This window comes from Rhagoletis pomonella, unplaced genomic scaffold (assembly GCF_013731165.1).
Source record: "Rhagoletis pomonella isolate Grant_MI unplaced genomic scaffold, Rhpom_1.0 Rhpom_scaffold_00005, whole genome shotgun sequence".
Taxonomy (NCBI): domain Eukaryota; kingdom Metazoa; phylum Arthropoda; class Insecta; order Diptera; family Tephritidae; genus Rhagoletis; species Rhagoletis pomonella.
The window spans coordinates 36,351,789-36,408,910 of NW_023458559.1; the positions used below are offsets into that span (position 1 = coordinate 36,351,789).

Here is a 57,122-nt window from a genome sequence, read left to right on the forward strand (position 1 = left end):
TCATTTTCAAACAGGTGGAAATTCTTAAAAAAGTAGCATATTTTCCATTCTAGGTCATAAGCTATCTGTGTGCAAACTTTCATGCAAATCAGTTCAGTCATTTCCACGTATTAATTTAATTAAACTTTCCTAATACGTGATAACTCTTAAAATAGTAGCCTGTTTTCCAACATAGGTCATAAGCTATCTCTGTGCGAAATGTCATGCAAATCTGTTCAGTCGTTTCCGCGTATTAATTTAATTAAAACTTTTTTAACAGGTGGCAACTCTTCCAAAAAATTAGCCTGTTTTCCAACATAGGTCATAAGCTATCTGCTTGCAAAATTTGATGCAAATCCGTTCAGACTTTTCCGCGTATTAATTTAATTATACTTTTTTAGCAGGTGGTAACTCTTAAAAAAGTAGCCCATTTTTCAACCTAGCTCATAAGCTATCTGTGTGAAAACTTCCATGCAAATCAGTTCACTCATTTCCGCGTATTAATTAAATTAAACATTTCTAACAGGTGGCATCTCTTAAAAAAAGTAGCCTACTTTCTAACCTAGGTCATAAGCTATCTGTGTGCAAAATTTCATGCAAATCCGTTAAGTCGTTTCCGCGTATTAATTTAATTAAACTTTTTTAACAGGTGGCAACTCTTCCTAAAAATTAGCATATTTTCCACTGCAGGTCATAAGCTATCTGGTTGCAAAATTTCATGCAAATTCATTCAGTCGTTTCCGCGTATTAATTTAATGAAACTTTTTTAACAGGTGGCAACTCTTAAGAAAAGTAGCCTATTTTCCAATCTAGGTTATAAGCTATCAGCGTACAAAAGTTCATGCAAATCCGATCAGTAGTTTCCGCGTGATGATTTCCCAAACATCCAAACATACAAACTTTCACATTTATAAAATTTATAAGATAAGATATACATATATATTTCATAATCCAGTGATCGGATCTATTATGGAACCACCTATGTGATACTATCTTTCCGATGCAAAAAGAGTTATCTAAATCGGTTGACGTGGTCCAAAGTTATGCGGTAACATACATAAAAAAATATATATATTTCGACGAACTGATAACCTCCTTTTTTTTGAAAGTCAGTTAAAAAGCCGGCGAGCGATTAAGCTGCGTCTGAGTTTGAGAGTGCTAAGCAGTAAAGCCAGCTGTCAAAAGTTAGTTAGCGCTCCATAGAAGTAAATGTCTAACCGGCTTGGCAGCGTCTGTTCATAAGTAGGTGCGGCTGCAAGCGGGTGTGTCTGTCTTGGAGCAAGCGGCTCGGTGTATAAACTTGTATTTGGTGGCGAAACTACCCCCGACCCAGCAATGGGTTGTGCGCTGGGTTTTGGACCCGCCACGTAAAAACCCGTTCCAGTGAAGAAGCGAAACAATGCCTCGGATGAGGCCCCCCTCTACTTATTATGACGACCACAGCAAATATTTAAAGGACTACGATTTGAGTGCATGCACCTGGAATGTCCGGACCCTTAATGGGGAAGGTGCAGAGGCTGTTTGATGTCCTCGTAGGAACAAAAGCTGACATCACCGCCATCCCAGATATGCGTTGGACGGGGCAAGGCAAGCAATACCTGGGGCCTTGCGACGTATACTACAGCCGCCATGCAAAGGAGCGCACATTCGGTGTTGTGCCAGGGTGGGCAAGGAAGGGATCTTTGGAACCACCGTCGGAAAATTCAGCCTCCACGTCGAAACGTCCGACAACGGACTGAGGCTGATTGATTTCACCGAAACACGGTCGTATGCAGTACTAAATAAGTTCAAGCATAAAAAGATTCATCAAACTACGTGGCTGTATCCGGATCGAAAAACGAGAAACCAAATCGACCATGTTGTGATAGATGGAAGGCATGATTCCAGTGTTTTAGACGTACGCACCCTCCGAGGCCCAAACATCGATTCGGACTACTATATTGTCGCAGCCAAGATACGTACTCGCCTCTGTGCAGCAAAAAATATACGCCCAAATATGCAAGGAAAGCTTAACGTCGAAAAGCTGCAATTACGACAGACAGCCAATGCATTCGCTACTCCTTTCTCACACCTGCTCTCAGAGACTTATTTGCCGCAATAAGAAGAGAGAGGCCGAAATAGGTGAGTGCGAAGAGCTTGAAATGCTGGTCCCGAAAATTTTACCAGAGAGCTAGGCGACTTACGGAAGGTTTCAAGACCAGGGCGTACTCCTGTATGAACAACAATGGTGACCTAGTAACTGATGTTCAGAACGTACTTAAATTATGGAGGGAACACTTTTCCAAGCAACTGAGTGGTAGCAGCACGAAAAGTTGTGGAAAAAAAGAACCCGAGCCTCCAGTCGATGATGACGGAGTCGATGTCCCTCCACCTGACTATAACGAGGTGCGAATAGCGATTACGCGGCTGAAAAACAAGAAAGCTGCTGGAGCTGACAGCCTGCCAGCTGAGCTATTCAAGTACGGTGGTGAGTAGTTGATAAAGTGCATGCATCAACTCTTATGCAGAATATGTTCAGATGAACGCATGCCCGACGACTGGAATTAAAGTGTGCTCTGCCCAATCCACAATAAAGGCGACCCCGCCATTCGCGCCAACTACCGCGGGATCAGCCTTCTAAGCATAGGTTACAAGGTCTTATCTAGCGTATTGTGTGAAAGACTGAAGCCTACCGTTAATGAACTGATTGGGCCTTATCAGTGTGGCTTTAGGCCTGGAAAACCCACCATAGATAGGCGCCCACGTCACTGTTGAGATTTATAATTTCGAGAAAGTAGAGAATTTCGTTTACTTGGGAACTAGCATTAACACCGATAATAATGTCAGCATGGAAATCCAACGCAGAGTCAGTCTTGCCAACAAGTGCTACTTTGGACTAAGTAGGCAATTCGGGAGTAGAGTTCGCTCTCGACACACGAAAACCACACTCTATAAGTCACTCGTCATGCCCGTGCTGGTATATGGCGCAGAAGCATGGACAACGACAATATCCGATGAGGCGGCTCTTGGAGTATTCGAGAGGAAGATTTTGCGGAAGATTTACGGGCCTTTACGCATTGGCGACGGTGAGTACAGCAGACGATGAAACGATGAGCTGTATGAGCTTTACTACGACATGGACATAGTGCAGCGAATTAAAACACAGCGACTCCGCTGGCTTGGTCATGTCATTCCAATAGACACCGACGCTCCAGTTCTGAAATTATTCAATTCGGAACCCGCTGGTGGTAGCAGAGGAATAGGAAGGCACCCACTGAGATGGAAAGGCCAGGTGGAGAGAGACTTGGCTTCACTTGGCATTTCCAATTGGGGCCAGTTGGCACAGAAATTAAATGACTGGCGTGCTTTGTTGAACTCGGCCAAAATCGCTTAGGCGGTTACAGCGCCAAATAGAAAGAAGCTTATAGAGAAATCGTTATTATATGAGATATAGAAGACTGCCTTTGTTTTTTTTTCAGATAGAAATAAAATAAAAGTTGGGATATGACACAACCCTGTGGCACCACTGATTTATTCGAATTCGTAATTTAGATATTTGATTTTGAAAAACCAAAAATTATCGGTTTTGTTCCGAAGGGAGAAAAAGTCTGAATATCTTCTAATAGGATGATATAGCTTACCGCATCAAAAGCACTAAGTTATGATAGTATTATGTACATTAAGAACCCATTTTTACGCTTAACCCATCTCAAATGGTACGATAGGTATGGGTGTTTTAAAACCTCAAATGTCTTGAGTACTGGATTAAATGGGAATAATGGGGTAGTAACTTATAGGGTGTTTTCCATGCTTTCAGAAGCGCGACTAAGTTATTAAACTTTCGCTTTTTAGTACGACGAGAGTATTTATACATATCGTCGTTTAAAGTACAAAACCGCGTATCGTCATTCCACAAAACCGCGTAACTGGTATTGACTGCCAAAAATTGGACTTGCTCACACAAGCTCTTGGCTCAATCCATATCCATTCGTCCTGAAATATATCCAGAAATGCGATTGCTTTATAAAAAGACAACCATTTTGAAATATGAGTGTTATTACGCTTTAGAAAATAATTTCTACAGCTTCACATACGCCGTTTTGAATTTTGCTGATACGCGGTTTTGCATCTCAAACGACGATATGTATACTAACAAACTGATGATTTTGGTGAGGTGCCCTGCGACCTTTTTGTCCCAAATCTGTCAGCATCACAAAAGGCTTTGATGCTGATTTGAGGTATATACAATTTTCGGCTACAGTATAGCCTTCGCATTTCTTCGAGTTTGAGAAAATCATGAACTCTTCATTTCGGCATTGTATTTCAAGATTTCGTAGCTAACATTCCCCAGAGATCCAGTAACATAACTTCACATGCTCCTCCCACATAATTTACTTTTGTTGTATTTTTAGGTGGGTCCGTATCAATATATGTGAAAGTCGAGTTTCTCATCTCATCTTTGTTCAATATAGTGCATATTTTTTGTCATATAAAATGATGGCGGCTCCTGTGGCTGAGTGGGTAAAAGTGCGTGCTACCACTCCGTACGACCTGAGTCCAAGTAACATCTTCAATTATAAAACTTTTTTTTTTAGCAGCGGTCGCCCTTCGGCTGATATTGGCCAATATATTCTGCGTTAAAAGAGCGTCTTATAGGACCATTTACCATTCGGAGGTGGCGTAAAATTGTTGGTACCTCGATTTTTGTTATAAAATCAAGACACACACCACAAATTGAAGGATAAGCTCGGCCAAACACTTAAAAAGTATAAGTGGCAAAATATTACTATTTTTATAAAATGAGGGGAGTTATGAGAGTTTTGTAAAATGTTATTTTTGTTTGTTGAGAGAGAAATCTGCCTTTAAATTGTACACACAAACTACAGTAGCACCTGTTGGCAAGAGATATTCTTCGCTTGCTTTCCCGGCTGACAGTATTACAATTGATGCTGGATGCAAAAAATACAAACATGTTAACAACTAAAAGCTAAAACTGCCGATTTTTTTGTCCCAGTATACGAAGACTGGAAGCCCAGCTCCTTCTGTTTAGCTTGCAAAGACTGCGACAGTTTTCACTTCTATATATATACACATATGTACATTCATCGATCGATGCCCTAGGTGGCGCTTAAGACACTTCTTGACATTCCACATATGAAAAAGATATTAGGTACACTCTACAGGAAAGAGCATTAAGACTACGGGCATCTAATGGGCTGCGAATGACTGCTAATGGTCATGCTTTTATTTTGGACAGTGTTTGGGTTAAAAAAGTGGCTTAGGATATCACGTGCATATCGAATTTAGCTACAACTTGAAAATTCACTTCAAAACAAAAAAAATAAATAGTGGGAATAAGGTACCGAAACAACGATAAGATTCCAATGTGATCATCGCTACTGGATCTGTTGTCTGCTCTGACTAACTCTCATTGAGAAAAGCTTACAAATTCCAGCGTAGTGCAGCCTCTTTAAGACTGAGGTCTATGCAATTGAATGGGCATTAAAGTGGTAGGCAAATGAACCTATTTCTCGCCAAACTCGCCCTTGTTGTGCTCAGTCGGGCTGCGTTTTAGATTCTAAGGTTGGCAATTTTAACTTCTTTTTTGGGAAACTACTATAATCAAGCGACTAGTAAATTCATACTACATCTGCGATAAGAAGCGCACAAAAATCTCAGCACTGATATGTGCACTCCTCAATTGTCACAGTGCCTATCTCCCATTTCTTTATTGAATAAATCTTTTCTTGTAAATAAAATCAAACTGGTCCTTTCCTCGCACTGAGTTCTTCTCCTGCACAATAGTAACCGAGTGAACTCTTGACAAGAAAAACTCATGTAACCTAACCAAACCAAATCTTACGCAACTTTTCAGGCAACTTAGATTGACATAAATATTCCCTACACACCAAAGACATTTTTTCACAAAAAATTACTGAAAGGTATTTATCATACCACAAATAATTTTATTAAACTAAAAACTTCTACCAAGGAAAGCGGTTAGAGACAATCAACCAACGAATTACAACCACGACAATGACATTGGAAAAGAGTTCATAAGTCAAAACGGCGACAAAAACAAAGGAATTAAATAGAATAAATGATTGAAGTACAAACCTAAATATGTGCATATGAATATCCACCATTATAAATATACTCAACAAGTCAATAGGTTAACAATGTATGCAGATATGCAGCAATTCAATTGCGATTCATAGCAAAAATTACCATACACAAGTGCATGCGCGAAGACAGTGAAGATGCCAGTGACTACGGAGACACCTTGCTAGCCGTGAAAACGCGTCAGCAAAAAAATTTGAATTCCAAGAAGCAGTAAATAAAAGAAGAAAACGTGAAGAATTCACTATTGAAAAAAGTGAATATCAAATCAGTGGCAACAAACGAATCGAGTGCCACAGAAAAAATTATCATTACATTAGAAATGCAAAAACTTTTCGAAGAGAGAGCAGCAGCAGTGAAAAAAAATTTTAAGAAATTCCTTGCGCTGCAGATTTGGTAGGCGCATGGTTTACGAACAGGCGTGCTACTAACTGCGTTGCAGGCAGTGATGTCGCAGCTTCTTCTTCCCCCCAACACATATTTAACTGCACAAAATTCTCTTTCGATTCTCAAGCATTTCTGCCGCTTACTGACTTATTATTTTGTTGACCTAAACTTTATAAGCAGCAGGCGCTGTTTTTTTCCTCTACTTTCTTTTGCTTTCTGCAGCTTTTTCTCGGCATTTCTTCTGTCCGGCGGCAATATTGGGTGCAGCTTCGGTTATCAAAAAAACTTACCAGAAAAAAACGAAATTTAAAAATAGTTAATATTCAACGCAAAAACTGGATTTTCTCTGCTTTTATTTACCGCAACATCATTTTCGTTGGTCACAGCGGGTTATTACACCAATTGTTGTTGCGCTGCAAGTGTCGTCTGCCGCGGCACTGCGCCGATATTGCTAAAGTGAACTCGCATTTACCTCCCTAAAAGCTTTGCCTTCCTCTTAGTTTCTTCCATTGGTCTTGTGTTTCCTTATTATTTTTTATTAACCGTGAACCGTGAAGTCGCGACCAAAACGACCTGCCTGCCACCTACTCAAAACCCAAGGCAGCGGCGTGATGTTGTTTCCCTACATAGAGACAAAGAAGTGAGAAAGCAGCAGCAATAACAAAAGCAACAACAACTGTTCAATATTGAAGCCAAACAAGTCAGCAGCAGCAGCAGCACCAGCAGGAGCAGGAACATCAGCAGCAGCATAAAAATTTTCACAGGCGTGCTTACAACAACAAAGTAGCGATTACCATGCCAAGAAGTCTGCTGCGCCAAGCAAAAGGAAAACAAAACAAAAAAATAAAAACCCAAAATGCATTGTTAGCCCGGCAAGCCGAAAAGCGAAGAAAAAAACATGTAAACAACGGCAATGAAGAAGCTGTAGTCGGCGCGCCTGTAATATTGGCGCATCCACTATGTGGCAACAACATTTTTCAATGTGAAGTTTAACTTAAACGGTCACACAATATGTAGAGGCGCTTTTGTTGTTTTCATTGGAGTTTTATTTTATTTTTTTTTTTACTTTTGCATTTTTTTACTCAATTCTTATTATTCGATTTCTGCCCAGGCATTTTTTACAACCAGACAGTCGGTTTAGCTAGTATGAAAAGCCTGTGAACATGTTTGACCTACTGAAAGCCGCAGGGAAATTATGCCATTTGCCACATCTACTTAGTAGGCGAACAAGAAAAATTGGCGTGCACAGCAAACAAAAAAAAAATAACACCAAATGCGAAAAACCTTAAACATTCAGGATAGAGAAAGAAAATGTAATTGCAAATAGATTTTTTTAGCAAAAGAAATATTCCCCCATTGAAGGTATGCGACATGCGCATGAACTGGCAAAGAAATTTTTGTACGCAAATGGTTATTAGGGAAGCAGGACATCTGGTTGAGTTTCAATACAAAATGTTTACTTACCATTTCTTCTTAGCCGCTTACCTTCACAAAGAGCTTTGTTGGGAGTGGATGTACTATTAAAAGTTTTTAAAAATTAAATTAGAGCCAAGGTTTGGCTTTTAAATAATGGTGATTCAGATAGCTAAAATTTATAAATATTTTCTTATGTAACACTTGCTTTTGCACGCAGCTTGTGATTTCAAATGCAACAAAAATAAAACTAAATTATATCATCCAAAATAATTTTTGTTTAATTTCTTATTATCTCAGGGTTACAGAACTTGGTCAATGTATTGAATTTCAACTAAATTGGATATTTATTTATTTAAAAAAAAAACACTTAAATTTCGTAGCTAGTCCTTATATATTATATATACTTTTTTAGTTACTTTTATAGGTGACAAATCTTTTAAGAATTGCGCAACACTTTTGGTTTCATATCAATATCTCTCGTTGGCCACCCATTTTGTAACACCTCATTTAACTTTTTAATAAACTTGAATTTAAAGTTTTAAGCAAAGGAAATTCTCTTAAAAGTTTTGGTGTAAAAAAGCTGTTTTAAATCACGTTAGTTTGGCATCTATATTTTGAAATTTTGTCGAAATTATAATCAAAACATTAATTTAGCAATTTAAGCAGGTGGTAACCCTCTTTAAAAATATAATATATATTAATCCAAGTCGTAAGCAATGTCCATGCCAGATTTACTGACAACTGACTCGAAAATATTTCCATTAAATGCCAACTAAATTTATTTTAAACTTCTAAACCGGTGGCAATGCTCGTAAAAAATATTTTCGAAAGAGATACAGCTTTCTTACAACCTTTCTCCTCTAATAACCGTTTTAAAAGATTTTATCTAACTTGTTCTTTAAATTTATTTTAATTATTTAAAGAGATGGCAACCTTCTCCAAAAATATTTTCGCAAAAAAGCATTTTATACAACTCTCTCGTTGGACACTAATATCAAAATATTTCATTTAACAAAATTGATTTTCAATTTCTAAACAGGTGGCAGCCCCCTCTAAAAATATGTTTGCAGTAAAACTTTCTGAAATTTGTCTCGTTGAACTCCACTTCAGTTTTGGATGTATGTTTGCGTGTTAAAATTAATGAGGCACAAATTTGGATTACAAAAAATAAACGTGGCAACCCTCAATGAAAATATTTCTGGGCTAAAGTTCTAAAAAACTTAAAACTTAACATCATTAGAACCGTTTCCGAGAAACCTATATATGCATATAAGGATTAATGGCTTAAAGTAATAGGATACGAAAGAGAGAACAAGAGTTCTACCTTTAGCACACGTCGCCAAATAATTTTTTAAACTATACTGGTTGTCGTTCGTTCACACAATTTGCCGCAGTAATAAAGGTAGCACACATCTGTATAGACCCAAACAAAAGACTTAAGGCACAAACCCAAGGAAAACATTCGCCTGCCGCAGTATATTCTCACATTTTCAACCACAATTAAAAATGTCCAGAAGTAAGAACAGAAGTAACAATAAAATTTATGTCAGTGAAATGACTCCGCCATGGGCACAAACAAAATCTAATCTATTTGGACAAGTTGCGACCATATACTTATATGTGTGATGTTGTGTAGAAGATAGAATTTTTATGAGTTCCAGAAACATTTGCTGTCAGCAAGTGGTTTTACATGGATAGAAAACGTAAAATACAACATAAGCGCCTAACTATTTTTTAACTTTTTCTTTTCTCTTTTGTTCTACCAATGCTACCGCAAATTGCTATTACTTATATGCAAAACATTTAATTTTTATGAGCATTTAAATGGCAATATGTACGTATGCATATTCAACGTAAATAAATAAGCAGCGTAGCGAATATAACCTTCACATGAGATCTCACATAGAGGATTATTTAGTACTCGCATTTAGTGTTAACAAGAAGGTGGAGGAGGCCTAGTCGTAAAACTGATTCGTAATGCACTTTCTAGCCAATTTTAAAAATATCCTGGTACTTTGGTCAAGAATTTCATACAGTGAAGAAATAACAACGAGCCATGGTAGCTGATTTGCCATCTTATAAAGCAGTGACACAGGAGTTATTTTGTTGTATCTTTGGAGTTACTAGTGATGACATGAATGCTGTTAAGTTTTCCCCCTGTGTCCGTCTAAACTTGAGTGCATTAAATGGCGTGAGAGAATGTTCTGTTAGTACCCCAAACAGTAGTATCTTGTAATACACAATTGGAAGCGCTAGAAAATAGTAGGAGACTTTGCACTCTAAGAACGAAGCATTACCTTATTTAAATTTTTTTCGTATCGAAAAATATTGCGTTCTCAATGCTTTTTGTTCGCAAATACTAAGAAAAGGGCAGTGAAAAGGCAACATTAAAAAAATAAAAAAACGACATTAGTTATCCTGTAAGATGCTAACGCTTTCCATTGCTATATCTAATTAAGATAGAGGTAAGTGCCTGCCGTGTATTCAATGGAAAGTATACCACGCTTGTGGCTGGCATACCAGCTCGTGCATTCAGACAAAATCGGTCAATTTTATTCGTGAATTTTCGAACACAAAGCGAGTTTTTCAAGTTTCAAGAGTTTTTAGTGCGTTAATGGCTGCCTGGCTGTCGAAAGTTTGAAACTTTGATTTGCATAGGTTTTGGTTAAAAGTTACCTATATTTTTATAAAACAAATAACTAAAATTAAATTGAAAAAAAAAACAATATATTAAAACTTCTCAAAATGTGGTGCGGCTATAATTTTTTCGATCACTATATGTATTTGGCTCTTTTTAAAAACCTGACCAGATGAACGACATAGTATAATGTGCCGGTCAGTTGACCGCTTGAGCCAAGGTTCCACTCCCTCCTGGAGTTTAAATAATCCAACATATTTTTAAAATTATTTTTAAGTTATAGTTTTATTACCCAGCTGGAGTGGAGAGCGGAATGCAATCATTACTTTCTTGTAAAAAGTGGAATCGTAAGCTTCTGAATTTAGTTATTTTGGGCATTAAAAACCTCATATTTTTGCAAAATCAAAACACATTACTAGCTTTATATGTACTTATTTGCTTTTTTGTGGCATACATAAACATTAATTAAAAATCTAAATATACCTGAATGTTCGGTAAGGTCCCTAAGGAACCACATCGCAGCCTAGGCTAGATGTTGTTGTCTATTTCCATCATAGCTCAAAGCCCAGTGACTTGTAAAAACTGCAGAAAGTCTTATGCTTTTGGTAAGAGGACCCTTTCATCTCTGCTTAGCCATGTTTAGCCAGTGCTGAGGAATCTGCACCTAAAAACCCTCTAGTAGCAATTGTCGCAGAGACAAGAGCCAATAGACTGTCCAAAAAAAAAACGATATTTTTCCTCCATTGATTTGTGCACAAGAATATTCGACTATATTAAAAAAGTGCCACTCCCACATAGCAAGTGATTTATGAGCCACCGGTAAAAATAAAAGTTAATCCTTCCTTAAAGAATACTTGAAGTTGCAATGATGGAAGTTTTTATCAAATATAAAGTCTGATTTGCTAAAAATATTTAACTGGATTGTTGGAAGAGTACAGCGTGCGCCCAAGTTAAATTTAGGTTTATGCAACGCAATCGACCTTTGCATACTGCTTGACTTTGTACAGCAAAAGTGACTTTCCACCAGAGCCAATGAGCCATATGCAATAATCGGGCAGGTCATAAACTCTAATTTAATGTAGTAACCCAATGGGCAGTTAGCACCGTATGCACTTGTAACTCGATGTTCCGTATAAAGTTAATTGTAATAATGTAATTATTTCAAGCGCGGCGTGCTTTATTCAACTCAACTAGGCCGAAATAACCTAAGCGAATTCAGCGCCAATCAAGAAGAAAATGCATGGATTGAGTTTATAAAGTTCGTTTTAGTTACAACTATTTTTGATTGTTATTCTACGCACAGAAAATTGCTTAAATTACTGAAATTTAACATTTAGTTTTTTGCTGTTTTCAGATGAACCAGCTGTGCAAAGTGTGCGGTGAGCCTGCGGCTGGATTTCATTTTGGCGCATTCACATGTGAAGGTTGCAAGGTAAGAATATTCTAATTGAATAACTTGTGTCAATAAAATCTACATTATAAATACATACCACTGACTATGTGTTTAGAGACTAGACACACTAGAACATTCTGATTCCTTTTCAAAAGACACAGTTTACATCAGACATAAGCTAGTGGTCCCCCTAACAATATGTTAAAAGAAGGAACTTGGCTCAATTTTTTCAGCATAAGCATACTAACCTCGTCGAGTACAATGGGTTTGAAAGCTTATACCACTGAAGGGTCCAAAAACTCATGCATTGCTTCAGATCAAGCAAGGCTTAAGCACCGAATTAAATGCACAAAGGTCGTAGAGTTGACGAAAGTTTAATCACACCAGAGGTTAAATTATGGGTTTTTAGAACCTCCAATCCGGGATAAAATGGTCAGCTGGGGGTTGTTGACACTAACACGGGTTACGGTTGCATTTACGGAGCTGTGCTCCAAGTTACGAGGTAGCCACTTCCCCAATCACTAGCGGTGGGCAGCCCAGAGAGTGTGATTTCAGTGTGCCAGTATGCAGCTGTACAGCCCTGGCATATCTCTAAGCTTGAGTATCAGGAACTTTCAAACCGTGTAGTATATTATCTGCGAATCTAAGGTCAGATAAATTCTTAAGGTGGCTCCATAGGTTGTATATCTATTGCACCTAACTGAAGTAAATATTCGCATAGGATTTGACATATAAAGCGAAAGTAGATTTATGGTCCGGAGCCAGTCGAATCAAAAGAGTACAATCGAAACAAGATTAGGTCGCTGAATCAACAGGCCTTGGTCGCGTAAGACTCTAATTATTCCGGTACGTGAAACCGGTTTACTAGGGACGGGAGTGTTTCATGTGAAAAAAATAGTAGCTTGATAAAGGTTATTCTGCATTTTTCAAGAAAAAAATTATCACTTTCACAATAAACGCGCAGAAGCCTCTTTACTTTATTTGCTAATTGTTTTTCGCTAACCTCTAGAATACACACATAAATATGTACATTCATGTGCATACAAATGATATCACCGTTCAACACTGCATTGAAATTAAACTAATAGTTTAAAGCGCTTTACAATGACTGACCGCAACAATTTCTACAAATTCATCTAATAGACGCTTCATATCGATTTGATTGACCACATTTTGCACGCACAAGTGCAATCAAAACAATCAGTTGAAAAAAAGCAAAGAAGCGAAATCTATAATAATCATCAGAGCAAGTCAGCTATAAATAGAGCAAAGCTATTAAGCCGATTCAGTGCAAAATGGCTTAAAAACAGTGATATGTATGTATGAGTAGTTGCACAATTCAATTGCTTTTCATATTCACCTTATTGCCACTCTACATGCAAGCTTGCGTATATGAGCAAATGATTTTATGCGGCGTTTGGAAGCTCCTGCGATGAGTCGAGCAAATAAACTAACAGTTGGTATTGCCCGCTCTGCATTCATTATGATTTTAATATGTATTTAATTTCTTTCAAAGATGGATGGGTTTCTTTTGTAAATAACAAAATTTATTTTTTTTTTAGAAAAACATATTTTTGCCTTTTCTATTCTTGGCAATTTTGTTATTTATTGATCTATCTGAGGTTAACCCTTTCGGAATCATAAACCATAAGAAGGGGGAAACAAAATAAAATTTCAAAAAACATGGCCCAAATAAACAAAAAGTGGAAATAAAAAAAAAGAAAAACCAATTCCAATATATAAAAATAAATTTTCCGGGAACGACTAAGAGTTCCTGAAGATGACCTCAGATTGAGGTCAAAATATCGATATTAAAAATTAAAGAACTAAAACCTGTGTTTTATGTATTATCTGGGCCTCGAGCTTATAAAATAAAAATTACGTCAGTCTAAATATTTAGGCCGATAAACAAAAACAATTAATTTTTCCTACAAAAAAATATATTTCAGTTCTCAAACTACTTTTTCTGAAATTTTATAAAAATAGTTAAACAAAAATTTGGCAATTTTATAATATTTATCTCCAAAAAAACATTGTTTCTTCAAAAAAATATTGTTTGGTAATTTTGGTAACTTTGGTGATTTAATTACCTCTGCTAAAATATTCTTTTTTTTTCCCTACCAAGTACCTAAAAAACTAATTGAAACGAAAAAAAAATCTCCAAGAAGAAAAATTTTCTCAAAAATAGACTTCTTTTTTAAGAATACATTAACATTTTTATTTTACCAAAAAATAGATTATTTTTACCCAACAAATTATTCCCTTCAAATAACTATTATGATACTTTTTTAATCTTTTGTAATGTTTGTCAAGTTATAACTTTTTTCTTTTTCTTAAAATTTTTGTCAATTCTAAATAAATATAAAAATATTATTTTATCTCAAAATTAATTTATCTTTTCCCAAAAAATACTGAAAGAATGTTTTGCAAAAAAATATGTTTTAATCAAATGCACTTTTTTTAATTTTTGTGAGCATCGATTTTCTCCAGAAATCATAGTTTTCGAATGTATGGTAAGTTTTTGTATCCTAAAAATAACTTTTATGCGCTGGGTTTGGGACCCATCACGTAAAAATCCCCTTCCAATGACAAAATTCGATAATCCTTGTATATGACCCTTCTTTTTTGGAAACGATTTCGACAAACATTTAAAGGACTATAATTCGGATGCATACGCCTACCCAGCTGGTAGACTAATGCTGTCCTCGAAAATAGTAAAGCAGGACAAATCAAATCAGACGTATTACCTTTTGATGCCTTCTAGAGCTGCCCAATAAAGGAGCGACAAATTGGTGTCGGATTTGTCGTAAAGCAGAGGCTTCGTTGCTAAGTACCTACTGTCGTTTACCCCCATTAAAGATCGCCGCGACACAATCCGCATCAAAGCGAAATTCAGTGTGGACAAGGAAGGTTTATTTTGTCCCATCCCAAAAAAACATCCGATGACGTACTAAGGCTGATCGACTTTGCCGTCGCCCAATGCATGGTATTGTGTAGCCCAAGGCTCTAGTCTAAGGACACCCATCAAGCTGCATGTATGTCTCCAGGTGAAAGCATGTCAATCACAATACAGAAGGCACATTTCCAGTATTCTCAACTGAGATCACTATTTTTTTTCAGCGAAAATTCGCAGAGGTCTCTGTACAGGAGCAAATGTGCAACATAAGGAAAGTTTCATATGAAAAGCTACAATAACAGCACGAAGAAATCATATTTTCCCTCGTTTTTAATACCAGCTCACTAGGTATTGCCGCCGGAAGGGTCGGATGTAACGCGACTATTTTTCTTAATAAAAAGGGATGGGAACAATCACACCGCCCTAGTAGCTAATGTTCATAATGAAACCAGCGGAGGGGATGACCCCGAACATACAGTCGATGACGACGGAATCGATGCGCCACCGTCCGACCATGCATATATGTATATATTTTTATGCAGCATAGAACTAAAAAAAAATACATAAACGTAATATTCTTATATATTTTCCTTTAGAACAAAATATGCTTCTTACTCAGTACCTTCCGAAGCTGCTAGCTTTGAGTTTGCTGTTTTCAACTAGTATCAGCTGGCGTTAGGAAGGAAATGAAAAAACTCTACTACTGAGTCAAAACCTAACAACAAAAATCGTACTTAAATATCTTAGAATCATTAAATTATAAATAAAGATTTGACTTCATTTGTTACAATTCATGCTTCAATAAAATAAAAATAAAATATGAGCGGGGTGATCATTCATATGGCTTTACGCCACATATTTGGTTCCGCATACATAACTCATAATTGATGCATTGCACCGTACAAAATTAATGATGATACGTGAATAATGCACAGCAGTGAGATTAAATTAATTGGATTAACAATAAACCACTATGAAAACAAAAAAGCAATAACTAATTCTATCATTTAAAAACCAATGGAAATTAGTGTGGCAAAGTTGATTAAGTGTACCAAAAATGATGGTCATTAATGCGCGTAAAAAAATCAAGCGGTAATTTGTAGGCATGAATTTAAGAAAAAAATACCATACATCAAATGTTACACTAAATTAAGCAGGAAATCATATGGAGTAAGTGTAGTTAATGTACATACATTCATAGGTAAGCTAAGCGCCAGCAAGTTTGTGTCTTGAGTCTTTCGTCATGCGGCATATGGGTATGGTATTTGCAGTGAGTCAGTATGTATGTATGTGCATGCTGATAGCATATTAATAACACTTTAATGATACGGATGCATATACGAACAGCATTGAGCTTGATTTGTTTATGCAATTGATAATTATAGTCCACTGTGAAGGAGTTCGTAGTTAAACAAAAGTGTTAGGCTCCAAAATTGCAGGTGATACGGAGATTTATAAATTGGGTGGCGGAATGGAATTTTTGAAAAATTTTGTTATTAGTTGTGGTACGACAACAATAGAGGCGAGGCAGGGAAAATTAAATTGAATGCTAATTCCACAAAACTAAAAAGAAAGTTATAAAAATTTCAATATGCGTTATTTGGCGGCATTTATCTATGTATAGTGCAAATTCAGCTGAATGAAAAGCTCTTCTATGTACTTTTACGTGATCATTTATTGAATGAAGTCGCATTTCTCATTTAAGTATCAAAAAATAAATCAAGTGAATTGTCATCCATATATTTTTTCCTTTCTTTATATGAGAAAGATATCCTTCTGGAGTTATAATAATATTGTAGTCGTGCTACTAAAGACCGGCCAAGTGTATGGCTTTCATACGCAAGTCTTGCTGTTTTCCATGAAATAAGGTAATCGGAAATAAATGGAGAAGCCGCAATATTGCCCTCATCGTCTTCTACCCATTTATACTACCTAAAGGAAGCTGAAAAGCATCGCCTTCCTTATGAAGGAATCCAGTAAGCTTGTCTATGCTGCAAAGCGAAGTTGTTAATGGCCTGCCTACAAGCCTTTACAAAGTTTAAAGGTGCTATTATAAGAGCCCAAATATAACAATTTCTGCATAAAAAGCCAATCAGAGGATAAGTCTAAAAAACGCCGCTTCAAAGATGTTTATCAGAACGCAGATGGCAACTGGACATCATCTCGCAATGAACTGCAAGGGGTAAATCTTAGTGCACACTTTGCGGAGTATAATGAGGTACCTGAAAATAATATTAATCTCTATCTGCCCGAGGCATCTGAAGAAATTTTAGATGACAAAAAGGTAGATTACCTCATAAGGCCTCTCTAACCTTACAAACCCCCAGGAATGAAAGAAATTTTCTCTGCCCTGGTATTTAGCATTCTGTGCCCATTTCTGCTATTCATCTATATAAAGGGCCTTTCTGAGAATAAATTGCATGCCAAAAGGACTGACCATAGCGAAAGTTGTATTAATTCCAAAGAGAAAAAGTACTCTTATGCAAATCGAAATGACTTTCAACCCATTAGCCTTACCCCTTTTCTTTCTCTGATAGAAAAATTACTCGATATACATATCCGGCAAAAAATTTAAAAAATTGTCTAACTGTCAGCTTGTCTGTGAGAAGCCAAGAAAAAACTTTTCATCAGATTGTAGCAACTTTTGAGCAGGCATTAGCCCTTAGAGAGCTCGCACTGGGCGTTTCCTTAGACTTTGAAGGTACCCTAAATAACGTTATATTAGAGGCGGACGTTATTTTTTTAATTTGCGTGGGCTGGAACCCGACCCACCCACGGAATGTTCTTTCACACATCAATCGCCTATGCCACCTAGCACAAACCATCTTGAAATTTCGGTCTAAGATTTATTTCCTCGCAGGGGATCAAGTAGCTTGGCAGTCATTCTGGACAGAAATGTAACCTGCCGACGCAATATTTAGGAGCACTTTGGAAGTCAAAATTTGCCATATAAACCTGCAAATCAACTGTAGGGAAATGAGATGTGGAAGCCTTACATTTTTCACCGAATATACACAGTGGTTAACGTACCAGTTTGTCCTATGGTATTACAACCTGGTGACCGTACCTGGTTAGTTGGCTAGTTGCTAGAAGCAGCGCTTTTCCTTGCAAATACAGTTCCTTTTAGATGAGTATAAGTGGATAGGCGAGGCAAGTGCCGCTTTCTGTATCCTTTCGCTGTTCCTCTCAAATGCTTTGCTAGCCCTCTGGATCTCCAGCAGTTTCGCTTGGAAGATACTAGTAAAATTCGTTACTTGGAACAAAAGAGACATTTAACATCTCCTACGACGCCTCCGCACCGCAGTCCATTTGGAACCTCCGTAAGTCTGCAATAAGGATTCAGCTAACTAAAACTTCAAAGGGTGGCGTGCAGTAAAATTAAACGCATAGAATGATACGAGGTTTGGACGCCCCGGATATTCGAAAGATCTTCCTGCAAAGTTTAGGTGCCCAGACTATTCGGTATCGGTATTTTTTTCTTTTCGAAATAATCAAAACCAATAAATAAAAGAAAGTTTAATAAAATTTTAAAATGAAAATAAAGGAAAATTAGATCAAAATAAAATCAAAAATTTAAGTAGAAATTCAATCAAAAAACAATAAAATGATACTTAAAATTAAAAACAATATATTTTTATTTGTAGAACAAAATCTAAACATTAAAAAAATATTAAACTAATAAGACAAAAACAATACAAAAAATTCTGAAAATTTAATTAAATAAAAACATATATTTTTCCTTAAAAAAAATAAATTCTAAACACTCTTTTTTAAACAATAAAATCCAAAAATTAAAATAAAAACTAAAAAAGAAAAAAATTAGTTCCTTAAAATTAAATAATATTAAAAAATATTGTTCATTTTAAAAGAACAACTACTAAAAATTAAGAGAAAATTTAATTAGTAAAGAAAAAGTAAATTTGAAAGATTAAATACATAGAATATATTTATAAAAATCAAATAGAATTAAAAACTGTATAATTACCTTTTTAAAACAATGAAAGCTATAAATTAAAAAAAAAATAATAATAATTTATTGAAAAAGAAAAAATTTTAATTAAAAAAATTTAAAAAATTCCGCTGGCTGAGACTCGAACTCGGATCTCTCGAATGGCACACGAGTGCCTTGTTCACTTGACCATTGCGACTATTGGAGTATCGCGAACTAAATGATATACAAGCGCTTTCTCCCAAAATGGATTTTCACCACGTGAATGAGAGAGATTGAGATTACGATAAAGATTGAGATTGAGATTAAGATTAAGATTAAGATTAAGAATAATAAGATTAAGACTAAGATTAAGATTACGATAAGACTAAGATTAGGATTAATATTAGGATCAGGATTAAAATTGAGATTAAGGCCCGAACTCACAGTGCGCAGCTATACCATTGTTAACTTAGACATTAACAAGAGTATAACTATGTATATATATTCGCATTCGTAGAGTTAAATATGCAAACTCATATGGCCTCAAACTATGCGAAACCTAGCCACCTAAGTGGATTCGCTTCAAATTGTGATACACAAGTTCATGTTGTCACACAAAATGAAAGGATTTAAAGTTTTGAGCCGATTTCGTGCGTCATATACATATGCTATGCTATGTGCTGCCACATTGAAAAATAAAGGTTTGGTTTTGTCGCTATTATCCGAAACTGTCTTGTCGCTCTCTTTGTCGCGTCACTATGTTCTTTGCCTTACCGAGCACTTTCAGATGAATCTAACTCTAATCCGGCATCTTCTTGTTCTTACCCGATTACAAACAAAAGAGTTTTATGTAAATTAAACCAATAAGCGCCAATCAAAATACGACTCAATTTTAAGCTTTAAATTTTATAATTCCTTTACATGGTTATATAAACTAAATACGAATTTCAGTTTTCATATTTTTTACCAATAACTTTTTTGCTACTCTCTGTCGCCGCATTAAATTTGCCTGCTGTGCAAATGCAGCCAAATGCAATTTAGCTTGTCACCACATGGTTCTGCGTGATCCAACGCCACTTGCACATATAATCCTAAACATAGCAACTCAGCGTTCCACTATTCCTTCCTAGCTTCCTTCGCTTCCCTCGCCTCCCTCGCCACCCTCACCTACACAACCACTATTTTCTCCGATTAAATTTATTTTTCAGTTCAAATATCTCACGCACATAAAACTTATTGCAGTCACAATCAACTTTTATTGTCGCCCATTTCGTTGTCATGTTGCAATTTGTTAAATGTCACCATCACCATGCTTTGTCGGCGCACCTACTATAAAATTTATTTAATTTAATTAGTCACAAGCTGTGCTAAACGTATGCACTTCTTCTCCTATCCGCTCTTTCTCTAAACATTTTCGGTTTGGGCTTTCCTGCTCCAGCCAGCTTCACTTTAGTGCGCTTTTTATAGGGCGCCAATTCATAAAACTGCACTTGAACTCGCACAACAGCTGGACACTTGTTCCATTGGCTGATTGGCTACTTACTGCTGCGGTTTTTATGCTTACTCAATCAAGTGGCTAAACATTGATGGCAGGAAAACAACTGTATAACAATCACAAAAAAAAAACCAAGTGCATAACTATTATATATATACAAGATCGTTGGCAGTGCGTTAACTTGCATGTACCGCTGTAATGCAATACTCAAATTACCATCTGCATGCAAACTTTAGTGCGTCCCACTGCTTTTATGTGCGATTTTTAAACTGTGAAACAAACAACTCTCACTCGGGTGGTACAAGTAAATTGGATGCCTTAATAAGTGCTTAGAAAGGAAAATTGTATTTAAAGTAATAACAATAAAATCTTATATATTTCGGTTTAGTATTTATTGTTAACAATTAAAAACACTGCGTGTTAGAAAATTTTTATTGACACTTTACACATATTTCCTGTTTGGTACTTAAATTATCGTTTTATTGCTGTGCAGATCTTATGCTCAAATTCCCATAAATTACATTCAGTGTCTGATATGCATACAACTTCATTTTTTGATAACAAAAAAAAACATTTATGGGGTTGCAAATTCAGAAATTTAATTCTGGCTCAAAAAAATATATATATATATTTGTTACTAGCAAATTCCCGGCGTGCTTCGTTGCGCCTTTGAAGCCTTTTTGTGTTGTTATTCTTAGCTTATCTTATAAATTAACTTGAATTAAACAGGTGGCAATCCGCTTCAAAAATATTTTTTCAGCAGTAAACTTTCCTAACCCCTCTTTAGTTTGATACCCGTTTTGTACTATTTCATTTCATCAATATCATCTAATAAAATTCTTTAAGCAGGTAGCAAGCCTCCTCATAAATATTTTCGTCAGTGAATTCTCCTTAACCTCTTTAGTTTGATACCCATATTGCCATTTTTGATTTCTCTTCAATTTATTGAGCCAAATAAAAACGCACACCCATATTCATAGTTTAGTGGTTTATTCAAGATCAAGAATTCATAAAGATAAATATGTAAATATGTGTGTATAAGATATACAGTGTTGCTTCTTTTCGGTTTATTCGTGTTGTAAAATCAGGAGCAGGTCGTGTACCAAATACTTTCAACACAATTTAATTAAATAAAAATTTTCAAGCAGGTGACAACCTTCGGCACAAATATTTCGGCAGTCAACTTTTCTTAACCTCTTTAGTTTGCTACCCACATTTCAAGATTTGATATCTCTTATCAATTAAATTAAATACAAGTTTTGAAACAGGTGGCAACCATCCACAAATTTTTTCGGCTGTACACCTTCTTAAACTTTTTTCTTTTGTCAGCCTTATTGCAATATTTACTTTACATTAATTTACTTAAACGGAAATTCTCAAACGTGTGGCATATCGCTAACTTGTTTCTTCTATATTTTAAGTACGACCTCAAGTAATACATCGGTGAAAACTGCATTCAATTCTATGCATTAGTCCTGGAGTGATGCGCAGACAACATACAGGTAGACAGAAAGAAAAAAAAACGAAAAATTTTTGATTTTGGCTAAAGATTCATATTAATATCTCTTTAATAATTAGTTTTATTAAATGTATAGATTGTAAAAAACTGCCTGCCTTTTGTGTAAGTAGTGATAAGTAAGATGCTTTTTTATTTAGTTTTTCTTAACATGGTATTTAAGTTGGAAAGTGTCCTCCAGTTATTTTCAAATGAAAAGTATGATGCGGTCAGTTTAGGTGATTTAGTATACACCCGTAGTCAGATATGCCTCTCGCACGATCTACCGTCGTGAAGGCAGAGCTAAAGTGCGCGCCTACAATTGCGTTAAACTGGCAAATTTCTTATTTGTAACGATGAAGTTATTAATAAACCTTCAGGTGGTACTTACGCGAGTGGTGACCCCTTCCCCCCCCCCCTTACCACCCACACTTGCGTTACAACTATGTCTCAAATCTCCTCCAGAGTGGTTGTGCCACTTCAACCGTCTTTAGTTAAAGTCAAAGTCATAGCTGAACCATCCGCACCACCTAGCCGGTAAGTTTATTGTGGAGTATTTCATTCCAGCCTGTTTTCCTTTGTTATCAGTTGACAGTCGACTACTGTCTAGCAATCAACTTATCTATATGAAGTACAAGTCCACAAAGACCGCGCTGGCCTGCCTGCTAATCTTTACTAAAAGTCCTATAGTTACAAGGACTAATGTCTCGTAGTCTTTGAAGATATTGATGGAGCTTTTAACAACATAAATTCAGAGCTAATATCAAAGGCCTTGAGGCAACTGAAGGATGAATTGATGCAAAGAGCTCTTCACGATGTACCAATATGGTCTATTCGTTGTGGCCTCTTCATCAATTCGGAGAAAACGCAACTTGTTCTCTTACCAGAAGAACTAGACAATGCTCCTGACTCCGTTAGAACTAAACTGGCTACTTCTAAGCTTTTCAAATAAAGCGAAATTCTTAAGCGTCATTCTCGACAGAAACTGAGCTCTATATTCTTGCAAAGTGGCCATCAGTGAAAAACGGGGGTTGAGCCCAAGCATATGCCGCTGGATTTATTTAGCGGTGGTCAGACCGATTCTCTGTAATGAAATCCTAACACGGTGCCCTTAATCTTAATCTACTCAGCATAGTATATAGGATTAGTATGATCTGAACCCAAATTATGCTCCAAATGTCCCTTTAGATCTTTTGTCACTTGATCTATTGGGTCAGCAGACTACATATCTTGCTGCACTTGGGTTAACAGAGACAGGACAATGGAAAGCAGGACTGTAGGGTCACTATTGCATTCTGGAAAGTATATATTTTTTTCTATTGTGTTGAAACTCTTATTCCAGGCAAACACTTCTTCATGAAAATTCCAAGCAGGGTAGAATGGGTAGAAAGCTACTATATTCCACACAGTGGTTCAAGAATGAACGCAGCTTTAACCTGAGCCGCTAATTTCAACTACCGTACTACTGTTGTGTATTCCGGGCTGAGGTCTCAGCTATAATCGAGGCTATAAACGAACTTCGTACTGCTCTAAATTATAAAGAGTTTTCATATTTAGTGATAGCCAGGGAGAAAACAAAGCTGTGAGTTGCACTACAATTAAATCAAAAATTGTGCTAAACTGCCGCCGATCTCTGCAGAAGATGCTTATCCATCTAGAATAGACTAAACCTCATTTGGGTTACCGGTCATAGGAATATAGAGGTTACCTCTGTGGCAGGCGAGCTTGGGAATTTGTAAGCAAAGTTGCCTAGGAGGGATCGACAAAGGTGTCGAAGCTTATATTCTCTGAAGAGGTAAGATATACCTTACACTGCATTATACGTAAGCATCGTTACTGCAGAAGATACAAAAACTATGAGGAGGTTCTCTCTCAAACTGTGCAGCTTTATCAAGAAGTAGATTGTGCTTTCTCGGATCTCCTTTCCTTATTGGCCTTGATAATTAGAGTCTGCATAGTACTTAAATGGCGTACATTATTATAGTTTCGAACGTTTTGATTGCCAAATCATTTTTCGGTTGCATTGTAAGATTTTTTTTTTTGACTTGGTCTAATATACCCATAAGTAGGTATAAGTCTTTGGGTTCAAGTTGAACCAATTTTTTTTTGCCTATTTTCGAAAAATACCAGAAGGCTTTTTTTAGCGAAAAATCAGTGCACGTTGTAATTACAAAAACTTTGAATTAATTGAGTTACTAATATCTTCCCAAGCTGCACACCTGCATTAAACCACCATAAAATTCATTTATTTTCACAAAATATGTTTTCGTATCTAAGCTCCTAATCTTCGAAAATAATTTAGAATGCAAATGTCACTATTATGACATTTTAATAACGTCTTTTGCGGTGCTGGAAAACTAACCAAATTAAGCTACTGTATTGTTGGAAGACAACACAAACAGCCACACATGTATACAAAGTAGCACTCAAAAGCAAAACAAACAATATAAATATCTTACGAGTATAATCATTAAAAAAATGCTAAAGTCAACCAGCAGCTCGGTAGCAAACTGAAATACCCAAGCAAAGTGGTGGGTAGTGCATTAACGCCAATGGCTGTGGCACGACATGCATACCTTCGCTTATACTATGGCAATAAGAAACAATAAGAATACCGCGAAGAAGCCTCGAATAGCGAAGCTTTATACAAATAAAACGAAAAACAAGCTGAGCATCGCTAATCAGTTAAACAAAGGTGTGCTACCAAAGAGTTGCTGCTGATGAGCAATTGAGCAGTTGAACAGTTGAACAGCTGGTGTTTGGTGAAAAAGTCAAGGTCGTCAAAGAAACAAGCAAACAGCCAGCGCGCATTAATGACACAAAGCAGCTGGCTAGCAGCAACAATAATAAAAACAACTACAAGCTACTTCAATGCTCAGCACATTTTTTGTCGCTTCTCTTTCCATTTATTATTATTTTGTTCTTGTGCTAGTACAACTTTGTTATGCAGATGCCAGTATGGCAAACAAAAGCAGCATTAAAAACCTGAGCAATATCATTACCGTGACAAAAGGAAAAAACAAAAGAGTAGAAAAAACATACTTAAATGATATAACAATATGCAGAGGATGCTGTAGCTGTAGCGGTTGCTTGTAGTTGCTGTTGCGCTTCTTATTCGCCATTATTGTTATGGCATTAGAAATCATTAATTTTCATTAAACATGCAAACTTACTGCATATAAGTACAAGTGTGCGCATGGCCATGTATGTACATTAGGGTGGTCGAAAAAAGAAAGAGGAAATTTTAATGCTACTACCCCCTAGGACTGTCCTATACCGAAAAAATATACTCCTTTTTCTTTATTCTGAAAACAAAAAATATTTATTGGGGGGGGAAAACACAATTTTCCTTAGAAATGGTATAGAAATCTTGAAAATCAAAATTTTTTGATCCGAAACATTCATTTCTCTTCAGGAAACTTCTAATGATAATACACGCTTGTTTATTTAAACTTTTGTTTAATAGTAACTATTTTGTATAAATTTAATTTATATTTAATTAATAATTTTTATAATTTTTTTTGTTTAGCATTAAAAATTGTAAAATAAACAATTAGCTTTTGTTATTGGAAGTCTCTTGAGGAGAAACGTGGTTTTCCGATCGCAAAATATTCATTTTTTAGCATTTCTACGAAATTTTTTTCCGTTTAAAATACATGGAAAACTCTGAGCACTTTGAGCGACCTCTAAATTCTTTTTGATAAAAAAAAAACAAAAAACAAGGAGTTAATTTTTTTAAGAGCCAATTTTACGTTTTTTTTACCACCCTTATATACACACATAAATACCTATACTTTATGCATCAAACAATTATTCATGTGGGCGATATAAAAAAAATCATAATCAAAAAATTATGGCGGCATTAAGATGAACAAAGCCGAATTAAAGTCATAGAAGTAATACAAGTGTATATGAATTAAAATTGTTGGATCCCAAAAGCGTTTTTATTATTATTAGTTTTTTGTGATTAAAAGTAATTTTACAACAAAATGTTATTTCTGGCCATTTTTTAGAGATTCAAGCACACCTGCTGCAAGTTCAGCACACATAACTAGCAATCTGTGATTAATTTAGATGCAAAGTCATAGCCAAAGGAAGGAATTCATTGGTTTTGAGGTATTGAAATCTTCATTTAATTTATACTTTTAGATTGAATCGCATCCAATATGAGTAGCCAGGATATTAAGAACCTTGTAACAGGAAGTAGGCTGGAGGTGGGGAGTCGGGGTTCGGAGTTCGGGGAGCAGACCAACTTTTCCATATATCTTTAACAAAAATGCATAAAATTTTTAAACTTTTTAATCGACTTAAAAAAAAATAAAAAATTGGTAGCAGTTTTATAGCCCACTGGTTTTGCCTCACCCGCTTGGCTGAGTGTATGAAACTTCTGTGTGTTAAAAATAATAATCCCAACGGTTTTACGCTGCATTCCAGCCCATCCGCATGAGGGGCGTAGACCGCATGTCACACGAAACCAATTTTTCAAATTAAAAGTAATTTATTTAAATAAATATCGACATTTTTAAACACAGCTAAACACATAGGAGATATTCACATTTTCTCTTCTTAATCCTCTTCAAAATATTTATAAACCGAAACCATCTTAAATCTCTTTCCTCTGTCACCCATATTTCGAAACCTAATTCCCTTATTCCAAGTTGAACCCGCCTACATGTAGTTTAAAAATAAAGAATTTTCAAAAACATCTTGATTGATACCCATATTTATTAAGATATTAAATTATTTGAATTGAATTGAACTTTTAAATAGGTGGCAACGCTTTCACACCTTCAAATATCCTAACGGTAAAAATAAAATATTTCTTATTAATTTCTCGTGTGACACCCATATTTTAATACCTATTTCATTTAACTTGAGTATAATTAAATTAAATCCGCCTTTCAAACAGGTGGTAACCCTGCTCAAAATATCAAACTACAGCAACCTTCTTAAACCTCTTTCGACTGACACGTAAGTTATAATACATATTTCAATTACATAATTCGTTTAGTTAAAGTAGGATTTAGTTTTTTAGACAGGTGGAAACCTTCCTGTATATTGTAGTAATTCATTCAACATTATTTATTTTAATTCTAAACAGCTGACCACTCTTTTCTTGTTCTAACTTAGATTTAAACTTTCTCTTCGCCGAGATGAACACGATCGATGATAAACTTCAAGAAACGTAATTTTATATATGTGTAGGATTTAATCGAATTTAAATTTTCAAGCAGGTGGCAACATTCTTTTAAATATTTTGGAAAGTGCGCTCTCTTAAATCTTTTTCTTCCTTTGACACCCATATTGTAATATTTTTTATTCAATCAAGTTAATATAATTTGCCTTTTCAAACAGGTGGCAACCCTCTTCAAAAATTATTATTTTTTTAATGAACTGCTTTAAATTATTTGGCATTTTACAGCCGTATTGCGATGTTTTGTCAATCCTATTAATTATATTTAATTAAAGTTTTCAAACTTTTAAAATAGACACCTAAATATTTAATTATTGCAAAGAAAGGGGAGGGTACCACACCGCATGCAAGTGCTTCTGCTAAAGGTGCTTTGCTGTGGAGTCCCTTACAGCTAAAAACTCGGCACCGAGATTAGCAAAAATATGAACGATAAAATTAAGTCTGAAAATAACGCATTCAAAAAACCATGATATATTTTTATAAAAAATAAAAAATCATAAATATTAAAAAATTAAAAAATTTCTTTATATTTTCCGTGTATTATCTTATCTTGTAAGCATTGGTTAACGTCTTTAAATGGTTTACGCAACCTAAATTACCGCGTTTTGTAATATGTACAACATTTTCTGTTCCGTAATTACAATTACCATTACTCCATGCATAATTGGCTCAACCAACATTAAACGGGAATTAATTGTGCGCGCATACGTACTTTTGTATTTAAATGCATTCAACGAAACGAAAAATGCGTAAGTGTGTAATTAGTTCAACGCCAAATAAAAGCCACACTTAAAAGATCATCAGCCTTGCTGACCAAATGAACCAGAAAGAGGAATAAATTTCTTGTACTCGCACACTTTACACTAATGTACAGCATTAACTTACAAAAAATTAAGCAAAACAACTAACAACAACAATAGAAAATATCGTATGTGTAAGAGTAATGGTAGCCTATTCGCTATTTGATATTTTTATTTTATACTTTGTAATGGCATTTGTGTGCGGCTGCGTCTATATCTGCGAAAATCAACAATCTGCGTTACACTACTAAATACTACTTGCATACACCTGTGCATATACACACATATGTGTGCGTATCCAAATGTGCCCCATTTTCTTGGTTTTTGCTCACATTAACTCCATTTGAGTGAGAATTAATAGTTGGCTGGAAAGCATAAAGTTAGCTCTTGGTTCATTCATAAGTATGTACATACATGAATATGTAGACATTTATACGAAAGTATATAATTTTCAAGTCAAGCCCGTGTTGAAAGGTGTTAATTAATTCGCTATTAGCGTAAAAGCCAACAATAAAACTATTGTATCGGCTGGTTTATATTCATATACTTATTTGTAGAATAGACAAAGCCAGATTTGAAATGTTTCTGCTGCATGAAAGGCTTTAGTTCTGTTGGTATTCGTGTGAAGTTCGCAGCTTAAATCTTTTGTTAGGCTCAGCTAGCAAGCCGCTATTTTACTCGTCTTTACTTGTTCACGTGTTGAAGCGCCGTAAGTTAGATTAGAATTAGCTGTAGGTTTGTAGAAACTGGAACAAAATTCCAGCAACTGCATGCGGCACAACCTGTGACCACTGGTTCTTGTATACTTTTTCCATACAATCCTATTCTGATCTTCAAATTATTCAATTAGCTCTTTAGTTTTTAAAATATTTGGAGTTTAAAGTGTCTAAAAACGGATTTTTGGTATTTTTTAATAGTATAAAATTAAATCCGAAATATTGGCCTTCAAAGCTGAAGGATTGCTTTCCTTAGGATACGTTCACAAAGAAAGCCGAGCAACGCCAAGCGAAGCTCCAGGTATGTGGGCACATTTAAGGAGGTGGAGCGGAGCTTTCCTGAATTTCTCGGACGCATAGATGCCATATATCTTATCTTTTATAAAAAGGAGCCAAATTATTTACTTAGTATGTTTCAACAAATTTGTTGCGAAATTCGCTTTTATTTAAATATTTTGCTTCTTTATTACAGCAGCATCATAAATAAAACAAAACTTAAATAGCAAATTTAAAATCAAAAACTGCTTAGCTTTTAGCTCCAAAGATCTTCTGAAAAGGCTTTCTGTATGAAAACTTGCATATATCTACAACAATTTGATAGCTTCGGTCCGCTCCGCTCGGAATGACTCCGCTCAGTTCTGCTCAGCTTCCTGTGTGAACGCACGCTTAGATACAAGAATTCAGAGCTTGTGTCCTTTTGAATTTAATTCAATTAAATTTTGTATTCACTCTCTTTTAGGAGATCAACTTAGCTGTCAAATATTTTGAAAATTTATGAGTAAATTAATTGTATTGAAATGTTGCGCTTTTTGGTCGAACACTTCATTATTTTCAGAATACTACTTTCTATGTTAAACAGCAAAATGCAATTCAACGCAATAAAAAACAATTTTTCGTCTACCATTATTTCTCAATATTGCGGTAGATAATGAAATAAATGTTTGGCATTCAGATTTTTTCTAACATTTTGACCGGGCTTCTCCTCCAATATGTGACGTGTTACTTAATTCAATAAAACAAATGGATGGACCTACAATTTAGCGACGCCTCCCAATGATAAATGGTTTTATGACAAGCTTTTGCATGCCAGGAGTACACACGGATGTTTGTCATTGACTGCCGAAAGGAGACTGCTTTTAAAAACAAACTTTTTATATTTTTAGTGGTTTCTCCGACCAAATATCGATCCATGCTCCCGCCGAGTTGTAGTATGCACCTCTTACCTATATCAATCCTTTTTAATTTTTTTAAAACACTCCAACATTGGACAGCCACTTTCGACGAAGTGTGGCTGCATTTGAGAGATCTAATCGCTGCTTTCCCGTCAGAATGAATTATAACGGGCTGCGGAGAAGTTGCGGCGCGATTAATCCATAGGGCGGCCTCCCTTATAGCTGAAAAACTCTACTGTGATCAGGCTGCCACATTCTGAGGTTTAGTGAGATGTCTTCATATTAAATGCCGCTACCAAACTTGTTTTCAAGCTTTGACCGAACCGTAGAAATGGCAGTAGACCCTGAATCTAAAAGCTTAAACAGACGGCAACGTGGATCCGGGCCAACTCGTTAATTCGGAATTATCTCGGGAATTAACTGCAGTTGATCCGGACGAAGTCCTGGAGCTAATTCCCAAACTTAAGTCGGAAAAAGCGAATATTCGATGACAACACTGACGAAAACTTAGAGAGCGTAGAATACAGAGAAAGTACAAAACTAGCATGGTTCATCGGTAATGCAGTCACCATACTAGTTCGTTAAATTACAATTGAATAAGAACTTATTTGAATTAATACGGTGACTGCATTACCGACGACAAGGTGAATTCCCACTAGGGTGGTCCAAAAATGCACGTGAAAAAGTATAGTCGCAATTTTTATGCTCTCACCCCCTACGATTGTTCTATACCGAAAAAAATAGACCCGTATTTTTTTTTTTTTTTTAAATCAAAAAATATTTAGAGGTCGCTCAATGCACCCAAAGTTTTCCGTGTATTTTATATGGGGAAAAACAACTTTTCGTAGAAATGGTATAAAATAGTCAAAAATCAATATTTTTCTACCAGCAAACTCAGTTTATCTGCTGGAGATTCCCAATAATAATACCCAATTGTTTATTTAACCATTTTTTCAACACGTCAATAATTTACAGATCCGCCAAAAACCTACAAAAACCCCAAAAAAATGCAATGAGGCGACCAATAAAAAATCGTTAGTATTAAAAAATGGTTAAATAAATATTTGGGTATTATTACTGAAAGCCTCCTGAAGAGAACCAGGGTTTTCCTATCGAAAAATATTGGTTTTCAAGACCATTTCTACGAAAAATTTAATTTTTCCCATATAAAAATATATGGAAAACTTTTTAGTTTTTGGCGATATAGAACAATCCAAGGGGGTGAGAGCATTACAATTCTGACTTTACTGTTTTTGGACCACTCTAATATCCACGCCAAAAAATTTTGCTTTTTCTTTGTGTTCTACGCTTCCTGAGCAAACAAATACGCAAACAAAGCAGCCAACTACTTCATCCGCGGTAGCCGAGTGGTGAGGGCTGCGTACTACAAGCTTGCACGTCCCAGGTTCCATTCTCGGTTGGAGAGATTGCCAAAAAATTTTGTTTTTATTGTTACTTAATTTTTTTTTTTATATATTAAATTTTTCTTATTTTAGTTTCGTTTGTTTTATTGTATTTAACTTTTTTATTATTAGTTAAACTAAATGAATTTAATTTTACAAAAAAAGTCAAAAACAACTTTGAAATAATATAGTAGTTATAATTGAATGGATAAAAAAAATTAAATGAATATTCTACTGGCCATGGGATTCGAACCTATTACCTCGCGGCTCGTAAATCCGCATTACTGCAGTCTGTCAAGGCACAATTTTGATCAGATCAATTGCGGCGTTAATCCGGATCAAAATATTAGGTAAACCAGCTCATTCAAGATTGCTGAAATGGTGGCCGAACATAAGGTCCCTTCGTGTGTGAGCTGAATTTAATCTGTTTGTGCAGCAGGTGTCTTGATGTCTATCGCAAAGTTCGGTCGCCTATTGGTGAGCATACGCTGCTTTAGTGAGCTCCTAAACCGAGTTAGTTAAGACCATCAAAGCGCAGGAACTTGAGATTAAACTACGATAGCTAATATAAAAAATTGTATTTGACATTTAGGAAAAGCACTTATAAAAAAATTAATATAAATCGCCCTTGAAAACATTAAAAAAATTATGATTTCATATATTTACATATTTCGTACTTCTATAAGCAATAACCCAGTAGAACTTGGGAGCATCGTACGATTGCTCGGTGAGTACTCCCTTGGGAGTATACGAATACTCCCCATTGCTCCCTATGCTTCTGTGTATAAGCATGTAATTTTGTATACTCCCTTTAACATTGGATGTCCTAGGAGGGGGAGTAATCCCTTTTACCTCCTAAACAAGCAATCGGGGAGCACACACAGAATTATCATCCCACAAACCTCCTAATGGAGCAATACGGGAGTACTCCCTTAGTTACCTCCCAGAAACCTCCCAAAAAGACAACAAGGGAGTGCACATAGAAAACATCCCACATTCCTCCCTAACGAGTAGTAAGGGAGTACTCCCATAAGAGTCATCCCGGAAGGCTCCTGTACGAGTAATAAAAGAACGTCTCTATACTCCCGAATTCCTCCTCATGGAGTAATGGAAGACTACTCCCACATTGCTCCATAACGAGCATTTTACATAAGCTAAAAAGATTTTGCTTTTTACGCAATTCATTTATTTAATTTTTTAATCATATACATATATACATACTTATGCACATAAATACAAGATTTAAGCTGATTATTACAAAAACAGAAAGAAACATAAATAATTATTATTACAATATTAACTAAAATTAGAAAACGGATATCGAACAGTAATGACAAACTCAAACATTATACATACATACATATATACTTTTATACAATCCACAAGATAAGTGTGGCGAGGATGATTTCCTGGAAAAGTTATTTAACTTGTATTCACCCGGGAGTGGCCCAAACTATTCACGCCTTGAAAAACTTCCGGCTGTACCCAGTAAGTTTTCTGGGCGGGGCAAGATTGCAACGCTAGAACGTAGACGCCTTAATTGCTGGCCCCGTAATCTGAAATATATTTTGAGTTAAATAATACAATCATTTATAAGTTTAAACAAATGCTATCATACATACCAGCGGCTCTAAGGATTTGCTCTCCAATTAATTTCATTGTTTCCTGATTTAAGTTTTTCAATTAGAAATACATATGTATGTATATAAGTATGAATGTACACATCAGTTATCTGTTTTGCTTTCTTCATACATTTTCCAAAAACACAAAATTATGTTGAAGAAGGTGCGTATAGCTCTCCTATCAATTAAAAAGAATACTCCTGGATTGCTCGCTTAGGAAACATCGATTTTTGCTCCTAAGCGAGTAATAACGGAGTACAAAACCAACAAATCTCGCTTATACCTCCGAAATCATGTATCCCGGAGGATACTTTTATTGCTCACTTGGGAGATCTCCCATTATACTCCTAAGTGAGTAATACAGGAGTGCAAAACCGACTAATCTCGCTTATTGCTCCCAAATCATGCCTCAGGGAGCATTCTTTAATTGCTAGCTTAGGAGATGTCCCTATTGACTCCTAAACGAGTAATAAGGGAGTAAAAAGTCCACAAATCTCTCTTATTGATCCGAAATCAGGTCAAGGGGAGTACTCTTTTATTCCTCACTTAGGGAGATCTCCATTCAAGTTCTAGTGGGAAAAGACCATTTTCTTAGTGAACTATTTATTCATTTCTTCTACCCTTTCTTTGCTCTCGTTTCAGTCCTTCTTCGGTCGTACGTATAACAACATTTCCGCTATCGCTGGTTGCAAAAACAATGGTGATTGCGTTATCAATAAGAAAAATCGCACTGCTTGCAAAGCGTGTCGCCTGCGCAAGTGTCTGCTGGTAGGCATGTCGAAGAGCGGATCACGCTATGGCCGCCGCTCCAATTGGTTTAAAATACACTGTTTGCTGCAAGAACAACAAAGCGTACCAGGCAATGGCCCAGGCGGAGGCGGTGGCGGTGGCGGCGGCGGAAATGGAAATGGTGGCAGTGGCGGCATGGGTGACAATAATACCAGCAGAGCCAGCTTCGAACAACTTGCGCGACTGCATCAGTTACAAGCGCGACAAACATACCAAGACAAAACTAATCCCTGCATAAAATCAGCCAGCATATCACCGACAGCTTTGGCGCTCAGTGCTGCTGCAGCCGCCGCAGTCGCCGCCAACAGCCGAGGCTCACCGCAACCACCAACGCAACATGCGCTACTAAGCAGCGCGGCGAAATTTCTCAACGGCGTTGCGGACAGTGGGCGAAATCACCAGAATCATCATCAACAGCACCACCACCACCAGCAGCATGGCCTGCAACATGGCTTGCAACATCAACTTCATCAACACCACCATCACTTACCCGCTTTCAGTTATGGCAAAGCGGAAACGCGACTCAGCGACACACCCAGCGACTCGGGCGCCTCTTCCGCAGGCGATGCGGTAGATGACGCGCGCAGCAGTGTTTCAGGTCGTCAAGAGCGCAACTGCAGTTCAGCACAACATCTTGCCTCTACAGCTTATGACGAATTGGAAGCGGCTGAGGCGCGAGAGCGACGCCACCAGCAGCTGCTACAAATCTATCGCTCGCACTCAGAGCCACTGCGCAGCGCTTTTCCGCATTTCGCCTTGCCGCCACACATATCGCCACTAGGTGCACCGCCAATTACATCACTCTCCTCCGGTAGTCCGCCAGCGCATCTCATGCCAGCTGCGCTGAAGGAAGAAATCAAACGTGTCAGCGAAGCTGCTGCAGCGGCGGCGGCTGCGGCAGCAGCAGCAGCAACATCAATTGGTTGCATTGCTGCAAATACGCAAGAAGAGCCCATCGACTTGTCATTGAAGGGGCGCGAATTGGAAAAACAGTTGGCGGCAGCGGCGGCGGTGGCGGCGACGGCGCGCGAAAGCTTCGCCGAAAGCATTACGGATGGTGGAAAAAATTCACTGAAATCTACGACGCCGCCACACTCGACCGCCTCACCGTCTACACTGAGCAGCAGTGAGGCTACAGCGCTCGCGCATGCTGTGATACACAAGCCAATGCCGTTGGATCTGACGTTGGTACGCTCACAGACGCTAACGGGATGAGGGGGAGGGCATGAAGGGAGTTTATGTTTATGCTTAAATTTGGATTTTGTTTCATATTTCGACGATCTAATACAAATATATGTACATAAATACTTGTATATGTATAGGTATTTTCAGCAGCTTAGTTAATTTTTTTGTAAATATACATACATACATACATATATATATCCAGTTGGCCAAGTCACACCTGAGAATTCCCTTGTGCCATAGTAAATAGCCCTAGTGAATTAAATATGGAAAATTTGGTGCCAAAATATGTACAAAAAATGGAGAAATAAAACTTTTATTAGCAAAATCGATTTCGTTTTCAATGAAGAAAAAAATAATAAGAACCTTCAGAAAAAAAATCTACTCGTCCACGAAATTCCCAACCTGCAACACAAACGTTCCCCACTTTCAAGACTATTGGTAAATATAAACAATGAATTAAAAATTAAATTTAAAGAAAAAATTTTAATTTTCAAATAAAAATACGTTCAGTATAAACCTGTAAGAAATGATAAAAATATCTTTAAAAAAAAATTATACAAAAATTTAGTAGCTAAAATTCTAATAAAAAATATTTTTTTTAATTCGCAATGTACTTATGCTTTCTTAAATCGGAAAAACAATTTTTATATAAAAATTCAACAAAACCGAAATATCAAACAATTTTTGTGAAAAAAAAAATTATTTTGTAAAAATAATTTATGCAGAAAAATAACCATTTAGTGAAAAAACATTCATAAACGTAAACAGCGAATTAAAAATGAATTAAATTTTTTTTTACAAAAATACGTTCAAAATAAACCAGTAAAAAATATAAAAAAACTCTTAAAAAGTATTTTAAAAATTTTCATACAATAATTTAGTACCGAAATTCTAATAAATTCCATCAAAAAAATCACTGTACCTACATTTTGTTAAACTGAAAAAATTATCGATTATAAAAATTCAACAAGAAACAAAAACAAGAAAACTTTTTTGGTTGAAAAAAATTTTATAAATAAATATTAAAGAAACCAAGAAAAATTGTTTTGTAAGAAAAAACATAAAATGAAAATGTGTTAGCTGCAATTATTACAAAATATCATGAAAACATTTATATTTCTTCGTTAATCGCTTCTTATAAAAAAACAATAAAATTCCAAACTGAAAAAAAAACAAAATTTTTATAAAAATTAAACAATCACCAATTTGAATCACCAATTTTTAGAAAAACTTAAATAAAATATATAAAATTCAATATAAATTTCATACCTAAAAACTTTACTTCGAAATTTCTATTGCATTCATACTTTCTCAAATCGAAATAAATACTTTTTGATAACAAAAAAAAGGAATGAAATATCAAAATCAAATTAAAAAATTTGTTTAATTACCAAATTAATTTTTTTTCTTAATAAAACTTGATTTCCAAATTTTTTCTTTTATCTTGCATATAAAAATATTTTTTATATAATAAAAGGTGGATATATTGAAAATTACAAAAAAAATTTTTTTTTTATAAAATTAATTATGATTAAATTTGAAATGAACCTAGTTTAAAAGAAAAGCCAAATTTTAGAACAAAATTTAATATTTTACCCAATGCTAACCCCAGTGTAGTAGTTATTGGAAACCAGTCAATTTCTTATTCAACTTTAACCCAGTAAATAAATTTATAAAATAATGTTTATTTAAGTGTCAAATAAAACTTAAGTCAAATGTTTGTACTCTTATATTTACTCTTATATTTATTAAGAAATAGTATTAATAAACAAAGTTTTTTTTTAGAAAAAAATCAAAAAGTATATAATGTATTAGCCAATTTTTTTTTTGTATACGAGCGTGTTTTATTTTGTTCCGATTTTATAGCTTAAATTATAATTTTAAAAAAGATAGATTCAAGATTAGATTAACAGTTAAAAAAGCGGGAAAGCAGTAAATTTTCTTTCCCATACTTATTGTTTTTTCTTCTTCTTTTGTTGTTTTTCATGTAAAAACATTTTTTAATAGTATATCTACCATGAATTTTATTGACTATTGAATTAAGTAAAAAATTTATTTCCATAAATAATTTATTGATATGCTTAAGTGTATTTATTTTTTGTACAAATGAAAGAGAAATCTAGCAAAAAAGCAATAAAAATTAGTGTCATAAAAATAAAGTTTAATGAAATAAATTTGTAATCAATTTTTTCTTTCTTTTCTTTGACGTCATTTTGAAATTAAGAGTTATGTAAATAAGGCCGCTTTCCCTTTCTCAACTCCCAGTAGTTTTCTAATTAGACCTCGGAGGAATACGGTGTACAGTGCGTTTAGGTCATCCCCTTAGAACTGGTTGCTAGACAAAGCCTCTTAAATGCCGATTCGCTGGGCGCTGGCCTCCTTCTAACGGTGCAAGGCTCCCGGGATGCATGGCATCAGTCGAGTGCTTCTGCAGCGGGGTCTGGAGCTCCTGCTTCTACAACTTGTTAATATTATGAGGGACAGCCTAGCACTGGCCCAAATTTCTGAGGTGTGGCATAGGGTCCGTGTTATATTTATCCAGAAGGTATGTAGGTAAGAGAGGGTATTCTCTTGCTAAGTCATTCAGGTCGATAAGTCTCACCTCCTTTTTGCTGAAAGCAATGGAGAACATTTTGGGCAAGATATCAGGTGTAAGACTCTGAAAAATTTCCCAGACATTCCGACCAGCTCACGTACAGAGCGGAGTCTGTAGATCTAGCCCTGAAGTCGAAAATTTAAGAGGTCTTTGAGTGTAGCCGTAGTCGTTCACAGCGTTGTTCAATTAAAAATGACAAAAAGGTGCCCGAAAAGAAGAGTGCTATCTCCTCCCCTGTGGAGCTTTGTTGTGGGCGAACTCCAACAGATATACACTGATGAGTGTATCCACTGCCAAGGTGTCGTGGTCTGCGCCGCCGCAGAAGTGAAGTATCTTGGAGTTATCCGGGATTCTAAACTCCTATCGACGACTCATGTTGAGGCGGCCAAAAGGGCTACGACAGAGCAAAATCCTAGAGTTGCACCGCAAGGATGCAAAGATGGATATACACCATGATATTGTCTTACAACAGTTTACAAATATCTATTACACTCCTGAATCGATTGGAGCAGACACTTAATTCCCAAGGCCGATGCTCTTGGTGCCCCATGGAACCTTCTGAAGCATCTTTCAAGCGAAAGTCTATGCGATTAGTCTGTGTGTTGAGATTAACCTTCGTAGGCGGCACTCAAGGCTCTCTCATCCTTCGAGTGTGCCATCCGATTTCTATGCGAAGCGGATCAATTAGTCAGACTGGCCGCTGCCTCAAGCCCGACCGGACGGGAGCCCTTCCTTTTAATAAGTCCCAACACAATATAGGAAGCGCTCAGGAAGAAAAATACCAAACTAAGGGAACTGCATTGATGTAATAATACAGGACTTCCTACATTATACATGGGCCTGCCTAAGGAGAAACTATGAATCATTGCAGGTTTTTTTACGGGCCATTGAGGTTTAAGAGATCATTTATATAAGCTTGGTATCTATTCAAGCTTCCTATGTCGCTTCTGTGACGCTACAAAGTAGACACTATTACACCAAGGAGGCATAGGGCATCTCTGGGTAGGAGAGTGCACATTCAGTCTCTACCACAAGATCTATTCTGAAACCTATAGAGTCTCTGGTTCTGACAGAGGAGTTGTGTATAATTGAGGCCATACTAGACCTACTGGTCGCAGCGCATCATTTATATTATCTATCTAACCCACAGCAATGGTGTCCAACTGAAGATACGCGAACATTGCCGCAGGGAAATTATGTCTGCTGTAACCGGAAGAAGGGTTTCTGAGAAATCAATCCTCGGTTGTAAGTATAATGAAACAAACCTGAAAATTAACTGTAACGTGGATTACAGCATAATTAATATTTTGAGAATGAAAGGGGCAATCTCTGTACAGCTTGTCTTTACAAATAGTTAATAACTTAAATCAAATTTTAATTAACTACGAAACGAAATAAGTATTTTAATTTGATCAATTATTATTTTTATTTTTTTAACTTGGTAAGCATTTTATTTATATTTTATTTTTTATTTATTTCAAATAGTAATACCGTGCGACAAAAACAAAAAAAAATCAAAACACACGAAGAATCGATATACTCACGAAACTGTGGGCCAAATATACTAAAACTGGGTTTTTAGTTTTTCACTCTGACGTCAGGATATTTACTCAAAAGACTTTGAAATGTTAAAGACATGATTAATTAAAAAAATAATAAGATATTAAAAAATCAGTGCAATGTAGAATAACAATATGGGTACCATAGAGAGAAAATTCGGTAGAATATAAAAACAATAAATTTTTTTGGTTTACAATGACGAATAGGTACTGAAAATGCACTTTTAATAAATTTGATCTTTTTAATTTAATAGATAAATTTTGCAGGACGAAATTCGGTGATAAGATGGTGCGTATATTAGTCCCCAAACAATAATTTTTTCAAAAAAAATTTTGTAAATTTTCAAGGATATTTAAGGACAAAATTTGTAAAGGATACTTTCTATACCCATTCGTCCTTATGACCCAAAAAATGTATTCTGTTATAATTTCGCAGAATTTTTTCTTTTATAGGATATACATATTGTTATCTAACATTGTACTGAATTTTTTAAATAATTTTTTGAAGTAATGATATTTTTCAATTGCAAATACGCAGGTTTACTATAATTTACTCATTGTCTCGCGAATATATTCATTTTTTTCGTGTAAAATTTACTGTCGGACGGTGTAATAGTTTTATGTTATCATTCAATTTGGTACTTCTCGTTGCAAATATTTGCTTTGAATCTAAAAGATTAACCTCTCCAAACAAAAACTCAGAACAATTACAGGCATCATCACCCCCAACACTTCAGGCTAAGAGAACATCTGCATATGCTGGGAGTCTGGTCGAATGATCTGCCGTCTCTGCGATTCAACTGAGGAGCCACCATTTTACCAGCCACCAGAAATTCCACAGTTCAAAATCTTTCAAATCTATAGCTCCACGTATGTTAATAAAAGATACATTACACAAATATTCTGAATAGTTTCCAGAGTTTAAAGCCAATTTTTTTCATCTTTTTCTTGTGTACACATTTCTCGCAACCACCAGCAACATTTGACACAAAACAACTCAATAATGCCAGCCATCAGCGGTGATAGTGGCAGCAACAGTAAAAACGATGAACTCATGTCAGCGCAGCACAGCATCAATCGAGCAATATTACAACGGCAGCGAATGACTGCAATGACTTCAACTCAATTGTTGACTACTGCTGCTACCGCCAAGGCGGCAATGCATACTGCATTGCATACATACATAAGCGTGCAGCTTGCAACGTTTGTGTGTTTGACTTTTCTTACCACTGGCACGGCGCAATAGTCAGGCTGTTGTATTGCTCATGCGCTGTTCATGTGCCTCCTGCTTTTGGTTTGCTATCCTGTCTGGCTGCTGCTGTGGCACGACGATGACAACGCATATTGCTGCTGTCATGGGGCACAGCAGCAGTAACAGCAACAGCAATGACAATCCATCAATTCAAACCGTCGGGCGAGTTGCTGACAGAGAGGCGGTGGCCAAAAGCGTTCACAATTCTACAAAAACAAGTAAACATACATTACTAGGGATGTTAATGTTTCGGCTTTTTCCGATCCCTGAATTTCGGGATGGCGTTATCACAACCGCGCGATCCCGGGATTAGTCTCGGGATTTAGGTATTCATTACTTTTCAACAACTTAAATCGAAATAAAATATAATAATAGTTTAAAAAACTAAAACCTCCCTATTTTAATTGCCATTCGTACTGTCATCAGGTATGTAACTTGAGAATAGAAATGGCTGCATCTTTTAGGCGCATCAATATTACATAGTTACTTCCCGAGCTAATAAAAGGAAGGTAAATATTGCTTCTATATTGTTTGAGAAGCTCCCCTACCATGAAATAAAAATAAATAAATGGGTTTGAAACCTACTGTTTTATTTAAAGTGGCGTTTTTATTTTTTCTCTCTGACCACAGGATCTATTTCGAAGGAATTCGTACTTTCAAAGATATGATTAATTCTAAAACTTATTAAAAAATTCAATGCAATGTAGAATAAAAATATAAAAATGCAATAGGAAATTTCTTTAGAATTTAAAAAATTTAAATGTTTGGATTCACAAGGACGAATAGGTAGTTTTTAAGCTGACAAAGTTAGAAGAATGAAATTCGAGGATGTTATCGAGTTTATATAAGCCCCTAATATATAATTTTTTCAAAAACAAATATTGCGAAATTTCAATGATAAAATTTTAAAATAACATTTTCAATATTTGCCAGCCCTTTTGCACTAGAAACTTGAATCTGTTTCAGTTTTACAGGATTTTCTCATTAATTTTATACCCATACTTCTTCTCTAAGCACATTTCTCTGAAGTTTTTAAATAGTTTTTGAATTACTGATGTCAGAGTGAAAAACTAAAGACGCAATTTTACTATTTTTTTGACCCATGGCTTCGCGAATATATTGATATTTGTGTTTAAAATTTACTATCGCGCGATGTTATATGTATAATGAGCTAGACATTTATAAACAAATATTAATTATTAAATAAAAAAGAAATATAGTCAATACTGGTCAAGAAAAGTAGTTTCTATTATTGCCATCAGTGCAATTTACAAATTCTGAAAATCCCGGGATTAACATTCCTAGTACATACATATAGTACGTATGCAGGCACTTTTCAATGCGTTTGGCCCAAAAGGAGCACAATCGCGCGCTTGTACTCGACGCTGGAAAAGTCAACGCCAAAAAGTCAAACTGTCCATTACTCATTTTAGCTGTCAACTTGGGGAGCGACGCCGTACAAGACAACGAATAAAATAACAAAGCTAGTATAGGCTACATATAGCGAAAACAGCGCAGCAGCACAAGTAGGCAATATCAATAAGTACAACAACAACAACAATAAAAATAAACACCCAAACAATCGGTGACAATATTGACCGAAAGCATTGCTTTTGTTATTGCCTGGGCTATTATTTTTTGCCACTGGCCGTTGCTAATGTATGTACTTGCCACCGCTACTTGAGGCGGTTAAGTAAGCCAGAGCCTTCTAGGTACGCAGTACGGTTGATAGTCAGCCATGTATTTACGTAGTTACATATTGCCAGTAGCTGGCATGACTTTTGGCCAAAACACATTTTTCATACAAAAATGTTGTTTATTTTGGTTTGGTTTTCTGTAAATATTGTCAAAAGCCGCCAAAAGCATTTGCCGCTGTCATTGGGTAGCCGTTGAAGGAATTCACTTGATTTGCGAGTGCACTTGGCGCACCTTTGACCAGCTAGGCAGGCAGCAGCTGCTATTACTGCAATAGCTTCTTCACAATCGATGTGTGTATGTACGAATGTGAATCTTGAAAGTATTGAGTTTGCTTAAAAATCTTAGTTAGACCTTAGAATCTGTTCAATATTCATTTGTTCAGTCTGTGCTATATATTTTGTTACTTTGTGGCGGTCACATTATTTAGGTTGACATTTTGTGTGCATAAATCTTTTTCTGCAAATTTCGGCATTCGCAATGGAGTAAATAAAATGCGGTTAGAGGGTATTCGTAAAAAAGGTGAAACACTGTCGCCTTAGCTAAATTTTAATGTGAGCGAACTGAAAATAGATTTATTGTATAACTTGAAGGCAATATTTCAAAGTTTTTGAACACATTTTGGCCTACAGGCAACCTTTGTGGGAACAGCAATAGTATGGCCATATAATAGTACAATATCATCATTTACACAAATTGTTTTTAGAGCATAATTAACCATAGTTTTGCTATTACCAATCAAAATTGTAAAAAAGCGAATTTACAAAAGTATAACAGTATAAAGGTATAGCAGTATAACACTTTACCAGTACTTTATAACAGTAAAAAATATGACAATGTAACAAAAAAAAGTATAGCAATGTAGCAATATAAGAGTGTGTCTGTGTAAGTATACAGTAGTATAACTTTATAACAGTGTAGCACTATAATTGTATACAAATGCAACAGTACAACTGTAAAACAGTATATCATTGCAACGATGTAACAGTCTCTTCGTCGATCAGTGTACGAGCATAACGACATAAATGTAAACCAGTATAACAATAAAGCACTTAAACTGTATAACAGTTTAAATAAGACAGTCAAAGTATAACAGTACAAGGTATAAAAGTACAAAGTATACCAGTACAAAGTATAAGCGTATAATTATAACAGTATAACAGCGCACCAGTATAACAGTATAACAGTATAACAGTATAACAGTATAACGGGTAGGTAGGGTAAGGTGGCAGGTCCAGACGTAAGTGACTTACTTAGACAAATAATCTTCCTCAAGGCAATTTAGGATGTGCTTGCCAATGAATTTCCATCTTAAACTATGTATATTCAAACAGGCACCTAATTGGCAATTAAGAAGCTTTTCACCAATCTAAGCCTTAATTTTTATCCAATTTATCATACAAAAATGCAAATTACTAACAGCCAATTAATAATTAATTGGCAATTAATTTGTGTCAGATTCTCTTTGCAACCCTGCTAGGTATGTTTAATTTTGACTTGGTATGTTTATTGAACAAAAAGCAATCAGCTGTTTGTTTCTGGTCCTCTTTTACAGCTGATATTCCATCAGAGATGGAAAATTGAATTATATAATTTTATCTAATTTACGGAAAATTTTACCTAAAAGTAGACAGATGTACCACTTCTTTACTCGTATTAAACAAATTTTGACTATGACAAGAATCTCTTCGAGCAGCGCGAGACAAAACTATGTTGTAGAAAAGGTGAATAACTTTCCTCCAAGTTATTCGATCTGACGTTTTAAAAAGAAATATTTTCCGTCTATAAAATTAAGAACTGATTTCCGTAGAAGTTATTTGGCTACGTTCCAAATGTACCTAAAATTATGTGTTTGTACCTAATATACTTTCGAACAAAGGTACGATTGTAACAACTTTTCCATCACTGTAGGTAATCCAGCAGCTGATTTCGTATCGCTAATTGCGCAGCTGACGTGTGTGTGAACACCAAATTCAATGCCGCAATTTAAAGCTTAATTACCTCAGTTTGAACATAGCCTTAGCCTCGCACACGCTGGACACTTAAAAAGGTAGTCCTGAGGTAATTCCACCTCGTCATATTCCAGGCAACTGCGACACACGGAATAAGGTAATACATTTAGCCTTACTGCGAGAATACCGATCGTACAGTAACCCGTAAAAAGCCCCACCAACAGTGAGAGCTGGGGTGCTTTGTAAGTGTGAGAAGTGAACTCGGTCCTCTCCTGTCCACCCTCGGCCAAAAGGACCTTGCAATCACGTATGACCTGGTTTTCGTGCAGCGCCCTATCTAAGAGTGCACCTGACATGATCAGTGGCACCCCCAGCTGCTCATTTGCCGGTAATAACGTTTTAAGTATACCGTTTTTAGCCAATTCGTTAGCCACACAGTTTATACGTACATACGTGTGTAGAGCCAAAAATACGGTCTCGACCAAACACACCCCGTTAATAAATAATTGCAATAGACACATATGAAAGTTAAAGTTTGCCACGCCAATTAAAACTATATTAAGCGCAATAAAGCGGGTCTTACATCTTTCCATTTGTTTTCAAGCGATAATAAAAAATCCGATGCTGCCATCTCACCAACACATATTGCAATAATAAAAAGTACATAAAAAGTGTGAAATTTCTAACAAATTGCACGGCTGCGTTTGTTACCAACATCAACGGCACCGAATCGACACAATTTACACTACCAATAGATAGATGGGGGATTGTACTTGTATGTGTGTGTGTGTATGTCTGTGCTTTCCATCATCACTCGCAAACATATTCAGACATGGTTAACTTGAATGCCCACAGCAACTGGGCATGAATAATTCCAAACATACATTTACACTTGCCAGACAGAACAAATGGGTAAGTGGCAAAGCTACAGAGCTAGAGAGAAGAAAGTGGACAAGCGACATGTGGAATAGGAAATAGAAAACACGGAAATAAATCAAGGCAATTACTTATCAATTTATGTAAGCTAGCAAACCCAGTGAGAATGCTTGAGATAAATGTCATTAGAAATTAAAGCGTGCTATGTATATACAAGTACAGTTCGCCTGCATATCGCTGCTAAATCGTCGAGATAGCGCTCTGCACACTCAAGCCTCATTTTCTCCCGTTAGTTTTAGGTGCATCGTGGACATCGTCTTGGCACCGGTAAGTACTTTTAAGTGCCTAACATGCTGCTCCGGATCTTCTACCGTTTCTTCTCATTTACCCGGATATATTTTTAATTTTAGTGGTGTGATCTTAGCTTTCTGGTAAGTCAGTTCGAACTTTATTGTCATTCGACAAATTTTTATAGCACCTTCGCAACAGCGCATAGGGAGCATGAGGGGTGTGAGCACATTAGTTCTTTAACTTTAACCTTAACCGTTTTGTATGGAGGTGGCTGGCCTGCAGATGTACCCACCAGCAATTCTTAAAGCACATAGCTACAAGTTCTGATTTGCAGGTCAATTCTGGATAAGATACCCATTCCAGCATGCTCGACGTATCGGACTCGTTTTGTACTATAAAAAAACTATCATCCTCTCACAATAATTGAAATACTACACTAGCGGTCATTAGAATAGACTCGCCTTACTTATATTTCCATGCTTTATTTTATGTTTAATATTTTTTTTATAAAAGCCTGGGTAGCTACACAACAAACACCATATAAATCCTCTTTTCAAACTTTATACAAGAATTATAAAAATTCGACAAATTTTCACCAAATTTTTTAACTTTATTCAGAATCCTTAGAAACATTTCTTGTATGCAGTTTTGTAGCCCATTCAATTTTAGGATAATAAAGTGCAAGTTTCAAGTGGCTACAAAATACCGTTAATTTTTGAAAATTTTTTTTTGTTCCAATCAGCTGAAAGAATTTGATTCTGTAGCTGAATAGTTTTAGATCTCGACTCTTCACACACTACAGTTTCCACGGCTCGACACCAAAAAAAAAAACAAGTTCCGTATGCCATGCGAACTGCGCCCCTCGTGCCGGTTGGGCGAGAAAGGAGGGTAAAACCGGCACAAAACTTTTACAAAAAAACTTGCATGGCGAAAAGCTCTTCTGACAGGAAGCATTTTGCTCGCGCTGCTCCAACGGTCGCAATGGCCGAGGCAGCAACGCACTGGTATGCCATTCGAGGTATCCGAGATTCGAGTCCTCCCACGCAGCGGATTTTTTTTTATTTTTTTTGATTAAGTTTCTTTTAATTTTTACATTTGTTTCAAAGAGAAATATATATAAATTTTATTTTGTAGCTTTTTAGAAGCTCATATTATTTTCTTATTTTTATTAGTTTTTCTTTTTGTGATTAAACTTTTTCAATTTTTAAATTTCCTTGTCTAAAACTAAAATTTTTTATTTCATTTAATCTTTGGGTACCTACTTAATTTTTTCCTTTTTTAATTTTATATATTTTTTTTTTACTTTTTTATAATTTTTAGAGTTTATTATAATTAAAAGGAAAATATTTACTTTTAATTTAATTTTAGGAACTTATTTAATATTTTTTTTGTCTTTTTCAATGAAATGTTATCATAATTTTTAGTTTTTATTGTTTTAAAAGGAAAAATATTTGTTTTTGTTTTAATTTCTTTAAAACTTTGATTTGTTTTTTTCTTTCATTTAATTTAATTTTTAGTTTTCGTTGTTTTAAAACACAAAGATGTTTTTAATTTCTTTAAAAACTTAAGAAACTTAGTTTACTTAGTTTAAATTATTATTTTTTGAATTTAATGATTTAATTATTTTAAAAATTATTATTTTTTTACGTTTAGGAACTTAGATATTTTTTCTCTTTTTTTAATTTTCTTATTTTCTTTTAATAATTATTTTTATTGTTTTGAAAAAGGAATAAATGCTTTTTGAGTGCCTTAGTTTTTAAACTGCGTTTTTTTCTAATTTAATAATAAATTGTTTTCCTCTTTTGATTTACATTTATTTAGTTTTTTTAATTTAATATTCTCTCGTAACTTTTTTTTATTTTTTAAAAAGAATGATATATATTTTTTCAATTCCTTTTAATTATAAAAAACGAATTGCTAAAAGACAAATTGAAAAATGGTAAGATTTCCTCGTTAGCCGACTTTTGTCCTTTGAAAGGCAATTGACAAATTGCTCTGTTAGATACATTTGTAAACATTCTGGAGTATCCCTGACAAGGTTCGGATAACACAATCCATTAATCTAATCTAATGTTCCCGGGCACACTTTAATAGCCAAGATTTGGTCTAACTTCTGCAGCATATATCTAAGCCAAGATAATGTATTCTCATAAAAAGTTGGGATCTAAGCCACGGCTTCACATTTAAAATTTATTTAATCCTCAAATATCGCTTAGTGTTCTTTAGCTTCTTTAGTCCATGCATTTTTCTCAATGGGTTGCATCACATTAGGCTTGTCTTTATTTGTCGCTTTTAACACTTTGGCACTTTGTTGAAAGCAAATAAATCACTAAATATAAAAGCATAGACTCTCAGCAATAACAAAAATAATAAAACAAATTAAAAGCGCATAATAAAAAGCTTTGCAACTTATTCGCACTCGTGCGCAATGCGCACACTCAACTACATATTTAATTCACATACATATGCGACGCCATATACAGATCGCATCGACCAGCATGTGCGCTGGCGAACAATTTTTACAAACACGCCCCTTGGGAAGAGCGACCAAGCTGCCGAGCGGCACAGCGGCCAACGCAGCAACGGTGTAGTTAAAACAACAGCAATAGGCAGCAGCAATGGCAATTATTGCACGCGCAACACGATGGCGGCAATAGAAAGCTTTTGCAATGATCACAAGCAAAACAACAACAACAACCAACCAACACAACACAACACAACACATAGAAACGACGACCACAGTTGGGCAACAACAATTTGACATTTGTTAGCTTTGGCCGCCATTTATGGCAAAGCGCAAATGAAATTCATTTATGCGCAGTGAATGTGATGGCACAGCATAACAAAAAGCGGGTCGTGGGGAGCACAGTGTGTTGGTAAAGAAGATGCGCACACGCGCTGCACAGACAATTGCCGAGATGGTTGTTGTTGCTGTTGCACTTTTTATGCCCTCACATTTAGCCAGTGTTGTATATTTAGTTGTTGTAGTGTAAATTTTCCAGCAATCGAGCGACGATTATCGTCGCCACAATTGTCGCCAGTCACAGCTATAGCCATAGCCATAGCCACAGCTGCACTGCAGATATAGCGATTGTCTTCGCCTTAGCCGCTGTCTAAGAGCTGCGTGTTGGCAATCATTTTATTGGTGTCGCTGATAAAAATCTACGAATCAGCTAAACTTTTTTCCTTTTTTTTTTTTTGATTTGGCGAAGTGACCAGTCAAGCAGTCAGCCCACCAGCAGCTGCGCGCATCTATGCAGCGTAACGAAAGCCCACTGCGCAAGCGAACTAAAGACAACAAAAAATTGCTTACGAACAACGCTTTTGCAACAAAAATCTGCCTGCTTGCAATGCATGTCCTCAAAAAGATGCTGCACGCTGCTGCTGTTTTTCTTTTTGTTTGTTGTTATTGTATCTTTTGTACACTCTCTCGTTGTGGGAATTGTTTTGGCCAGCCGCTATGTTCAACGTAAGCTGCCACCCAGCGCGTTGCGGCAATATGCCATTAATGTATGTACATAGCTAATATTTGTTGTTGCTGCGTTTTATTGCATGTTTTCATTTTTCGTTTAGTGTTTCACATTTGACATGAGATTTCTATTTCATCACATTGCTGACAGTTGAGATTTTTAGGCTGTAATATGCGGTGGTATTTGCTCAGCAGGACGTTGTATGCTTTTGTAGGTATGAGGTTCGTGTCATAAGTCTTTCGTATTAAGATTCCTATATATGTAGGTATGTATGCATATTACGTTTTTGAATTTTCGCCCAAATATTTAAAATTTTTAAAGTTGAGTTATTTAGAAAATAACAACAGGTTTATAGAGAAATTAGATGAAATCAAAAGACTTAAGACACGAACCTCATTTAAATCACTACAAGTGTTGTGTATATGTAAATTGGTTTGGCTACTCTTTCAGACTATGAGCTTGTAAATATATAACTATAAAGACCTTTAGTGCACTTTTATAGGCATCGTTGAAAATTTTAAATACTATTTGGCCACTTTAAATTAAATTACAGCGAAATTCTAAGGCTTTTTATAGTGGAGGGTGTTTAAGGCAACAAGGGATGTACTCTCCGAGATGCGACCACTATTAAAAAAGTATTTTGTATGGGTCTAGATTACGTGTGATCTCAGTAAAAAATTTTGTATTTAACTCTTTTTGTCAAATTTTCAAACTACATATATACATAAGTACGTACCCAATAAATTGAAAAGGAAGGCCATTCTAAGTGCTTATCAATTTTATTATGCACCTTGACCATTGAAAACTTTACCACTATTCAGATGAGAACGGGTTTTAAAGTCTCAATAAGTCCATAATGGATGATAGCTAAGGCTAGGCTCACTTTGGATGCGAATTTCTATAGGATGTAAGGGTGCGACACTTGCCGCACAAATTGAGTAGTGAAGCTGGCTGCAATTTGATACCCCCATAAGTAAGTCTCGGCTCGACACGGCTACATATCCTTAGATGTTTCAAATACTTTCTACAAAGTAGGTTAGTAATAATAATAATAATCCCAACGGTGTTTACCCTCCACTCCCGCCCATACGCACGAGAGGCGCAGTCCGCATGACATACGGAACCAGTATTTCAATTTTGCGCCGAGTTACAGAAATAGGCGATAAAAGTGTCTTGATACCCGGGAGGGAACATTAAGGCTAACTTGACCCAGGAGAAGCGGACTTGAAATTGAGCCTGTAAGTAATTTAACTATAAAAATTATACCAAGCATTTTCCTGCGACTGCGAAGTTTTAATCGACTCGTATAAGGCGAGAGGTTATATTGAGAATCCCAACGGAAATTTCTCACGAAAAATCTCACGAGTTATAACATTTTTCGACAAAACATGTTTTCAGTCGAAAATGGTGGCATACGTTTCTTAGACAACGCACTATAATCTGTTTTGAAAAAGAAGAAGATTCGATAGCGAAATTATATTTAAATGAAAACTTAAAAAAGAAATGATATAAAAAAATTATAACGTGTCATGTTAGCATTTTATTCAAAATTTTTATAAAAAGATTTTAGAAATTCATGAAACGCATATTATTTTGTTGCAAGTAGAGACAGTAGATGCAGCATTTAACACGAACCCACGAACAAAATTTTAAAACCCATGCCAACCCTAAATTCCCCAACTAAGTAGAATCTAATGGCGTATTCTTTTCTACCAAAAAATGTTGCTTTGTTAGTGAACTCTTCACAAAAATACTGAGATGAGGGTAATGAAAAGTCAACATGTTTTGCAGGAAAGAAAATGTCATAAGATGTGTAGTAACAATTAAGTGTTACGTGTGTTTTTAAATCATCAAAGGAACGGGAAAAGGCTGCGATGATCTCTCGAAACAAATTTAGAAGCATTTCTGTTGACAGATTTTCCAAAGTATTTAAGATGAGATTACAACTCATAAAATTTGTATAAAACTACGAAATGCCCATAACACATTGTCAAACCTTATGAATTCAAGTTTTCTTGGTTTGAGTATGCTAGAAAAAAAATAATGAATTTCAAATAAATAAAACCCCAACCTTGCATGTTCTTATTTTTCAATTCGGTCTTTGCTGATCCCTTTTTATAGCAAGTTATTTGTGTATTCGCTTTCCGTAAAATGCTCAAATATTATTTGCATCAATAAATCTTTCAATCCTTCAGCTTACGTCGGCTTTTCATCTTCAATGCGATTTGATATCATTTTTCTTCATTGTCAATCTAGGAAATCTCCTATGCCAACTGCAATAGCGTAACGTGTGTATGTGCGTATGTGTGCAAGTATATACACAGGTACGCGTGTGCCAAAACTAAACCTAAGGCTCAAAGTCAAAGGCCTATTGTTAGCTGAGCTTGAGCTACTTGTTTTGAGGACAAGCCTCAAACCATATTATATAGCATATACTAGTACAAAACCACACACACGTGAAGACCGTCAGGCATCAGCCATAGTAGTAACTGCTATACTTAAAATTCAATTGAATGTTAAAATGTTGCATTGAATTTCATTGTTTGTAACAAAATAAAAGCGCTGTCACAAAACAACTACTTATACTACATACAGAATACAAAGATATTACGAATTCAAGTAACTGCTTAAAGCGGAAGAAACAATCGTACATAAAGTCAACGATCGTAAACGCAACAAGATAAATATACATACACATATTTATAAGGTATGTAGTAAAACACTGCGGTAGGTTATGTGACCGAAATGGACAATGTCATTTTGTTAGCTTATTTGTAATATGTTTATACGTATTGCGAAGAAATATTAAATTTCAATCATTTTTTGGCTTCTTATTACTTTCGAGTTGGAAAGGTTTCTGGAGCACTCGCAATTGAAAATATAATTCTTATATGGCAAATAGATTGGTTCATGCGGCGGGTTATCGACATGCATACATATTAGCGGAAGCTAGAGTTTATTGGTTGTAATTTTGGTTTATTATTCTAAGGTGAATTGATGGCTGGAAGTTGCGTGTGATAGACTGTGGGCGTAATAAATTTCATACAATATTAAAAAGCCGTGTACCTTACGAATGTGTCTATAGTTTTTTCCAGTATAAAACTTCTTTGGGGATATCATAAATGGAATCTGCTGTTTTTTCACGAAATGTTCACCATTTTTGGTCAGTCTAGTTTCATTTTGGCCGACAGTGTTATTAATTTCTTTCATAAAAAAAAAAAACAAATTGTCGAACAGAGTAACCTTGTATAAAAGAAAGGAGAGTGGGTTCCGGAGTATACCGCCAGTAACTAAAATTTAGGTGTGCAATAAGATCTCCTGGCAGTAAACTTCATCTTCAGAGGAAGCTCTGGCCTATTTTCACGCTGTGAAATAGATATCCGTAGGCGCTTTATATGCGAAAGGCTGAAGAGCCTCCGGTGGGAGACGTCTGGCAAAGTGCCAACGCGTTCACCTTCTCGGATTTGACTCCCCTCGGAATATTCCGTGCAGGAGCAAATTTAGGATATTCTTCCCGACTGTAAACCCTACTTGCTCACGGTCAATTCGAAGGCTATCAAGAGCGTGGAGTTCAATGAGCAAAGCGCTAATTCGGAGTTCTTCGACTTCTCGCTGAATTGCAGGGTTTCATGAACTATGGCTTCGAAAAGGTATTCCTCTACGAATCCGATGCCAGCGTAGATGATCTCCAACTTCTGGAGGTGTAAGCGGGAGAACAGTTCATAGGAACTCCACATGAGTATGTAGGTCAAATTCGTTCCATGAGAAGCCAAAAGCACTGGATCCATCATCAGTATCGAATTGTTCTAGGCAGAGTCGTGGAAGATTGACTTTTGGTCTCAGTAAACAAGTACACTGAATTAGCGTGGATTGAGTAGGTCCTAGATGATGAACATCTTAAAAACCAAACTTCAACAATCTGAAGGGGTAACCACAAATATTATTTTCCATCTTGAGCTAGGCTAAGCTGATGTGTTCGTAATCCAGGAGCCGTGGCTTAGCAGTAACATAATGGCACTGTTCCTAGATATAAGTATACTGCAAAGAGTTGTGGAAGTGTATGGAGGTAAAATGAGTCAGAAGACAAGCACACTAAATCCATCATCAGTTTTGGATCGTTCTAGGACAGGGTCGAGGAGGAAATGCTTTTGGCCCAGAAGATTTTACAGATCAAACTGGCTGTCCTCTTTTTACGGCAGCTACATAGCAGGGGTATATGGCCCGAAAACTCTAAGGTATTTGAGTACATCTAACGGTTATTTACAAGGCGGAAAAAAGCTCTCGCGTTCGCATCTGCTAAGAATTTCAGACCAATCAGCGCCTTTTTCTCTGTATTAAAGAGTCACTGATTGACTTGTATATAAGAATAAAGATTTTTCGGAAGCAGTTGAGTCCTCTCAGCACGACGACTTAAAGCACAGTTTAATGGAATACACAACGTCTTTAGCGGCGGTTGGTTGGTTGGGAGTAAATTGGCAAATTCAACGGAAATTGCACACGGAAATGGTGCAACGGAAATGGTGCAACGGAAATTATTGGGGCTGAAACAAGGGCTTCTTGAGTGTATGGTATTAATTTAACAAAAAATTGCTAATAAAAGGTTAAAGAATAAAACTTAGAAAAATACCAATACAAGAATGAAAGTAAAGGTGACTTCGTACATAGATAAAGAAAAGGATAAAGGCAAAGGTAAAAATAAAACCAAAAACAAAAATGCGTAAAGATAAAGGCAAAAATGAAGACCAAGGTAAATTTAAACACTTTACTTATACATATATATAAGGGCAAAGGTGAATGGGAGGATGTAGATGAAGAAAATGATAAACATAAGAGTGAAAGTAAAGAAGGATATAGGGAGAGACACAGAGACTCAATCTGGGAACTATTTTGGGATTTTCGAGATTTTCGGGATTCTCGAAACTTATCGATAAAATAATCGATATTTTTGCCGGTTTTGTTATCGATTTTTTTATTGAAATATTTATCAAGATTGTTATCAACTTTGCTATCGATATTTTCGGAACTTATCGATATAATAATCGATATTTTTATCGATTTTGTTATCGATATCTTTATCGATTCAGTAAGGGATATTTTTTCCTATTTTGTTAGCGATATTTTTATCGATATTTATCGATTTTGTTATCTGTATTTAGCGATTTTGTTATCGATATTTATCGATTTTTTCATCGATATTTATCGATTTTGTTGTCAATATTTATCGTGTTTCTTATGGGTATTTTTATCAACTTTGTTATCGATATTCTTATCGATTTTGTTTTGAATATTTTTATCGATATTTTTATTGATTTTGTTATCGATAGTTTTTTCGATGTTGTTATCGATATTTATCGATTTTGCTATCGATATTTTTATCAATTTTGTTATCGATATTTATCGATTTTGTTATCGATATTTTAATCGGTTTTGGTATCGATATTTTATTGGATGTTACTATCGATTTTGTTATCGATAAAGTATAAAGATGAAAATGAAGATAAAGGAAAACAGAATAACATAAATTTAATTAAAGCGAACAGGGGTAGAGGTAGGGATCTAGATAGAAAAAAGACAAAAATATAACCTTAAGCAAAAGCAGATGTATGTATGTGTATATTGGTTATAGGACAAAATAGATATGTATGTATGTTAAGTAAGTTTCACGTATGTATGTTAAGAAAGTGCACGTGGATTACGGTAAACAAATGTTCTTCAGAAATAATAAATAAAATAGCCACTGTTTTGTTTATTCTTGGATCGGAAAATAATACATAGTTATTTTTTGAGTTTTGCTTTTTGCTCAGAAAATAAAAATATATTTGGTTAGGCTTTTCTTAGTAAACAAAAGTTTACGAAGACAGCAGGGCATACGAAAACTAAGACAAAGATAAATATGAACACGAATGAAAGGGAAGATGAATCCGAATACGTATAAGACGGCGAAGACATATGAGATGACAAATACGAACCGGAAGACGAATGCGAAGTTAAATACGACTACCATACCATTTGCATTACCTATTCCAGTACCATTATCTATAACAACACCATTCCTATTACTATTGCCATTAACAATATCATTACCATTACTATAACCATTACCGTAACCATAACCATTGCCACCACCATTTTCATTACCATTATCATTACCCCTACCAATACCATTACTATTACCAATGTCATTACAATTACAATTACCATTACAATTAGCTTCACCAATACAATTGCCATTACCCCACCGTATTTATCTAAATTTTTGTCTTCCTTGTCTATCTATCTTTATCTTTAGCTTGTTCTTATCTGTATCCAATTTGCATGACAAAAAACAGCAACAGCTATAAACTCAAAAACTAATGTTGGGCTACTCCTTACGTACTCAGCATATTGCTTTAAACTTGATTTTTTGCGTTGAAATATAAAAGATAATCATTATCTGCAGTCCCTGGTAATCATAGCTCCTCAATATTGCTAGAATGCTCTCTTTTATCATTTCACATCGATTTCCCCTCTTTCTCTCTTCTAACGCAGAAAGTTTTCCACTTATCTTAAAATTAAGAGATCAGTAGAAGTACTAACTGCTTTCTTACCTTAATATCTATACAGCTTTCGGCGCTTTCCATTCACAGACAATGGCACTAAACGCCACTTTTCGTCTTTTCAATAAATCTTTCAACTGTCTATAAAGCGCAAATATTATAGACAACAGTGCAAAAAATATCAATTAACATTCTTTGCATAGGGAAGTAAAATGCAAAATGAGATGAGAGGGCGCTACGCCGTGACACACTTACACACAAAAGCTTACTGGCAGACAGGCGAGCGTGCTGAGAGATGCGAAATCTCACGAAATGTGCCAGCCGAATTTATGAGGCCATAAAAATTAAATGCCTACATGACTTAATATGCCCCAAAGTGGTGGGCAATTTTCACAGCCCACCTTATAAATCACAAAAAATGAAACAAACGCCAGAACAGCGCATAAAAATGTGAATATAGCGACAAAAAAACACAAGCAGAACAAAGGCAATAACTATCAATGGAACTAAGTAAGTGAAGATGTGGCAGCGCAGCGTGTATGTAATTAACATTTTTTTTTTGGGTGGAAGCAACTACATACAGACAATAATACAACGACACATGAAAGCAGCTACTTATGTAGTTACATATGTACATACGTATGCCTCTACAATACGCACGTATATAGACTCTACAATATCAAAAAAGAAAAGCCGACAAAAATATCAAGCAACAAACCAGCAAAGCTTCATCAAAAACGTGTAGTAGGAGGATGCGCTGTGCCTTCAAAAAAAGCACCAAAACAAGTTTGTGTAGCGCAAAAAAAGTGGAGCAAAGTTTTTGGCCAGCTATGTGAGCACATATGTATGTATGTAGGTATGAATACTACGCCCTTTTTCAGTTCGACGTGATTGCAAGTGCAAATTATATATCTGCCTGTATGTACATACGTCGCATGCGTATACATATGTATATAGAAATATGAAGCGAAGCAAAGTTAAAGCGGCGTGCCACAGACTATATAGAGAGTGATATGATGAGGTGAAGTCGTGCGGTTGCGGTCAGTGCGCGTCACACATTTTACACGTAATTACATAAATTGGCACGCAACGTTTTTGGGCGCGTTCGTCCATTTTACGTACATACATACATACATTTGCACGAACTGGTGGAATTCGTATGTAAGTTTATCTACAGGTATTATTTTCATATATGTAGGTTTATGAAAAGTGGCACGTGATGACACCCATATGTTGTTGCTTTGCCAGTAGGAAAAGGTACTACTTTCAACAATTTTTGACTTTAAAAAAGCAAATTTTCTAAAGAACTGAATTTGTAAGAAATACCAGGTTTTATGATATTTTCGGTGAGGCTGCTTTTGTAAAAATTAAAGCTTTTACAACTAATGAAAACGCTAGAAAAGTAAACAGAGCTTATTAGGTCCCTAAAACTCAATGATACATACATATATGTATGTACTCGGTTCCAACTTTGATACTCTGAGAATTCCACCCATAATAAGTTTTCTATTGAGCGATGCCTGGCTAGTGCACTTTTCGAAGGATATAAATTTTATTATTCGATAGCATTCACCCCGCTGCACAGTGGTTCACAATTGGCATTTTGTGTTCACAATTCACTGGAGCCTGCATTTTTCACTCAATTTGATCAATTTTTTTATTTTTAATTAAGGCTAATGAAATTTCCCAAGAGACCAGTTAAGCCCGCTTTTTGAATTTTTGTTTGTTTGTATTGAATTTTTTAGTGCAAAGTGCAGAAAAGGTAGCAAGTTTGAAGAAAATGAGTTGGCTGTTTTCAACAGAAAATAAAAATTTCAAACCAATTTCCATTGATACCAAATAATTGATATCAAATAATTTTATTGCCACTTTTTAAAAATGTGGCAACAATCTTCAAACATTCTTAATGTTCAAACTAATGTTTTTCAACGTTCTTTAGCTTAACACCCGTATTTTTATATTTCAAATAGTTTTTGTATATATTAATTGAATTCAACTTTTCAAACAGGTGGCAACCCTCTTCAAATGTAGTTTTAAGCTAAAAAATTCTTAAATAACCTTCTTCTCACAATGTGACAAACCAACTGAAGAAATAGGTTGAATTTGATTTTCAAAACATGTGGCCACCCTCCAAATATAGCTCAGAAATAACGCCTTCTTAAGTAATGTGAATTTAACTTTTTAAACGGGTGGCAACCCTCTCTAAACACCTCAAAAATGTTGTTAGTGTTAAAACTAAAGATTTCTCATTATCATTTTGCTTCGCATATTTCAATATTTCATTG

General features: G+C 35.7%; 1 protein-coding gene across 1 annotated transcript; it reads left to right on the plus strand.

Moving 5' to 3' along the window:
- Positions 1-11,873: 11,873 nt before the first annotated feature.
- On the plus strand, positions 11,874-34,640 carry LOC118739873 (protein embryonic gonad-like). Its single transcript, XM_036471368.1, has 2 exons — positions 11,874-11,951; positions 33,279-34,640. The coding sequence occupies exons 1-2, from the start codon at positions 11,874-11,876 to the stop codon at positions 34,638-34,640; spliced, it is 1,440 nt and encodes a 479-aa protein (XP_036327261.1).
- The last annotated feature ends 22,482 nt before the right edge of the window (positions 34,641-57,122 follow it).

Coding starts and splice junctions, on each gene's coding strand:
- LOC118739873 (XM_036471368.1), top strand. CDS start 11,874: ATGAACCAGCTGTGCAAAGTGTGCGGTGAGCCTGCGGCTGGATTTCAT. Junction 11,952..33,278: donor TCACATGTGAAGGTTGCAAG/GTAAGAATATTC, acceptor CTCTCGTTTCAG/TCCTTCTTCGGTCGTACGTA.